This window comes from Oryx dammah, unplaced genomic scaffold (assembly GCF_014754425.2).
Source record: "Oryx dammah isolate SB20612 unplaced genomic scaffold, SCBI_Odam_1.1 HiC_scaffold_2, whole genome shotgun sequence".
Classification (NCBI taxonomy): Eukaryota; Metazoa; Chordata; class Mammalia; order Artiodactyla; family Bovidae; genus Oryx; species Oryx dammah.
Genome location: NW_024070186.1, coordinates 192,875,603 through 192,945,481, shown reverse-complemented (window position 1 = coordinate 192,945,481; position 69,879 = coordinate 192,875,603). Strand labels below are relative to the sequence as shown.

Sequence of the window (69,879 nt, the reverse complement as noted above, 5' to 3'; positions counted from 1 at the left end):
AACCTTCTGCAGCGACAATTAAAGGAGCTTGAGCGGTGAGGGCAGGTGTAGTGAATCTAACTAACGATCACCCTGTTTCCAGTATAAACAAGATAAATACAAAGAGTTGACAGAAAACTAAAACGGGGGGAAACGTGAGACATGTTCTCTCTAGCCATCACGGACATACCAGTAAAAACAAAGTCAGAGACAGACGAATACTGTAGGATATCATTAATATGTGGCATCTCAAAAAATGATACAAATGAAAATTTACAAAGCAGAAACAGGCTTGCAGACAGAGAACAGACTTGTGGTTGCCAAGGGGGTTGAAGGGGTGGGGGAGGGAAGCATTGGGAGTTTGGGATGGTGCATGCATCCTAAGCCTCTTCAGTCCCGTCTGACTCTTTGCAACCCTGTGGGCCATAGCCTGCCAGGCTTCTTTATCCATGGGATTCTCCAGGCAAGAAGACTGGAGTCGGTTGCCATGCTCTCCTCCAGAGGCTCTTCCCAACCCAGGGATTTAACCCACATCGCTTATGTCTTCTGCACTGGCAGGCGGGTTCTTTACCACGAGGGCCACCTGGGAAGCCCTCTTGGATTAACACATGTGAACTGTTATATGAAGACTGGATAAATAACAGGGCCTGTTGTATAGCAGAGACATATTCAATATCCTGTGATAAACCACAATAGAAAAGAATATGAAAAATAATATACATACTGAATATTCATTGGAAGGATTGAAGCTGATGCCCCAATGCTTTGGCCACCTGATGGGAAAAACTGACTCACTGGAAAAGACCCTGATTTGGGGAAAGATTGAGGGCAGGAGGAGAAGGGGAGACAGAGGATGAGATGGTTGGATGGCATTACCAACTCAATGGACATGAATTTAATTAAACTCCAGGAGATGGTGAAGGACAGGGAAGCCTGGTGTGCTGCAAGAGTCAGACATGACTTAGTGACTGAACAACAGCTGAATCACTGTGCTGTACAGAAGAAATTAACACAACATTGTACATCTATTTCAATCAATTTTTAAAATAATTTTTTAAAAAGACAAGATGTGGCTTTGCATAAAGACAGACACAGAGCAATGGGAAATGAGAGCCTGGAAACAGACCCCTGTGCTTTTGGAAACTTTGAGATGGCATTACAATTCTATGGGCACGGATGACCAGGACAACTGGCTATTCATCTGGGGAAAAAAAGAAAAAGTTACAACTTCATACCTTACACAAAACCCAGTTCTAACTGGATGAAAAACTTAAATATGAAAAGCAAACTTTCAGTCTTTAATGCAAAACACAGGAGACTGTCTTTATGACCTTAAGAGTTGGACAGGATTTCTTACAAAGACACATAAAGGGAGATGGATGAACTTGAGATCAGGTTTAAATTTCTATAGCTCAAAAGTCAGATAAGTGAAACGGACAGAAAGAGGACATTTGTAACATATGACTGACCATTAAAATTCCAAATATCTAATGATTGGCAAACCAATTTTAAAATAGAAAAACGGGCTTCCTTAGTGGCTCAGTGGTAAATCCCCCTGCCAATGCAAGAGAAATGAGTTCAATCCCTGATCCGCGAAGATCCCACAGGCCATGGGAGCAACTGAGCCAGTGTGTCGCAGCCCTGAGCCTGTGTGTCGCAACCGCTGAAGGCCCGCGTGCCGAGAGCCTGTTCTCTGCAACAAGAGAAGCCACCACCGTGAGAAGCCCCGAGCAACGCCGCGAAGAACAGACCCTGCTTGCTACAGCTAGCGAAAAGCCCGACCAGCAACGAAGACCCAGCACAGCCAAACATAAATTAACTTTAAAAAAAATAGAAAGACACAGTACCGAACCTGGTTTGTTCACCCAACAGGCAGCAAACCAAACACTGAGACTCCGAGGTTTAGAGCTGAGAAAAAGCATCTTCATGAGGCAGCCATGCCAGCAGAGCGGAGAACACCCCAAATCTGCCTCCAGGAACGGGAGGGGCTCAGGAGACTGATGGGATAAAGCTGAGCACTGGGGAACATGGGGAACGTGATTGGAGAGAAAGGGGCTTTGCGGGGCACACGTGCAGAAAATGATTGTGCTACCATGCTGGGGTAGGGGGAGGCGGTGCGGTTTGGGCCCTCTCTCATCTAAAGTTCCCTGAGTGGTCACTCGCTGAACATGCCCAGTTAGAGGGTCAGTGGTCTTAACAGTCATAACCGGTTCAAGCTCAAACTGGACACAGCTGACTCCAAGCTACTAAAAACCAACTTGGGCAAATATCTTTATTCTATAGGCTACATGAAGCTTGGAGGGCATGCAAACCTTCTGTGGCAACAAAATGAGCGTGCTCAGTGAGGGCAGGTGTGACGGATCTAACCAATGAGCACCCTGGGCTTCCAACATACACAATACAAAGAGGCAGTTCACAGAAGAGAAGGCTAAAATGGTGAAAACATGAGGCATGCTCTTCTTTCTAGCAATCAAAGACATGTCAATGGCCATTTTCACACACATCAGATTGGTTAAACATTTGAATGTGACTAACGGACTGTTGGAGGCAATGTGAACAGTGGTGGAAGACTGTCTTGCTACTATGTGGAGAGAAATTAAATATAATCTCAAAAAGTTCAAGTGCACAAACTCTGCAAACCAGAAATTCCACTTTTAGGTATGTACACTGGAGAAACGCTTGCACATACCGAAAGAAACATGTAAACAATGCTTACTGCAGCGTTATTTACCAAAGCCAAAGCCTGAAAATAACCCAAGTGTCCATCAACAGGAGAATGAAGAATGACTAAGCAGATCACCGTAACTATTCACACTGAAATATGTGTGTTTTATGGCTGCGCTGGCTTCAGCCCGCGTGCAGGCGGCCTCTGATTGGGGCGAGCAGCGGCTCCTCTGCCTTGCGGTGTGTGGGCTCCTTGCAGTGGCTTCTGGTGGGGAGCATGGTCTCTAGGTTTGTGTTCTTCCATAGTTGCGAATCACGGGCTTAGTTGCTCCGAAGCGTGTGGGATCTTCCCAAATGAGAGAATCGAACCCAAGTCCCGTACATTGGCAGGCGGAGTCTTTACCTCTGAGCCAACAGGGAGGTCCTCATTACATACGTATGATTGAGTAAGTTATTGGTTATTGGTGATTAATTCAGACGTCAGCCTCTATGCCCACCACAGAAATCAAGGGATGTGGTCATGGTTGGTTCCCTTAGCAACCAGCCCTCATCCTCACATGCTTTCTAAAAGGCACCTCGTCAACACAAACCCAGTTATGGTGAAAAGGGGCTTGTTGTGAATAACAAGAGGCCCATTTCACCTTTATGGCTCTGAAACAATAAGAACTGAGGATAAGAGACCAAATTTTATAACAAAAAATCCTCCTATTGCTCTTATGGCTCAGGAAATTCCAAGGGTTTGGGGAGCTCTGTAAACAAAGGGTTTGCTATTGCTACTGCTAAGTGTGGTGTTGGAGAAGACTCTTGAGAGTCCCTTGGACTGCAAGGAGATCCAGCCAGTCCATTCTGAAGGAGATCAGCCCTGGGATTTCTTTGGAAGGAATGATGCTAAAGCTGAAGCTCCAGTACTTTGGCCACTTCATGCAAAGAGTTGACTCATTGGAAAAGACTTTGATGCTGGGAGGGATTGGGGGCAGGAGGAGAAGGGGACAACCAAGGATGAGATGGCTAGATGGCATCACGGACTCGATGGACGTGAGTCTGAGTGAACTCCGGGAGATGGTGATGGAGAGGGAGGCTTGGCATGCTGCAATTCATGGGGTCGCAAAGAGTCGGACACAACTGAGTGACTGAACTGAACTGAACTGCTAAGTCACTTCAGTCGTGTCCAACTCTGTGTGACCCCATAGATGGTAGCCCACCAGGCTCGCCCGTCCCTGGGGTTCTCCAGGCAAGAACACTGGAGTGGGCTGCCATTTCCTTCTCCAATACATGAAAGTGAAAAGTGAAAGGGAAGTCGCTCAGTCATGTCCAACTCTTCGAAACCCCATGGACTGCAGCCTACCAGGCTCCTCCGTCCATGGGATTCGCCAGGCAAGAGTACTGGAGTGGGCTGCCATCGCCTTCTCCAAACAAAGGGTTTGGGGAACTGTAAATGAAAACCAAATAAATATGAGAAATATGTTCTGGTCATCTGAATGACTAAATATATATTTATCAATCACAATATTGCAAGAGCAAAAGGCAAGTTGCAAATGAATATATTCTGGAAGATACCATCAATCATCCAATCCCCAGGGGCCTAAAGATCTTTAAAGCCTGGGCCTTAACCAATTTCCCAATCCCTGTTGACAAGAGACAAAGCCCGGGCCAGAGCAGGGTGGGAATCAGACGAGACTTCTGCATGAAGCTGGGACCCCTAAATCACTGACCCTCAGACAGTGAGGCAGCAGAAAAAGAACTGCCTGAAAGGGGAGGAAGTGGAAATGGATTCTTCAGCAACAGCTTTCGAGAAAAGAATGAAAAAATCTTCCAGAGTATCCCTAATCCTCACCCACACTCCAGAAGGTTTAGGCCAGAGTCCACAATACCTATGAGACTTGAAAAGTACAAAGCCAAATTTTTCACTTAAAGTGACTCTGGAGGACTTCCCTGGTGGTCCAGTGGTTAAGAATCTACCTGCCAATAGAGGGGACATGTGTTTGATCCTGGGTCTGGGGAGATTCCATATGCTGTGGAGCAACTAAGCCCATGTACCTGCATACCCCAGAGCCTGTGCTCCATTGCAAGTGAAGCCACTGCAACGAGAAGCTCTCGCACTGCAGCTAAAGAAAGCCCACATGCAGCAATGGAGACCCAGCACAACCAAAGATAATAAACACATTAAATAAATTAATAAAAATAGATACAGTGACCCTAAATGGGTGTTCACCTATACCCAACAGATGTAAACACAGATCGCCTCTGGACGAAGGCACTTACCCCAAGGCCTCAAAGAATTCCCATGAACTAAGTTCCAAATAAGAGGTAATATCAAGGTAAAAACCATCAAAAACAACAAAACAAGGGATCATGAGCAGAAAGAAAAAAAAAAAACTGCAGAAACAACTGTAAAGTTAGGCCTTCAAAGACTGCTGATATTAGTGTTATCTGACACTGTTCATAAATCAAATAGGTGTAAAGAAATAAAAAAGTATTAGAAATATGATGAAAGAAGAGAATGTAAAACTGACCAGGCAGATTTGGGGGGGATGGGGGCAAACACAAATAGAAACTCTACAAATGTGAAATATGAAAATTGAAATAAAAGAGTAAATGGATAAGCTAAACAGCAAATTAAATACAGCTGGAGATAAAAATCAGTGGGTTGGTTTAAGAGAAGCCCAAAGACATTGTCAGAATGCAGCCTGGATGCACAGAGAGGGAGAAGACGGAGAAAAAAAGTCAAACATAAAAGAGTAAACAGGTCTGACGTGTCTGCCTACTGTACAGGGCAGGGAACTCTATGCAATAGTCTGCGATGGCCTACATATGGGGAAAGAATCTGAAAAAGAGTGGATACATGTTTATGTATAACTGATTCACTTTGCTGTATGCGAGAGACAAACACAATATTGTAAATCAACTATACTCCAATAAAAAAATTTTAAAATCTGATGTGTCTAATAATATGCCTTCAGAAAGAGAGTATAGAGAAAGTAGGAAATAAATAGCATTTGATGAGACAATGAATTTTCGGGAAGGCCAATAACTTCCAAGCATAATAAATAAATAAAAAGAATTCCACAACCAGAAACATTCTAGTCTAACTGTAAAATACTAAAGACAAAGGAGATATTAATAGCAGGCAAAATGAAAAAACAGTCTGTACAGAATGAACCAGCTGCCTATGAAACCCAAAAGACAGTGCAATATCATCTCTGAGGTGTTAGGAAGAAAACAATGTCCATCTAGAATCATGTACCCGGATAAGTTGTTTTCAAGAACACTAGCAAAATAAAGCCATTTCCAGACAAAATAAAAATGACAGGAAGAAGTAAGGTCTGAGGGAATGTGGAATTCTGGAAGCAGAGGAGAAAGGGATCAATGCAGAAGAAAACATTTGAACAACCAATGGCTGCAAACTTCTCAAATGCTTGAAAGAGATCAATTTAAAGATGTAAGAAGCTCGGTGAACTCCAGACAGGACAAACTCAAAGAAAACCATGTCCAGACACATCATAATCAAACCAGAGAAAACTAAAGACAGAGAGGGAAATCTTGCCAGAGAACACAAAGCACTACACACCGGGGACAGTGATTCAGATGACCGCAGATTTCTCATCAGAAGCCGTGGAGGACAGAAGACAGCAGAACTGCATGTTCAAAGTGCTGAATGAAAAGCGCTGTCAACCCAGATTCCACCTCCAGCAAAAACATCCTTCAGTAATGAAGATGAAATGAGTGAGTGAATGAGTAAAGTCGCTCAGTCGTGTCCGACTCTCTGCGACCCCGTGGACTGTAGCCTACCAGGCTCCTCTGTCCACGGGATTCTCCAGGCAAGAATACTGGAGTGGGTTCTCAAATAGAGAAAAACTGAATGGACTCTTGGCCAGCAAACCTTCCCTAAAAGAGATGCTAAAGGAAGTTCTTCACAGGGAAGGAAACTTGGTGCTTCAGGGTTGCAGGTCGGGCGACAGAAATGGTAATTGTCCAGGTGAATAGAAGAGGTGATTTTCTCTTAAGTACACATATTATCACACACAAAAATTAAGTACACATATTATCATCCTAGAGCAACCACTAAAAACACTACACAATTTTCTGTAATAAATGGTGCTGGGAGAACTGGATATCCACATGTAAAAGAAGGAAGTTTCTGTCGGGGGTAATGGAAAACTTGTGAGGAAATGGGGATGGTTGTACAACATTGTGAGTGGAAGAATGCCACTGAGTTGTACACTAAAAAAGGGTTAAAATGTAAAATTTTATATTGTGTATATTTTACCACAAGAATTAAAACTTAATAATGTAGTATACCAACACCACAGAACCATACCCTGTACATGAGGCTGATTTTTTTTTTAATGGGACCAAAAACTCTTAACTACATATCCTGGAAATGAAGAGTTGTTGTTGTGTCACCAAGTCATGTCTGACTCTTTTGCTACTCCATGGACTGTAGCCCGCCCGGCTCCTCTGTCCATGGGATTTTCCAGGCAAGAATACTGGAGTGGGTTGCCATGCCCTCCTCCAGGAGATCTTCCCGACTCAGGGATCAAACCCGCTTCTCTTGTATCTCCCGCCTTGGCAGGTAGATTCTCTACTGCTGAGCCACCAGGGAAGCTGGGAAATGAAGTGATGCACTCTTAAATAACTCTTGGATTAAAAAGAAAAAAAGGGAATTAACAAACCTCTTAGGAAGCAATAAGAAGGACAACATGTCACCAAAACCTTGCACACAATGAGTGTGTATGCAGAGGAAAGTGGCCTGAGTTAAAGGCATTTGTGATCAAACAAGAAAGATGAGGAATTTCCTTGAGAGTCCAGTGGTTAAGACTTTGTGCTTCCAATGCATAGGGTTTGATCCCTGGACAGGGAACTAAGATCCCACATGCTGCTTGTCAAGGCTAAAAAATAAAAGGGGAGAAAGATGAAAAGGCTAAAGGATGAGAACACAGCATGGAGTTTGGTGGAGACTCTCACGTGTTCCTTAAGGTCTAGCTCCCTTTCCTACCAGACACACAGGAGTGTGGGCCTTGAGGTACACGCTTTCATGTGCTTTGAAAAAATATTGTCTTGGAGACACCCCATGGCAGGTGGGATCTTGGTTCCCCAACCAGGGATCACACCTTCACCCGCTGCAGTGCAAGAAGGCAGTCTTAACCACGGAGCAGGCAGGGAAGTCCATCAGCTATATTTAATGGGTAACTCTTAACAGAATACTGAAGAGTTGGAAAAATACTGAAAACCTGAAAAGGTCTATTAAAACTCACAACACTATTTTAAGTTTGAAGTTTCTATTTATACCAAAACCAGAATTTATTATAATCTGAAGCCCTGGCTTTAATGGAAGCAAGCATCAGTAAGACACCCAAAGCCTACTGAGTTCTTTGGCATCCCCTGAAACCCTCAGTCTGGGCTGAGTGCTCTGCCCGCCTCACCCTAATCCTGTTCCCACATCTAAACACATTTCCCAGCCTCTCTACGCACAGAGTGGGGTCAGGCACTGATCCCTGGCTGATGCAGTGTGGAAGTGAAGTGTGTAACCTCCACAGGAAGCGGTGCAGGCTCCCCCGAGCAGCCCTCCAAGCTCTGTCTCCCATCTGCCAGGTGAACAGAGAGGACACGAAGGAACCAGAGAAGGTGAGACCGAAGGAGCCTGGCTCCCTGAGTCACCGATGGGAGCAGAGACCCCTGCAAGCCTGTGACCAGGAGCATCCACGCTGGAGCGCTACAGGCCCCAGGGCAGAGCACCCGCTGGGCTCCGCCGCCGGCATCCCGGGCTGCCTGTCACAGTCGGGCGCGTTTGCCGTACCCCGTGCGCTCCAGGTCCGAGAAGGAAGAAATTCAGCCGCCATTTCTTCAGGAGGCGCCAGGGCCCTTTCCTTCCTGCCCACACTTTCCAGCCTACATTGTGCTCTCTCTCGTGCAGCGAGGGTTTTCAGCAACAAATAAGACAAAAATCGGAGCACCTCTCTCTCTACCTACCACACACTGGCCAACGGTGAATTCAGACTCTGTCATGAAGTTGGGGGGATCCTGGCTGGACCCAGGTGGCTCTCTCAGATGAAGGCAGTTGAAGAGAGCCGAAGAAAGGGGTGCTTAGAGAAGGGGTGGGCAGGGTGCTGTTGTTTAGTTGTTAAGTTGTGTCCGACTCTTCTGCGGCCCCATGGATGGTAGCCCGCCAGGCTCCTCTGTCCGTGGGATTTCCCAGGCAAGAATACTGGGGTGCGCTGTTTCCTTCTCCTGGGGATCTTCCTGACTCAGGGATCGAACTTGCGTCTCCTGCATAGGCAGGCGGCTTCTTTACCACTGGGCCACCAGCTAACGCTGGAGACAGGGCGGTGGGCCACGCCAGTCCAGCAAGTCTGCTCGGGACCTGCACCCTGAGGGGGCGGAGCCAGAGCTGTGTGGGGGGCGCTACTTCATGGGTCTCTCCCAACGTTCAGACACCATCCCTGGGCTTCGGAGAAGCCTTTCTCTCCTTAGTCCTTGGTGTTGCTGCCCTCACTCACTCGGCTCTGCAGAAGCAAACTCCCTCCCCGCTCCTCCGGGTTTCCTCAGCTTTCACATGCCTGTGTTGTCTGCAGTTCAGTGTTAACTATTTTCCTCACAATTTCAATTTGCCCTTCAGAGGATCACGCTAGAGCCGTTGATCCAGTTTTGTGAACCAGGAATGCAACGAAGCCCAGTCATAACACTCAAGAGTAGACGTGGGGGCTTCCCTGGGGTCCATTGGTTAAGAATCCTCCTGCCAGTGCAGGGGACACGGGCTCTATCCCTGGTCCGGGAGGAGCCCACCAGGCGTGAGGGAACTAAGCGTGAGTGCCACGAATACTTAGCCCGCGCCTAGAGCCCGAGGGCAGCAACTCCTGAAACCCGAGCACCTTCGAGTCCAGGGAAGCCAGTGCCTGAGAAGCCCACGCACCGCAGTTAGAGGGCAGCCTCTGCTCGCTGCACTAGAGAAAGCCCCCATGCAGCAAGGGAGAGCCTATGCACCCCGCCAAAGACACAGAGCAGCAAATAATAATAATACTTTCAAAAAGAGACGTGGGAGACAGAGATTGAAGCGACGCATCTACAAGCCGAGGAATGCTGAGGACGCTGGAAGAACCAGCAGCTGGAAGCGGCTGGGAAGCATCTTCCTCCCATGTGCTGTTGGGAGGCATATGGCACTGCTAGCCTTGTGACTGTGGAGTCTGGCCTCCAGAATTGTGACGGAACAAATTTCTGTTGTCTTAAACCAAAAACAGATAAACATGAGGGGCCAGTGACATGCAATCAGTTCAGTTCAGTTCAGTTCAGTCGCTCAGTCGTGTGTGACTCTTTGCAACCCCACGAATTGCAGCATGCCAGGCCTCCCTGTCCATCACCAACTCCCAGAGTTCACTCAGACTCACGTCCATCGAGTCAGTGATGCCATCCAGCCATCTCATCCTCTGTGGTCCCCTTCTCCTCCTGCCCCCAATCCCTCCCAGCATCAGAGTCTTTTCCAATGAGTCAACTCTTCGCATCAGGTGGCCAAAGTACTGGAGTTTCAGCTTTAGCATCAGTCCTTCCGAAGAACACCTAGGACCGATCTCCTTTAGAATGGACTGATTGGATCTCCTTGCAGTCCAAGGACTCTCAAGAGTCTTCTCCAACACCACAGTTCAAAAGCATCAATTCTTCAGTGCTCAGCTTTCTTCACAGTCCAACTCTCACATCCATACATGACCACTGGAAAAACCATAGCCTTGACTAGATGGACCTTAGTCAGCAAAGTAATGTCTCTGTTTTTGAATATGCTATCTAGGTTGGTCATAACTTTCCTTCCAAGGACTAAGCGTCTTTTAATTTCATGGCTGCAATCACCATCTGCAGTGATTTTGGAGCCCAGAAAAATAAAATCTGACACTGTTTCCACTGTTTCCTTATCTATTTCCCATGAAGTGATAGGACCAGACACCATGATCTTTGTTTTCTGAATGTTGAGCTTTAAGCCAACTTTTTCACTCTCCTCTTTCACTTTCAAGAAGCTTTTTAGTTCCTCTTCACTTTCTGCCATAAAGGTGGTGTCATCTGCATATCTGAGGTTATTGATATTTCTCCTGGCAACCTTGATTCCAGCTTATGCTTCTTCCAGCCCAGTGTTTCTCATGATGTACTCTGCATAAAATTTAAATAAGCAGGGTGACAATATAAAGCCTCGACGTACTCCTCATAACATGACATTTTGTGGGCTGAGATGAACTGTATCTGGGGTTCAGGACCTTGACTGAGATCCATTTGCCAATTCAATCCTTATAAGCCACTCTCACTCAGCTGTTCAGAAGGCGTGTTTACTAAAAAGATATTACAAGGAAAGAAGGAGAGGGTAGGAGAGACGGAGGAAGAAAGGGGGAAGAGAAAGAAAAAGGAGGATTTTTATGTCAATCATAATTCATCATAAATTTGAATTCTTTGAAGTGCACATAAATAAGGTCATTTCATGGCTTTTTATGCTAAATTTGCCGACCATCCTGAAGATTGGTGGGGAGACCACATGGACAGGGAGGTGCTGGAGCTGATTGTTAAATTTGGGGGAATGTTGCAAGCCAGTTGTTAAATACAGCCTTATTAAAAATTAAATAGTACCTGTACAACAGTAGCTTAATGCCACTTGGTGAAAATGGTACATTTTATGTTAGGTATATTTTGCATATTAAAAATCTTAATTAAGGAAAAAATGTGAACTTAAATGTGTGCACGTGCTAAGTCACTTCAGTCATGTCTTACTCTGTGTGACCCCATGGATTGTAGCCCACTGGGCTCTCTGTCCATGAGATTCTCCAGGCAAGAATACTGGAGTGGGTTGCCATGCCCTCCTCCAGGAGATCTTCCCGACCCAGGGATCAAACCCGCGTCTCTTAAGTCTCCTGCATTGGCAGGCGGGTTCTTTACCACTAGTGCCAACGGGCAAGCCCTACAATTAAACAAATCATATTAAAAATGAGGGATGCTCATGCCTGCCTACTTACTCCATCATATTCCTCTACTTTCTATGCTTTCGAGGTTGCTGCGCTGCTTACTGTACCTGCGTGGTGGGAGGCTGCATGTGGCACATACTGCACATTGCTTCCCAACTCACGTCCAGCGACTTCCTGTTGGTGGCTGTATTACCCGCTTAGGCTGCCAGGGCAAAATGCCACAGACAGGGTGGCTAAAAACGAGACATTGATTTCCACAGTTCTGGAGGGTGGGAAGCCCAAGACTCTGGTGCTCACAAGGCAGGTCTCACCCTGAGGCCTCTTCCCCTTGGTGTGTAGGCGGCCGCCTTCTTGCCATGTGTTCACATGGCCTCTGAGTGTAGGGGCTGCTCTGGGCTCACTTCTGACGAGGACACTTGATCCTGTTGGGCCAGGGCCCCCTCCTCATGACCTTATTCAACCTCCAGTATTTCTTTAGGGCCCTCCTTTCCAAATACACACGGAGGGGTTAGGGGTTCAACATATGAATTTGGGGTCGGGGGGACACAGTCAGTCCACACAATAGTTAACTTGACTCTGTGGGAGTATTTACACATGGAAACTGTAAAAGCCTACAAATCAGGACACCCTTTCTGAAAACTGGCGAACACGCACCAGCACGCTGCTCTGAGGGGAAGTGCAGACAACAATCCCCTGGTCCCACTCTTGTGATTGCCCTTCACTTCTCCCAGCCCGGAAGCTCAGCAAGGTCAGGGGTCAGCCTTTACTCCCCAGTTCTTCGCCCTCTGTTCTCATCTCCTGGAAGCCCAAGCAGCGTCTGTCAGGTGGATCAGGAGCTGAAACGCATGCTAGTGACGTGAGGAAACCTAGTCGCACGCAGCTGAGCCTTGTGAGTGCGGCAGAGGCAGGGACTGCAGATGCAGGCTCTGGAGCCCACTGCGGGGCAGAGGACTTCCCTCCTCTGAGCTTCTGGTTTCTCGTCTGCAAAGTGGGGGTAGTAACAGGACCTCCCTTGGCGGGGCCAGTGAGGACAGGATAACACAGAGGGCTCTGCACACGGCCTGGATAGCTACATGGATCGTCACACCGATACCCGTCCTTTAAAGATCTCTCCTTCTTTCCATAAACTTCAGGTCAGCACCAACTACCCCGCACCCTGTGCTGGGTGACAAGGACCCAAAGCCCCCTGAGCCACTGTCCCATTAGATCCTCAGGCATCTCCGTGTGTAGCAGGAAGACAGTACAGAAAAGGGAAGCGCTGGTTGTTAATGTGGCCAGAGGGCTGCTGATCTTTGTCACTGCATGGGGAAGTGGTCGGGAGCATGGGCTCTGGGTTCAGAACCAACGCCACCACCGACATTCACATACAGTGTGACTTTGGTTGAATCTCATAGTCTCACCTGGGGCCCAAGTTTCGTCCCGCACAAAATGAGGATCAAAATAGACCCTGCCTACCTCCTGGGGTTGGTGGGAGAGTTAAGAGAAGTTGTTCATTTCGATGAACTCTAATTCTTAAATATTTTCTTTTATGGATCATACTTTTGGCACTGAATATAAGAAATCTGTGCCTAACCCAAGGTCACAAAGATTTTCTCCTGGTATTTTTTCTTCAGTTGTATAATTTTAGGACTTACATTGATATTATTAAAATACTAATATAAAATATTTTTATATTAAAAAAAAACTGGATCTGTTTTAATCAGGTATGCTAAGACAAGCACACAAATAACTGTTATGAAGGAAGCAGTTTATATTCGCAACTCCTTAAAAATGAGATGCCCATCACTCGATGCGTGGAAGCACCAGGATCAGTCAGGAAGCAGAGAGAGGAAGGGGGAATCATGGGCAGGAGGCCTTGCTGTAGGCTCTTTGAGAAAGACAGGCAAGGGAGAGCAGGGAGATTTAGGATTGGCTGGTTTGAACAACATCTGCAGGCTCTGGGGATTAGGGGCTCTCACTGGTAACCTGGTACCTGGCCCTGGAGTGAATAAGGCAGAAGAATATGGGCCTCACGGAGCATAAGAGCCAAATGGAGGAAATGGTGGGGAGCATGGGCTCTGGACTGGTTGGTTTGTATTTGACAGGTGAGCTCCTGGGCACATCCATTGCTCTTCTAAGAACTGGCAGCCCTGGCAGGGACAGTCTCTCCCTGGTCACTGAGGCCCCAGATGTCAGAGCATCAGGAACACAGTGAATAAGAAAACACAGTCAATGTGAGTACAAGGCACCCAGCACACAGTAAGTGGGAGATGCCATTCCTGCCTGTTTCAACATTAACTTTGTGGGGCCTGGGTCTCCCTCTGCTTGTTTCACGCTGTGGGTCTTCCCTTCCCAGCTGGACTCTAGGTCCTGGAGGGTTCACTGCATGCCTGCACCCAACCAAGGCAGGGCAAGCCTTCTCTGGGCCCCTTCCCCAGGGAAAACAAGAGGAAATAAAGGGTGCTGATGTCAGCAGAGGCCCGGCCGAGAGAGTACAAGAACCCCTCATCATCTTTCTGTGCCTAGTGTGTCCTGCCTCGCCTCAGGGGTCACGCTCACATCCCTCCTGCCTTTGTTTCCCCACACCCTGAGAAGTGGCCAGCTGAATGGAATACAATGAATGACCCCCTCTAGTCTGGGCTGTGGGAGGAAGGGGAAGTAAGGGAGGTTAACTGGGGTGGTTGGTGAAGGAGGGGCAATCTGGGTAAGAGCCAAGTTCACAAAGCAGACAGCCCTGAGTGTGGCCCAAGTCCAGTCCTGGAGGGAATGAGAGCCTGTGAGGTGACCCCTCTGAGCCTCAGTCTGTTCCTCTGTCAGATGGGAATCAAATGCCTTTATCTCACAGTATTACTGTGAAAAGTGAAGGTAATACACAAGGCAAGCTCCCAGTGTCTTGCCCCAGAGCAGTGGTTCTCAGTGGTTCACAGCAGGTCAGGCTGTGGCCTGAAAATTGGCGTTTCCCACCAGGTTGATGCTGCTGGTCAACACTGTGATAGCTGTGAGGGGTATGTCTAAGTCATACGGTAGATGTTTCTTCAACTTTTCAAGGCAGGGTCAAAGCAGCCAGACCATTTCACATTCCCACCAGCTGTGTACGAATGTGCTGGTTGCTCCATGTCCTTGCCAACAGTCACTATGCTCGGTCTCTTAATGTTAGCCATTTAATAGATGGATGTTGATGTCTCACTGTGGTTTTCACTTGCACTTCCCTAGTGACAAATGATGTTATACATCCTCTCATTTGCCTATTTGTTACCTACATATATTCTTTAATGAAGTATCTATTCACATCCTTAGCTTATGTTTTTAATTGGAATTTCGTTTTCCTGTTAAATTTTGAGAGTTCATTGTACATTCTGTATACAAGTCCATTGTCATTTAGATGACCTGAAAGTATTTCTTGTCTGTATCTTGTCCTTCATTTCCTTGATAGTATCTTTCAAAGAAAAGAAGTTAATTTTTATGAACTCCAATTTTTAAATATCTTCTTTTATGTTTCATGCTTTTGGTGTTGAATCTAAGAAATCTTTGCCTAATCCAAGATCACAAAGCTTTTCTGTTTTTCCTTGAGTTATATAATTTTAGGACTCATTTAGGCCTATGATTCATTGAGTTCATTTTTTTATATAGTGCAAGGTATGGATTAAAGGGTTTTTAAAATATATTAATAAAAGTCAAATTGTTCCAGTACCATTTGTTTAAAAGACTAACTTTTCTTCACTGAATTGCCATTTCATCTTTGTTGAAAATTAATTGACTATAAATTGCTAGTCTCTTTCTTTCCTCTCTGGTCTGTTCCGTGGATTTATTTGTCTTCCTTGATGTGAAAATGACTTGATTATAATAACTTTATAAGAAGTCTGAAAGTCAGGGTAAATCCGCCAACATTTTTCAATTGCAGAGTTTTTTGTAGCTTTTTTAGGTACTTTGAATTTCGATAGGAATTTAAGAAATGACTTGTCAATTTCTACAAAAAAAAAATACCTACTGGGATTTTGATTGAAATTGTGTTAAATCTACTTATTATTGGGAGGAGAACTGACATCTTAATAGTACTGAGTCTTCACATGTAAGAAGTATCCACCTATTCATCTTTTTCAGCAATATTTTATAGTTTTCAGTGTTCAGATCTTGTACATTTTCTGTCATATTTATTCCTACATATTTTATACCACTGATATTATAGATGGCATTGTTCTTATTTCAGTTTCTAATTCTTTGTTGTTAATATATACAAATACATTTGATTCCTCTGTATTGATCTTGTATCTGCAACCTTGCTTAATTCACTAATGGCTCTGGTAGCTTTTTTGTGGATCCCACTGAAACTTCTACATAAACAACTAAGTCATCTGTGAATAAAGACAATTTTTTACTTCTTCCCTTCCAATCTGTGTTGTCTCCAATTATTGAACCTGCAGGACTTTAATTTACAGAGAGACTGAATGATGATTCACAGAGGTTAATGCTACTGAAAGAAGATTTTCATTATTTACATTTCCCAAAGAGGGTATTACCTATAAGGTTCACCACCCATTACAGGTGGGGAAGCACCATAGTCATTCAAGAGACAGAAGCAAGAATGAAGATAAAGAAAACACAGTCTTTATTATGCTTTCTGTGGGAAAAGCAATGCAGGAGAGGTAAACAGTTTGGGATCAGGTAGTTGGAATGATTCTGGTTGGCTTTGGGTTATAGGTGCCTGGTACCTGGCCATGAATTGATTTAAGGCAGGGGAAATACTAGGTTGGTGTATGAGAGTTAGAGAAAGGAGGTGGTTTAGAGTATGCGCTCTGGAGTGGTTAGTTTGTATAATGAAAAACACGCTCCCAGGAATCTGTATGGTATCTCTTAAGAATTAGCAGTAATTCCCTGGTTCATGAGGCCCCAGCTGTAACAGCATCAAAAACACAAAAAATAAAATACAGTTAGCAAAACTGACCTTGTAATAAATGTATGCCAAACAGAAAAATAGAAAATCTAAAATAATACGGTTAGAACAACTTTGTTCCTTACTTTATCGCATGAACTAGAAACTTCCAGCACAATGAATGGAGGTAGTGAGAACAGATGCCTTTGCCTACTCCCTAACCTTGCAGGGAAACAGGAGGTGCCATGGAGGGGGAAGGGGTGAGGCAGTGATGCACGTGGTCAGTGGGGAAAGGAGGACGGAATCTTGGGAGAAAGTGAGCAAGACCTGAGGCAGTGGGTCTCACACTGTGGTCCATGGCTCATAGCCTTCACCTGGCCCTGCTGCGGATCCCACAGCTTCTGGCCTCTCCCTCAGGGCCACCTGCTGGGCTAAAGGGTTGCATGTAGGTCCTGCTCATGTTTAAATCACACAGCTCCATGCCCATCTCCTCCCACAAGGCCCTTCTCCTCCTCCTCTGGGAGGAGAGCCACAGTGCCAGGCAGAATCCCAGGCCCTGGATTTCCTGTGAGGGGAAAGGAGGATGACCACGCTCCATCACCTAGCAGAAACCACACATCCCAAATCTTCAACTCATGGGGGCCCAACTGGGGTCTAAGAGCCCGAACATGATGCAAGATGTTCAACTTGCATCTAGGGAGACTTTATGCGGAAGCAACAGGGCCTGAGGGCACCTGATAGTCCGTGCCCTGCAAAGTTACCCAGAGCCTCTTTTGTAAAAGTTCTGTGCTGTCGAACAGAGTAGGCAGCGGAGCCCCCTGGTAGGATGCAGCTGCCTCCTCTGAAAGCCAGGCAAGCAAGAGACATTCCAAGTCCCAAGCTAGCTGGGTGAGGCCAACATGGGACCCAGGGATCACCCCCACACAGGTACTCTCTGAAGGCACTGCCAAGAAGCCAGCAGGCCCCTGTCCTCCTCTGCACACACTTCCAACTGTTACAATTCAGCCCAAGTACCTTTCACAGTCCAAAGGACTCTATGATATGATTTTGTGCCTCAGTTTCCCCTGGGTGAGATGGAGACAAGGACACATCCACCACAGAATGTTGTAAAGCTGAAAAAGAAAAAGCAGATGTAGGGCCTGACTCGGATAAGAGGATTCCATGAAAATGCAGAACCTTTCTTCTCAGGCCTGGGAGGAGGGGCAAGAAAAGCAGACACAGAAGGAGGGCAGGGCCTGCTTGGCTGGCCATGGGAGAGCATGGGAGAAAACTATTAGGACTGGAGGAAAAACTAAACCGGAGAAAGGGAGTCGTTCTGCTCACTCCCACCTCTAGAACTGAGGCCCCTTCCTGTGACGAAATGTCCTTCCACCCCCACGGTCCATTCAGTAAGCCAATGCTGACTCAGCCTGGGGAGGCTCAGATAGCCTCATTCTCAGCCAGGCCTGGGAGTCACCAAGGGTCCTAGCCCCCAGTCTCTCAGCCCAACCACCACTAGTCAGTGTGGTGGCAGTCTCTCCCTCACAGATGATCCCAGGGACTGTCACCAGGATGACCCATGACTGCTCTGACTTTCCTCCCCTTTGTCCAGAAAGGCCCTGGGTGAGCAAGGGACTCACAGCTGCAGATAGATTCCCTAGGAGTGTTATTAATGACAGCCTCCTGGGAGTCACCTCCCAGAGCTCTGCATTCAGAGGGTGAGGCCCAGAGATTCTGAGGTGCGACCAGGAGGAAGCTTCCAGAGGGAGCAGACGGTTCTGTGTGCTCAGCAGAACTGGAGCTCAAGTGCTGGTCCCACTCTCGGAGTCCTGGCAGTGGGGTCTGGGGTCGGGCGGGTCGGGCAGGTCTACTCCCTGTAGAGTGAGCACAGAGGGCCCTGGAGATCCAGCCCTCCATCTGCGGGTGGAGGCGTGGCCTCCAGAAGGCCCACCGCCTGGGCAGGTGGGAACCTGAGCCCCCTCACTCCTGCCTCAGGGCGGGTGTGAGACGGCACACAGCGAGCATCAGGGTGGGAGGGGCCTGGTGGGCCTTGGTTCCGCCTGAAGACTGAGGGTGGAGGCACTGCAGGGGAGCCCCTGCCTGGAGGGAGAGGGGCCCAGAGCGGGCTGGCGCCCCCGTGTCTGAGGCGGGCGGAGCTGGACCGCCAGCGGCTCCCCCCTGCTCCTCCCTGAGGGGCTGCAGCTGGGCAGGGACTCGGCCCCCACCTCTCCCTGAAGGAGCCTCAGCTGGTCCTGCTGCCGCCCCTTCCCCTGGGAGGAGAGACACTCAGACAAGCAGAGACAAGGGGAGACACAGAGACCGAAGGCCAGGGAGATGTGAGGGGGGCAGGCAGGAGCTGAGGGGGGACGAGGCCCAGCGGGCGCAGGTCAGGACCAGCCCCTCAGCGTGAAGACGGGGGCGGGGAGCCCCAGATCGTGGCTCCCTGTGCACTGACCACAGGGAGGCCCTTTTGCAACAATGGAAAAGAAGAAGCCAGTTGATAAAGGAAGGGCCCGTCACTGTGGGGGGGGGGGGGTTGGGGCAAGGCCCCCACCCTCCTCCGTCCTCTGAAGGAGCCTGGTCCTCACTCCTGGTGCTGAGACTCCCCCAGGGGCCCCCCAAGGCCTCCCGTCTGGCCTTGAGGGCTCTGCCTGTCTTCTCACCCGGGAGGAGGACAAGGCCATGGGGCTGCCCCTGCTGCTGCCCCTGCTGCTGCCCCTGCTGCTGCTGCCGGCGTCTCTGCAGGCTGGTGAGTGGCCGGAACTGTCCTGCTCTGCCAGGGACCCCGGGGAGGGGCTGTGGCTGGGTGTGTGTAGAAGGGCCCCTGGGGTAGCCGGCCAGGCCTCCCACCCCCAACAAACAAAGGGCAGGTCCCACAGTGCTGGGTCCCCCAACCCTTCACCCTCCTGCCTGCCCCAAGCCTGGAGAGGGGATCACGCAGGCCAGAGGGCCAGTCCTAGCCCGTCACACGTCCCCCTGCAGGTGAGGGTGCCCAATGGTCTGGGGTCACCTGTGTCTCTCCTCGTGGCTTCAGAGTCTCTCCCTCCCTCCTCTAGGTCACTGGGCACAAAGCTATCCACCGGGTTTCTCTGAGATGAAGCAACCAACGGATCTCTCAGCCCCCGTGGGTGGCTCCATCCTCATCCCCTTCTCCTTCTCTCACCCCTGGGAATTAGCCCAGGTTCCCAACATGAAAATATCCTGGAGATGGAAACACTTCCATGGGGAGTTCATCTACAACATGACCCCTCTGTTCATCCATAAGAACTTTAAGAACCGGCTCTCCCTGAACTGGACAGAGCCTGAGAAGAACGGCTCCCTCCGGATCTCAAACCTGCGGAAGGAGGACCAGTCTGTGTACTTCTGCCGGGTGCAGTTGGACACACTGAGAGACGACAAGCAGATGTGGCAGTCCATCAAGGGGACCAAACTCACCATCACCCGCCGTGAGTCCAGCTGTCCTGCTTGAGGCTCTTGGAAGCCACTGGTGCCTTGGGCCCCAGGCCTGGCTCAGACACCCTCTTCCTGACTCTCCTTTCTCAAACTCTTCTCCCTGCCCACCCCCTACTCCTCCCTAAGGCTCTGCCAACTTTACCCTTTTCACCTTAGTCTTCCCCAACCCAGGACCACCTCCCTTGCCCAACCCCCTCTCTGCCGTCCAGATCCAGCCCCTCCCCCACCCCAGGCCCCCCCACCCTCTGTGCTCCCAGCTGTCCTCCCTTCCTGCTCCAAGCTGGGCTGCACCCGGCCCCCTGCCCTCCAGGTGACTTGACATCCTCGGGGTGTGGCTCCTCCCCTTTGTCCGGAGTCCTCTGTGGAGCCCCAGCTGCCCCACGTCTGTCCCCCCACAGCCATGAGCTCAGCCCACACACACAGCAGGTGCCGAGGGGCCCCGTGTCCCCATCACCTGTTTTCCCACCTCTCCTCCTTCTCTGCTCTGAACCCCAGGACATCCGTTCAGCCGTCCTTCCCTCGGCTCACCTCTCCTCGCTTCCATCCCCTTCTCCTCCTTCCGTCCCCTTCACCTCCTTCCCTCTCTCCTCACCAGCATCCCCCATGTGGCTCCAGTCGCCCTGTCCCCGAGTCCACCCTGACCGTGCCCCTCTGTCCTGGTCATGACGAGGCAGCAGGCCCGGCAGCTCCCCTGACTGTGCCCTGCATCCCGGGGGGACACCTTGGCAGCATCACCGCAGCTGACCTTCCCCACGACCCCCAGTACAGCGGTCCGGTCCTGCCGCCATCCTCCGGTCACCGGAAGGGGAACCGAGGCTCTCACAGCAAACACCTGCCCTGAGTCACTCCTGGTGCGGGTGGGGTTGGACCCCAGTTTAGCCCCAGAGCCTCCTTCTTAACCATGAGCTGCTTGGACTCACCTACTGACCTGTCACCTTGTCTTGACTATTTTTAACCTAATAATGGATGTGCAGCATCGGTCACTCAGGGGGCTTCGGAACTTGAACAGTGTATCCGACTCCAGGGTAGGGAGGAGGGGTTCTCTTCTAGGCACAGGCAATAAGGAAGTGTGTCCCAGTAGATAATTTTTTGAAAACTGAAAATTGATTAAGTTTGTTTGCTTTTTGCTATCACTTGTGCTGGTGATTCTAAGCAGTATGTGACTCAACCCGAATTAAGCAAGATAGCTTTGGATTAATATTTCCTGCACCTCCTCCAAATTCCCTTAATGGCCTTTTTTGAGGGACTTTGGTCTCCTTAAATCCCTCTTCTTCCTTTCTTAATTCTTCCTTCTTTTTCTCCTTTCTCTGTTTTAGCCACATTTCCTATGAGTTTTTTCATCAGTAAATTAATTTTTTCAGTTAATTCAATCAACTGGATTGTCATGCTCATTTTTACAGGGAAGTAATAGAGATGTTTTTAATCCAAGTGAAGTATCTCCATGCAAAACATCACACCAGAGGAATATCTATAGCAAACATAACTCATAAGTTTGAGGTTGACTTATTTTTTTTTTACAAATAGTAATTTTATTTTTGTAGCCAAATCTAATTATATTCTCACTTGTAGTTTTTCTTTTATTTCTAAATCCAAAACCCCACATCTCACTAGAGGTAAAAAATAGTTTTCCTAATTTTTGTAAGATTTGATTACTTTTCATAAAAAGTGAAAGAGAAAGTCGCTCAGTCGTCTCCAACTCTTTGCAACCCCATAGACTATAGACTCGATGGAATTCTCCAGGCCAGAACTGGAGTGGGTTGACTTTCCCTTCTCCAGGGGATCTACCCAAACCAGGGATCAAACCCAGGTGTCCCACATTGCAGGCAGATTCTTTACCAGCTGAGCCACAAGGGAAGCCCAAGAAAACTGGAGTGGGTAGCCTATCCCTTCTCCAGGGTATCTTCCCAACCCAGGAATCGAACCGATGTCTCCTATATTGCAGGCGGATTCTTTACCAACTGAGCTATCAGGGAATCCCTTTTCATAATAAAGCACTTCAATATAGTGAGAATTTATCTTGGTAAATGGTGTGAGATAAAGAACTAAGTTTATCCTTATACCAAGAAACAAATCAATTGTCCTCACTTTGTTATTGAATCAGTTCAGTTCAAATCAGTTGCTCAGTTGTGTCCGACTTTTTGCGACCCCACGGACTGCAGCACACCGGGCCTCCCTGTCCATCACCAACTCTTGGAGCTTGCTCAAACTCATGTCCGTTGAGGTGGTGATGCCATCCAACTATCTCATCCTCTGTCGTCCCCTTCTCCTGCCTTCAATCTTTCCCAGCATCAGCGTCTTTTCTAAGGAGTCAGTTCTTCACATCACGTGGCCAAAGTATTGGAGTTTCAGCTTCAGCATCAGTCCTTCCAATTAATATTCAGGACTGATTTCCTTTAGGAGTGACTGGTTTGGTCTCCTTGCAGCCCAAGGGACTTTCAAGAGTCTTCTCCAACACCACAGTTCAAAAGCATCAGTTCTTTGGTGCTCAGTTTTATTTCTTATTCTTGAATATTTCCCCCTTTTTCCATTGATTAATAGGCCTAAGCTTTTAAGTTCTTTTGTAAAGTAGCAGCCATTTCTGGTCTGTCTATTCTGTTTCACTAGTCTGCTTTCTTGTTTTTAGATATTCATTTACTTGGCTGTGCCGGCTCTTAGTTGCGGCATGCAGGATCTTCGTTGTGTGTGGGAGGCAGATATGGCATGCAGAGTCTAGTTCCCCGACCAGGGGTGGAACCTGGGCCCCCTGCACTGGGAGCGCAGAGTCCTAGCCATTGGACCACCAAGGAAGTCCCTATATTTTGTTGTATTAGTACCACACTGTTTTAGTTATTATAACTTTATCATGTTTCATGGCTGTTAAGACTTTTCCCATCACAGTCACATTACTTCTTCCTCAAAAACTTCATTAGTGTTGCCTGCCTACTCTTCCACACAAATGTTAGAATAAGTTTGCCAAGTTTCTAGAAAAACATTCCTGCTGGTTTTTAAAATCAGAATTGCATTAAATCTATAAAGTAACTGACAGAAATTGAAATCAGTATAACGCACAATCTTTTTGCTGAGGAACAGGTCCTACTTTATATCCCTAAGTAAACCTTTGTAGTGTTCTTCCAAAGATCATGTGTCTCATAAGACTTTTCATATTCTTTATTTTTATTATTAATGTGCAATATGTAAAAAACTGTATACTTGGTATAATTTTCACTCTAAAAGTAATGCATAAATTCTGGCCAAGATGCTAGTTTATATGCATATGTTTACCTCTACTCCCTCAAAAAATCTATTAAAATGACAGCAAAGGGAATTTTTCTAAGACAAAACCCAGAGGGACAAAAACATTTGCAAGTTAGGTGGACAAAAACATTTGCAAGTTAGGTGGACAAAAACAAAATTTTGGAAGTGGGAAATAGACCAGAAGAATTAAACCCTAAGTCAACAGTGGGGACATTCAGAAGGAAGGCAATTTACACTGCAGAACCCCTTAAAGGGTCAGGAATAGCAATTCCTAGTACCCATGAAACTGGGCGTGGAAGGGGACCTGGAAACTAGAGGACTAACTGAAGTGTATTTAGGAAGCAGAGACACCTCCGCACCCTCACACCTCACCCCAGCAAAAGACTGGATATATGCGTTCTAGAAACAATAATCCACAGGAAGTCTTGGGGGTACCCTGGAGCATACCTGAGGACAAGGGTTCAGTTCTTAAATTTGGAGATTTGGTGAACTGATGAGACCTGAAATACCTTGACCCTTGCAGAGGCCTTGCAGGACGCAGGCAGCCAGGCTGGTACTCCCACACCACGCAGCCACTAAGGGCAGACAATCCGGAGACTCTTCTCCGGAATAGCTATCTGATGGGCCTGAAAAGATCTAGAAATCTAACAGATCACTCTACTCACTGTAGAGTGAGTCATACTGTCCTACTCACTGTAAAGTGATCTGACATGCACTTTCTGCTATAACACACTCACATCTTCGTGCATGTTGGGAGCCAAGGGGACAGGGTGGCTAGGGTCTTGGCCTTGCACCAAATCCCCTGCAGTGAGGACTGTACCCTCACCTCAGCTGTGCCCAGGATGCCTGAGGTAGAGAGTCTGTTTTTAAAAGCTTTGAACTAAACATTTAAAAAATGCTTGTCCCATGAGATGTAGAGAGCAGAACAATCAAAGGAGAAGGGAACCTGGAAGAATCCAAAACAATGAAAGGAGACTGAAATTTTCAAAGAAGTATCATCCTCATAAAGCTAAAGAATTTCATGTATATGACACAATAGAATGCTTTGCAAAGGAGCTTTCAAAACAAAAAACGAGATCTTAGAAATTAGAAGTATACTAGCAAAGATGGAAAACTCAATATATGATTGAAAGATAAAGTTCATGGAAATATCTTAAAAGGTGGGAGAAAACTGAAAGATTTGGATATTGTAGTTCAAGAAAACTCAAAGATTTGGATATTGTTGTAGTGGTTTGAACAGTGGCCCCCAAACAAGTAAATAATATCTTATATGGCTGCAGATGTGATTCAGTTGAGGAATTTGAGATGAGGAGGTTATCTGGGATTATCTGGGTGGACTCTAGATGCTAATAAACATGTCCTTATAAGAGAGGGGCAGTGGGAGACTGGACACAGATGGAAGAGCAGGCAATGTGGCCACAGACAGAAACTGGGGTGAAGCAGCCATTAGAAGCCAAAGAAGCGAGGAACAGACTCCCCCCCGCCAAAGAGCCTCCTGAGTGATGCAGCCTGGCTGACACCTTGATTTCTGCCTTCTGGCCTCCAGAACTGTGAGCAAGTAAACTTCTATTGTTTAGAGTCACCCAGTTTGCAGCAATTTGTCATAGCAGCCTTAGAAATATAATATAGGAATTACAAGGAAGGATAAGACAAATTGAGAATTGGTCCAAGAGTTCCAATCTCTGAACAACAGTTTTATTTATTTATTTATTTAGTTTTTACTTTTACTTTACAATACTGTATTGGTTTTGCTATACATTGACATGAATCTGCCACGGGTGTACATGATTGAACAACAGTTTTAAAAACAGAGAAAAAAGAAGGCCATGGGGAAGAAAATATCAACAAAACTACTATAGAAAATTTCAAGAATAAAAGAACCCAGCAACATGAGTAAAAATAAAAAGACCAACCCTGGGGTACTGCAACATACAAATTTCAAAACACCAAGGATAAGTTTAGTTCAGTCGCTCAGTCGTGTCCGATTCTTTGCGACCCCATGAACTGCAGCACGCCAGGCCTCCCTGTCCATCACCAACTCCCAGAGTTTACTCAAACTCATGTCCACTGAGTCAGTGATGCCATCCATTTCATCCTCTGTCCTCCCTTTCTCCTCCCACCTTCAATCTTTCCCAGCATCAGGGTCTTTTCAAATGAATCAGTTCTTCACATCAGGTGGCCAAAGTATTGGAGTTTCAGCTTCAGCATCAGTCCTTCCAAAGAATATTCAGGACTGATTTCCTTTAGGATGGACTGGTTGGATCTCCTTGCTATCCAAGGAACTCTCAAGAGTCTTCTCCAACACCACAGTTTGAAAGCGCTCAGCTTTCTTTATAGTCCAACTCTCACATCCATACATGACCACTGGAAAAACTATGGCCCTGACTAGACGGACCTTTGTTGGCAATGGTTTTTGTGGTAATGTCTCTGCTTTTGAATATGCTATCTAGGTTGGTCATAACTTTTCTTCCAAGGAGTAAGCGTCTTTTAATTTCATGGCTGCACTCACCATCTGCAGTCATTTTGGAGCCCCCCAAAATAAAGTCTGACACTGTTTCCACTGTTTCCCCATCTATTTCCCATGAAGTGATGGGACCGGATGCCATGATCTTCGTTTTCTGAATGTTGAGCTTTAAGCCAACTTCTTCACTCTCCTTTTTCACTTTCATCAAGAGGCTCTTTGGTTCTTCTTCGCTATCTGCCATAAGGGTGGTGTCATCGACATAGCTGATAAAGGGAGATCCAATACATTTCCAAGGAGGGAAGAAACTGGACACATAAAGAGAGTCAGGAATTAGAGTGGCTTGGCTGTCTCAGTAGCAACAGAGGATACTGAAAGGCAATGGTTGAGTGTCATGAATTTCCAAGGGAAAATTATTTTGTTTAATCCTTTAACAAATCAAATAGCAAATACTGAGTGCCTGCTATGTGTCAGGTCCTAAACTGGGCACTGAGGAAAGAGCAGTTAATACAGAACAAAACATAAATGTCCTTAACAATGGAACTTACACTTGAGTGTAGAACTTACAGTTGAGTGTAACAACTTACACTTGAGTGTAGAAAGAATATCACACACAAAAAACAAATTCATTCTGTGTGTCAGGTGGTGGTGAAAAGAGAAAAGCAGGAAAATGAAGCAGAATCAGTGGCTAGAGGTGCTAGGGTGCTGCTTTATTCGGATGGAACAGGAAGGCCGCTGGGACATAAGTCAGAGTCCTGGTAGGAGGCAGCTGCTCCAACAGGGTAACTGAGAGTTTTGATGGGGGGCACAGGGTGCGGAAACCAGTCAGGGACAGTGAGACCCCTAGGACCAGCCACAGGCCTAAGAAGCAGGGGAGGAAGTAGGTTCTGGGACCTAGAAAGGAGCTGTGACCTCTGGGGAGAGAGTTTGGTGTCCATTTGACTGGCTGAGGGACGGCCAGACAGTTGCTGAGACATTATTTCTGAGTGTCTCTGTGAAAGTGTAGAGATTATCCCAGTGTGGAGAGAGGAGGTCCCAGGGTTCGGTCCCGGGACCTCCTCTCTGTATACTCACTTCCCAGATAAGCCTGTGATTTAGAAATGTGAGGTTAATGCCAAAAAACAGCAAGAGGTGCTAAAAACAGTTCCATCTGGGGAGTGGGAAAGGAGTGAGGAGGGGGTGCTGTTATTAGAACCTGTGGGGAATTTGATTCTTTAAATTTTGTGCCTATACAACTTATATAAATATAGATGTTACATTTAAAAAATAAAAGTACTGGTAATACATACTTGCACATAGTTTTTAAAACAGTCAAACAGCACAGAAGGGAATCACATGAAAAACACATTCCTCTCCGCTTTATCTCTCAGCTACTTCCCCTTTCTGCAGAAATGCTCTCTCCACAGATAAGAGACACAGATACAGATATACAGAGATGGAACATAAGAGGCTCAAGCTGCACACTCTCCTGATCTTCAGCTTGCTGTGTTTACTTCATGGACCTCAAGTATCTTTCCACTTCAGCACATACACATTTACGCCTTTCTTTTTAAATGACTGCATGGTCTCCCACTGTAGCAATGGATTGTAGTTCACTTAATCAGTCTCATATTTAAAGACATTTAGGTTGCTACCAAATCACAAATAAAGCTGCAGAGAACACCTTCAAACACAGGCCTTTGAATACTTGTACCAGCACGTCCATAGGATAATTTCCTAGCATAGACATCACTGAGTCTAAGGGCACACTCAGATATTTTACATTTTGATAGATATACCCAAACCTTTCCTAGAGGTTGTGCCAACCCTACTCCTGCTGTGTCAATACTAGGTATTTTCCCCTGACTCAGGTCAGTTTAAAACAAAAATAGCCTTTTATTCGTTTAGTCTACATTTCTAAAAGTTATGAATGAATATTAGCATCAGGATTATGTTATCACTTTATGAAATGAATTAGAATTGCACCGTTTTCCATATTTTTCTGTTCTAGAATCTTCTGAGAGTTATCTGTTCCTTAAATTTTCACAAGAATTTTTCCACTAAACCTTCTGAACTTGAAATCTTTATGAAAAATAGTTCTTTAATTGTGTTCTAAATTTCTTCTTTGTCTAATCCATTAATGGTTACTATTTCTTAAATGCATTTTTAAAAATTATTATTTGTCTCAGAAAATAATCCATTTCAGAGGTTTTTAGAATTATCAACCTATAAATTGAGCACACAGTCACTCATGATTTCAATACTCTGTGTTGTTGTTCGATTTACAAGAGTCTTGTCTGTTTTCTTGTGTTGTTGTTTTTTTTCTCTAACCACTTGCTACATTTATGATTCTTTCTGCTGTCCTGTTTCCTAAAAACATTTATTCCTACATAGGTTTTCATTACTTTTAGTTTTCTTAGAGCTAGCTCCTCTCTGTTTGGTAACTTTTTTCTTTGGAAATTGAATATTTCATTCCTTTTAAAACTTTCATCCCATTTTAAACAACTATAGCATCTAATACTATGAATTTAACTTAGAATTTGGCTTTAGTCATATTCCAGGAGTTTTAAAAATATACATATATATTGCTGTTGTTTTTATTTTCTAAATAACATATCATTATATATATTTATTTGACTAAGAATTTACATTTTTTGTCTCAGTTGAGAAATAGGATTCACACTTTATTAATTTCTACTAAGTGGACAGAGAATTCAGTCCATACAAGATTTTACTGAAGTTGGGTTTTTTGTATGTGGCTTACTATTATGCCAGTTTTTTTAATGGTGCCTTAAACATCTACAAAGGTAGCATGTCTGTAGTAAATAAAGTTCAATATATATTCATTTAACAATAATATATTTCCAATAATACTAGGTGCTTTACAGATGTTTTCTCACTTATTAAGACAATCATATAAAATGACAAACACTGTTTGAATCCACTTCTCTGAGGCACCAAGAGCAATCAAACACTTAGGGTCAGAAAGTAGAACAGTGAATGCCAGGGCCTGGGGGGAGGGGGGGGGTCAGTATTTAACAGGGACAGAGTTTTAGTTTGGACAGATGAAGAATTTCAGAAGATGGATGGTGATGATGGTTGCATGATAATGTGAATTGACTTGATGTCACTTAGATATGGTTAAAATGGTAAATTTGTGTTGCATATATTTTACCACAATAAAAAAAATTTGGTTTTGATCCTATGATTTACTTCTCCCTATATGTAAGTAATGGAATGAGGTTCTGAGACCACAGCACTGATCCGTGGTAGAGCCAGGATTCAGACAGAGTGAAGATCTGGAGCCTCCAGAATCTCCCTTTGTCACTCCCCTCTCTGTGGGAGAGCTTCAGAGAGCTGCTCCCCACTCCCCACATTCCCCAAACTAGGGAAGAAGATGTGACAGTTTTCACCCAGATACTTCCAGCCCTCCAGTGAATAATTTGCCTGTTTCTCCTGTCTTCCCAGGCAGCGAGACAACCACCCAGAACCCCACCACCACGGCTGCCACCACTGCTACAGCTGGCCTTGGGAACTCACAGGGCGGAAAGAGTCCGTGGTCTTGGCTCCAAAGTACTGAAGCTATAGTCGGGTTGGCACTGGCCAGCGCTGCACTCTTAACCACAATTGTGGGGCTGATTGTGTACCTTAGATGCAAGAGAAGCAAAAGTAAGTGATCCAGGACCCTCAACCTCTCCCCAAGATTCCCAGCTAAGTGTTTCTCAGAACCCTCCTGCATCAGAATGCCCAGAGCTGCTCAGCAAAAATGCAAATTCCTTCTGGGCCTGGGGTCTGGGCTTGGGAATCTGCATTTTACCTCCTCAGGTGATATTTGTGTGTCATCAAGTTTGGGACCCACCACTCAAGACCAGTCCCTCTCTACAAACCTGATAATTTTCCAGTTCTTGTCTCCTGACTTAATCATTTCTCATCAGTCTCCCTTTTGGTTCCTGGGGAGGGAGGGCCTGCCCTGGGAAACATAGAAGAGAGAGAAAGAAGGGACAGGAAGGTGGCTCCACTCAGCAAGTACTGGTTGGACACCGATTTCCCAGAGCCTGGCTTGTAACTGGAAATGCAAAAGTAAATAAAGTGCAGGCCCTGCTCTCAAGGATCTGGGGGCCGAGAGGATGAGGGGAGCAGTTGCCTCAAGGGCTAACGGCCTCATGTGGAAAGAACTGTGGTAGGTTGGGAGGAAGGAAGGGTAATCAAGGAAGATGTTGAAGAGGAAGTGCAAAACTATCAAAGAATGAAGAAGAATAGCCAGGTGGTGAGGGTGGTATAGAGGTCACTGTCTTTCCAGGGGAAGGAAGGCATTCTAGGGACTGTAGGTAGCTCAGGGCTGTGGAAGAGCCAGGAGATGAGAAAAGACGACCTTGGAAATCACATCCCAGAGCCTCTGACCCCAAAAACAACGTGAAGCAGAAGTGGCCACCTCAGCTTGGCCTTGCAGATACACAGTCTATGGTGGAGGGGCCAGGCTGGGGTCACTCTGAAATCGTTATTTTATTCTGCAGAGCAAAAACCATAGTGGTTGTGTCCTGAGACTAAGGATGAGGGTTTGAGATGAAGAAAAAACCATGATGTAGTCACTGAGAAAATGCAATATGTTATTTGATGATCAATTCAGATGAGAGGCCATGAATCTGTATGAGCATCACTGTATTTGATTGTGGTCTTTTTCAGCAGTATTCAACTAAAACCTTTAGAAATTACTGATTAAAATCCATGTTCCCTGGTGGTCCAGTGGTTAGGACTCTGCTCTTTCACTGCCTAGGGCCTGGGTTCAATCCCTGATCGGGGGAGTAAGATCCTGTAAGTTGTGCCATGGCCAAAAAAAAAAAAAAAAAAAAAATTGTGTTCAGCTGCTAGCATCAGAGAACAGAAATAACAGTGGGCAAATAACACAGAGGGGATTTTTTCCCTCTCATCTAAAAGGATCTGGAGACAGAAAGCAGAGGATACTAAGACACTGAGTCTACTCACTGTCCTGGATACTGACTTCTATCCTGAAGGTTGCTTTATGTGCAAGACAGCTGCTAGGATGCCAGATTTGTGAATCTAAACAGGAAGCAGGACGTAGGAGGAAAAGACAAAAAGACTATGCTCCAGCTGTCTGTCCTCCTTTTAAAGAGTCTTCCTAAAATTCCTGCAGCCATGAAATTAAGACGCTTGCTCCTTGGAAGACTAGCTATGACCAACTTAGACAGCATATTAAAAAGCAGAGACATTGCTTTACCAAAGGTCCATCTAGTCAAAGCTATGGTTCTTCCAGTAGTCATGTATGGATGTGAGAGTTGGACTATAAAGCTGAGCACTGAAGAACTGATGCTCTTGAACCATAGTGTTGAAGACTCTTGAGAGTCCCTTGGACTGCAAGGAGATCCATCCTAAAGGAAATCAGTCCTGAATATTCATTGGAAGGACTGATGCTGAAGCTGAAACTCCAATACTTTGGCCACCTGATGCAAAGAACTGACTCACTGGAAAAGGCCCTGATGCTGGGAAAAATTGAAGGTGGGAGGACAAAGGGAGGACAGAGGATGAGATGGTTGGATGGCATCACCGACGCGATGGACATGAGTTTAAGTAGGGTTCAAGAGTTGGTGATGGACAGGGAAGCCTGGTGTGCTTCAGTCCATGGGGTTGCAAAGAGTCGGACACGACTGAGCAACTGAACTGAACTGAAAAATCCTATCCACAACTTCCCCTTATATTAATATATCATCAGCTAGGTTTCACTAAAGGTCCCACATCTGCCTGTAGAGGGGGCTGTACCCTGACACTCCAAATAAAATCAACATTCTGTAACTGAATAAGAAGGGAATGGATATGGGGCAAATAGCATCCTCTGCCCCAGGGCAGAGCCAGGATTGGAGACGTGTCAGCAACTGTGGCAGAAGCACAGGGGGACCCAGGGGGTCAGGGAGCCCGTTAGAGGGCACAGGTGGAGAGGAGAGGGCTCAGCAGGCGGCTTGGGTAACCTGAGAGAGTGGATCATCAGGACAAGAGTGCAGCGAGGTCACGCACAGGTACAGAGGGATGATGACTGAAAAGAACCGGAAGGAATTTTGAAATATAAAAATGATACCAGTGTTTACTATGTGAGTTCTTAGTCCCAGTGGAAAAAAAAAAAGCCCAGGATGTGACTGAGTGGACCTCAGGTTACTAGAGTTGGGAGAGGTGGATAAGTCCAACCTGTTCAGAAGGTGACAGGGCTCTGGGTGCAGGAAGAGCTACTCTCCTGACTGATGGTGAAGACAAGGCAGGACAGGTGCCGGCAGCTTCAGGGTGCCTGCCGGCTGGCGGCTCTGAATCCCAGGCCCTTCCCAGGGAGGTTTCAGCTGGGAAGGGGCAGAGAGGCAGGGAGGAGACAGGCCTCTGTGGATGGCACAGTGACTCGCTGTTGGTCCTCCTGCAGGTGTGCAGACTGAAGCCAGGACCCCAGCCAGGTGAGCGCTTCTCCTCCAGTATGGGGGGGGTGGGGGGCGGTGCTATTTTATGAGCAAGAAGTTTCCTCCCAAGCACAGCACCAGGGAGCCTTTCACGGGCCTCCCCTCCTGGGCCTCCATCCACATCCTCGACCAAGTCCCCACAGGCCAGGCTCTTCACTTCCTGAGGCTCCCGATCCTTGAACAGTCAGAGCCGTGGCCCAGCACTTTCTCTGACTCTCTCCCAGAACATCTCCCTTTGTCTCTGGCACCCGCCTTTCCCCCTTCCGTCCCCAGGTCTCAGCCTTTCCCTCTGTTCATCCTGGTTGGTCTCCCCCTTGAACACCGTCCTTCCAGAACACACCCGCCTGCTCCACGCTCTGTCCCCTTTCTTGCTCCTCGTCCAGTCTGTCCCTTGCCCTGTGACACGGGGCCTCCGGCTGCTCCGCCCTGTCTCTCCTCAGAGGGGCTTCCCTCGCGGCCCCCAGCCTGGCTCCCTCTCCTCTGGCCCCGGCTCCTCTTTCTTTCCTCTCACCCTCCTCACCGCCCACCGCTTTCCTTTCTCATCCTCTCTGCCACATTCAGGCTTTTCCTTCTCACAGCCCCTCCCTCCTTTCTTGCCTTCCTGACTCTTGACAGTGTCCTCCCGGGACCCCTCCCCAGATGGCGTTTCCTCAGGGACCAAGGCCTGAGCACCGCCCAGCGGACCAGAGAGAAGCTCCCTGGTTCTCACGCTCCGGTTTGGACCCAGGCTCTGCCACAGAGGACAGGCACCCCCTCCTGCTTCTCCTCCCTGCTCCCCTCAGTAAAGCCACTTCTCTGCAAGAGTCCACCCCAGTCACTCTCAGGGACGGGGCTACACTGCAAACGGCCCCTCATCCCCGTCCAGACAGCCTCGCTCTGAGAGCCTCAAACCTCTGCCTTCATCTGCGAGTGTGACCAGGCAGGTCACAGAGCCCCCAGAGAGAGGAGCAGCCCGAGGCAGGTGGTAGCTCTTTTCTGCCCAGACTCTGACACATCACTGGCCTCCTGTTCCCACTCAGGGAGTCCTTCAAAAACATGGAAGAGGATTATGAGAACACCGGGAATAAAGGTAAGTCCTGCCGCTATCATCCCCACTCTCACCTGGGTCTTCCTTCTCCTCCCCACACCCCCTCCCCACACAGGTGCCCTCAGCATCCTCCTCTCTCCCCTGCCTCACCCACTCTCCCCTGAGACCCTGGTCTTGACCTAGAGATGGCCTCACTGCTGGAGCCCCTGCCCATTTTTCTACCCTGGCTGCCTGGTCGCCTGATCCTGGCACATGTTGATTTTTTCTAGGACAACACGTAGACCCCAAGCCGGATGCCAAGGTAAGCAGCGCAGATTAGGGCCTGAAAGGATGAGAGGGAAGTCTGGAGAAGCAGGGGGTGGAAGAATAGAGGGACTGTGGTGTAGTCAGGGAATCAGCTGTGGAACTGTGGCTCTGAGATGGGACTCTCCCTCTTCAACTGTCTCACCCCCGCCCCTTTCCCTTCTCCCCCAGGATGATGGTGGTGGCAGCGGCGGAGTCCTCTACGCCTCCCTCGCCCTCTCTAGCTTAAACTCACCAGCGATGGCAGCGCCTCTCTTGGCCCCTCCCCATGGGGGCCCCCAGGAAGAGACCCTATACTCTGTCTTAAAGACCTAAGCAGTGGGACTGAGTGAGGACCTCCTTCAAGTCAGCTGTGCACAGGGATCTCAGTTCCCCACAATCACCCCGGCCACACACAGATCACTCAGAAACCGGCAGGTGCTGACGGCCCCCAAGGACCCGAGAACCACAGAGCCGCCGCTACAATTCCCTCTTCAACTTCCCAGCCTTTCACCACAAAAATAAAACTACCTGTACAATTTCCCTCAACACATCTAAGGAGAAAGCTGATGTCACCTTCAACTTCTTTCTTTCCAGAAGTTAAAAAAAAATGAACCATGATAGCTAGCTCACACCCAGATCCGTCCCCTAGTACTTCTGTTCAGTGACTGCCTCAGGCCAGAGACAAATAAACCCCCAAACGCTGGAAATCAATCTGGAACCCAAGGTCTGTCCCCCTAATCTAACCCGTCTACCTTCCTCAGGCTAATAACTAGCGTGTGTCGTGTTCATGCTTTCCCTGCATGGCCGCATGTCAGCATCATCAGTCACCCTATATGGCACTGGATGCACCATCTGAGAGGATAAGAACCAGAATGGCCACAGCGCTTTCCTCAAGGCCATGCTGCTAGGAAGTGGCTGAGGCAGGTTGTGAACCCAGACCTGCCCTCTCGATGTCCTTCTCCAGGACTCAGGCATCATCGCCTTCCCAGATCCCTATACTGACAGGTCTCCCACCAGAAGGCACCATGTGCCCAGTGACATGGAGGAGAAGAGGAAGAAGCCAAAACTGAGCAAGCAATTAGAGGCAAACCAGCAGCCCGGTTTATTAACACGAACTGCACAACTCTGACTTTAGCCAGGTCACCTCACAGCCAATGAACAACCCCAACACTTATCAGCTTCTTAGGGATCCTCCAAGAGGCTCTTCACCCAGGAAGGCATGAGAGAGCAGGCAGGAGGCACAAGTCCACAGCTATTCCTCACAGAAGGCCACAGCGAGCTCCCCCGTGTCCACTCTGTGCTGCGGCTCCTCCCTCTGCTCCAGCTCTTCTCCAACATCTTCCATGAGCTGGTCCAGATCCAGGTCACTGGAGGCTCCATCGTCAGAAGGGACAATTCCAGCATCCTGGGGTTCAGGCCCTTCTTCCCCCGCAACACGACAGGCTCCACGAGGAGCTGGTGGGGTCAGGACTTCTGGCACTAGTCTAGCTTCTTTTTCTTCAGACAGGCTGCTTCCTGGGGCCTTGCTTTGGGGAGCTTTGAATTTTTTCTTAGGGTCTAAATGAAAAAGTGACAAAACTGAGAGTCTTATCAGGTCATCTGTCCTTACCTTGTATAAGTCCAACTCCTAAACCTTCTATTTCCAAAACAATCCCTGGGAAAAGATGACTTTTCTTTATAGAGAGAAAATGGGGTTTGGAATCAGAAAGACTTGGCTCCATGGACCTCAAGAGAACTTTAAACCCTTTGAACCTCAGTCTCCTTATCTTTAAAATGGCAGATATCCAGTGATAGAGACACTGAAAGAACTTAAGGGAACAAGTATAGAAGTATCTATCCAGCCAGCCCACAAAAATATCAATAAATGTTACTTCTCACCTCCTTACCATTCTTGTATCCCTGTATGTCCCTGAATAAAATCAGATAATAACCATAAAATGTTTCTACAGTGTGTGTTGTGTTCTGCAATTTAGATGACACCCTTTTGGCCAAACTTTTGTGTGTGTGTGTTTTTTTTTTTTTTTCCCAAAGTAATGAAAAGCTGTGAAGTTTTAAGGAATGGTCAAAGGAGGAAAGCTGCAGATGTGAGCCTCACTCCCCACAGCCCCCAAGTCTGGGTCTTACCCGGCTGCTCAGGTCCTGAATTTCCATGCCCTTTCTTCCTTCCCATTATGGGCACAGGTGGAGGTGCAGGTTCGTTTAACAGAGATCTCTTTGTTGTTCTCCTTTTCAGGGTCCCATCTTGTTCATCTGCTCCACCGGCATCACTCCCAACCCCCAATCCTGAAGGACATTTGTTTATTTCTGAATGACAGTGTGGTTAGGGTCCACAAACTCCAAGCATTTAGTCTCTGCCCTGGGTCTTCTGCTCATTTTCAATCTAGTGAGTCCTTCTGGTTCCTTTCTTTTCCCCTAAATATTTCTTTTCTTTCTCCCTGGGTCTTCTTCTCTTTATAGTTCACCTCAAAACCTGCTTTCTCCATGAAGTCATCCTTCTTGGCTAAAAATTTAAAATATTCATTCCACGTTTAACCTAAGATTTTGTAATTCAACTCACAGAAGTGAGAAGCTACAGATTCCCTGACCACATTAGCATGAGTCTTGCCCATTTTATCAGGTTCTGGAGCCGAGAGGTCAGTAAGGCCCAGTCACCTGCAGACCCCTTGCACTTTCTGCTTCTGCCCTGCCTTAACAGGAACACATGTCTCGTTTCCAATTATCCTGCTTACCTCTTGCCTTGGGTTTTTTTGTTTGAATTTTGGCTGGCTTCGGATTAAGCAAAGTTGGATCCTGAGAAAAATAAAATATAAATGAAGCCATATAATTGTGATTTAATAGAGTAGGATGCTACAGAAATGATGGGTGTACTTAAGGAAGTTCCAGATGCTAATTCTTCCCAGTTTGATCTACAGAATCGATCTAACTTCAGTCAAAATCCCAGGAAGTTATTGTGTACCAGTATATGATACCATAATGATGGATACGTGTCACTACACATTTGTCCAAGTCCGTGGAATATACACTACCAGGAGGGAGTCCTAATGTAAACGATGGACTTGCGTGATTATGATGTGCCAATGTACTGAATAGGTTCATCAACTGCAAACAAATGTACCATTCTGGTGGACGCTGTTGCTAACAGGGGAGGCTATACATGCGTGGGGGCAGGAGGCACATGGAAACTCTCTGTACATTCTTCTCAATTCTCCTGTAAACCGAAGACTGCTTTTAAAAAGTCTTTAAAGATGAAAAATATCTACATTTCATATGCCTGAAAAGAGACTAAGGAAATAAAATAATGACTATCCTAAGTGTCCACACAGGGAAGAAAGTAGAGAGGCAACCTGCTATTCTGTAAAATTGCTCCAATAAGAACCAAAGAACTACAGTAGGAAATGAGATTATCATCAAAAAATAAGTTCCTAGAGATATGAGGTATTAGAGAGAATAACTGAGGACAGAGGAGGCTCTTCTTCCCTGAAGACTCCTAAGAGAGAAAACCAGCCTGTCAGGGCTATCCTGATGTAGGGACAGGACAGTTCCTTAGAAAATACAAATCCGTGCTAACCAGATGCCCTACAGCTATCTCCTCAAAGGAATTCCCAAGATCAGTCTTACTGCTTTATCTTGTTCCTCCTCTTCATCCTCCTCCAACTCTGGCTCTTTCTCTTCTTTCTCCAAGCAGGAATCTAAGCTGCTAGTCCCAGAGAGCGATAAGTCTAAAACAGGAATAGGAAGGAAAGGCTAAATAATTTATCCAACAAAACAGGTGATGAGTTAGTAGAGCTGATCCCAGAAAATCAATCTTCCAACTCTGTCTTTCATATCCAAGTCATATTTTCTCCATAAAATCGGATGGCAGATTATCATGGTTCTACCCTCTTCCAAGTCCTATCACTAGTCAACATGCACCCTCCCTCCCTATTCCCTTTTTTCTCCATTCCTCTCTCTACCCATGTGTCTATCCATCCATCCCAGACATTTGCTCAATGGCATTTATGTAAAGCCTCCTATTATAGAATCCCAACTAGGCTGATGGCACTGGATATAAAATAAAAGCTTCAGTAGATGCCCTCATGAAGGAACCCTTCTCTCCCTCTCTGGTCCTTAGCCTCCTACTTATCCTACCTTTTTCTTCCCCATTATTGTCAGGTCCACTGTATCGGCTCCAGAAACCAAACAAGTTAACCCGCTCCTGAGGGAACCAAGAAACAAAAGCATCATCCACTAGTCTCCCAGGGTCTAGTTTTGTCCCCTGTCTTCAAGGTTTCTAGTTATAGAGTTTGTATTCATATTCCACACCATTTTCACTTGAAACGTCACATTTAGGTTTATCTAAATTTTTGGAGAGCTTAACTACCATAGTATGTTATAACATTATACAATATTATTATAACTTCTTTTTACAGTTTGTTTATAATTCAGTTAATAACTGGGAAGAGGAAATTAACTGTCTGTTATTCTCCACTCCCTACCCAAAGGCAGGATTTGAGGGTAAAAACTAACTCCACAGAATAAGGTACATACACTTGAGACTTGAAGTTAAACAGGGTGGTGGGATTCCCTCTACCACAAACTGTCTCTGTTTGGACAGAGAAAAAAATTCCATTTGTCCAAGGAAAAGAATGGATGGTTTAAAGAGTCAAAGGAACTTGGCCTGGGAAGAAAAGACGAGTTCTAGAACTAAGACTGTGTAAGAGGGAAGGAGAGCCAATTTTCTACAGGAGGGACTGTATGACTTGTTTTGCATCCCAAGTCCCAAAGAGAAGGAGCGGTGTGATCTAAACTTTCCCACCTGAATACTGATCTGCTCTGCCTTTTGAGCCATCATCAGGGCTACCCCCAGTTTCTGGCTGCAGTCCTTATTCTTGCACTTTCTCTGAAATGAAAGAATATTAGAGTCAGTGATAAACATTAGGGAAGTGACTCCAACATACTGTTACTCACCAGACATTATCTTTACATTTATTTCTACTTTCTGGTATTGATATGATACTCCTATTCTTAATCTTTTGAGCTCAGAAACGCAATCCTCCCTTGTACCCAAACAAACCTTTCATCAATTTCTAGCAACATTTTCAACCAACATTTTGGCATCCTCTCAAAGTAAAGCCCATGGAAATTTGTAAAGGCAAAATTAAAGGAGTTCAGATGACTGCACTTTTAAGCTTCTCACAAGTTTCTCCACATCCAGCTGCTTGATTTAATACTCACGGCCTGATTATCTAAGGTCCCTGAGCTCCTAGGCCTCGCTGGTAAGGCCCAAAATGATTACGGGCTTCCCTGGTAGCTCAGCGGGTAAAGAATCTGCCTCAATGCAGCAGACACTGGTTCAATTCCTGAGTCGGAAAGACCCCTTGGAGAAGGGATAGGCAACACACTCCAGTATTCTTGGGCTTCCCTGGTGGCTCAGATTGTAAAGAATCTGCCTGCAATGCGGGAGGCCTGGATTCAATTCCTGGGCTGGGAAGATCCCCTGGAGAAGGAAATGGCTACCCACTCCAGTATTCTTGCCTGGGGAATTCCAGGAGGAAATATCATTTAGTTACTTCAGTGGTTCTCAACCAGGGGAGACTTCATTTTTCTCCCAGAAGACATGTGACAATGTCTAGAGACAATTTTTTTGTTGTCACAACTAGGGTGAGGGCTACTACTGGCTAGATGCCATTAGAGCCCATGGATGCTGCTAAATATCCTATAATGCCTAGGACAACCCCTCATAATTGAAAACTATCTGACCCAAAATGTCAATAGTGTTGAGACTGAGAAACCCTGAGTTAATCTGTGCCTTCATTTCTATCACACTTGCTTTGGCTAACCTGCAGAAAACCATGGTCTTCATGAAGGCCCTCTATCTGCAGACAGGGAATGAAACTAACAAAAATCATTTTCCTGCTACAATCATGGTAGAAAGAAGTGTTCCTCATGAATAACCTTACCCTGGCATACTTGGTCAGACATGCGACTTCCTCCTGGCACAGCTTCCTCCAGGAAAAGTCACATTTAATAAAGGGAAGATTTTGTTTCTCAAGTTCCCTATATCACAACTGACCCCTGAAGGTTGCTCACCACTCCACTTAACTCCAGGGTCAGCTCCTGGAAGTTCTTTAGCATGTTGACTGGGATCCAAGCACGAGAGACTGTTTCTCCAAAAAATGTCACATGGTACTTGGACTGTAATAAAAGAGCTTTGTTATAGCCTCTTGTCCTTCTTCTTGCTCTGACCCACTAGATAGGAAAAGGCAGGAGAAGAGCTGAGAATTCACAAGCAAGGAAGTGCTGGGCCTTGTCTGTTCCTTTAAGCCTGACCCACCTATCCCACCTCACTCCATTGTTCTTCCATCCGGACCTCAGATATCCTAACCAAAGCCTATTTGTCAAAATCACAAATGTCCTAGTAATTAATAAATATTTAATTAGATATTTGTTTGTTTCTATATCCATTTGTCACTCTAGCTAAGAATCTGTTTCTGCTTGTGTCTGCTGGCTATGTCTGTATTTCTATCTCTGTACATCTATTAGGATGGATTTGTTCATTACTTTGCCCTGAGCACCTACCCACCCTGAACCAGCAAAACTCACCGGCAGGGAATCAAGATGAGAACCAAAAAGAAAATATTCCCCCAGGTCAGGATCAGGTTCTACCATGCCTGGCCACCTGGAGAAGACAGACAGATGTAGGGGATGGAAGAGAAGGGGTTAGATGAACAGAACACAAACTCATCAATATACATGTACATAAAAGGGCACTGGGCTTCCCTTGTGTCTCAGATGGTAAAAAATCCACCTGCAATGCGGGAGACCTGGGTTCAATCCCTGGGTTTGGAAGATCCCCTGGAGGAGGGCATGGCAACCTACTCCAGTATTCTTGCCTGGAGAATCCCATGTACAGAGGGCTACAGTCCATAGGGTTGCAAAGACTCAGGACACAACTGAAGTGACTTAGCACACAAAAGGACAGTACGTTTTGCAAATAAAGGATCCCCCAAATAGACCCCTCTGTCATCCCTCCACAGTGGTCACTACCAAATGACTGAGGTAACTTCCATCAACGTACAAAGAAGCTCAGAATCTTCCTACTAAAAAATATCTTATCTTCTAGGCCTCCTGGCAACCCTGAGAACAAAAATCTTCTGACTTGGGACATCTCCAAAGAAACTCTTCCACCCTTCCCTTTTCTGTTTACTTTGTATATCTCTCCTTTCCTAATGTCTAAAAAAATATCTTAGAGCCACTCATCTCTTTCTACCCATTCAGGGCAGAACTGGCTGACCCTTTTCCCTAGGGAGACACCACATCCACCATGAAATCTCTAGAAATCACTCTTTCAAAGCCTCCAAGATTAGTACTTTATATTTTCCCTCACCCGTGCTCTTTCTAAGGCAGGTAACATTTCCATTATAAATCCCTTTCATTTTTTTCCCTCTCTGCCTGAAGCTACCACTCTCAAGTTTACGAAGGCTGCTCTGACTCCACCATGGCACCCTACCAGGGGTAGCCGTATTGCTTGGCCCAGATGATGGATCCTGGGATGTAGGAGGCATAGGCCACATCACTTTCATGACCAGTCCAGGTCTCCTCAGGGATATCACAGCGATTATACTGCAAGTCTGCCAAAAGAGAGGAGGAGTGCAGGGAAAGAAAGAGCCTCATGAGGTGAAAATCTGGATGAGGGCAGAGGAGAGGTCAAGAAGAAATTGTTATATGCAGCAGGCAGGACCAAAAGGACACCTGGGAGACGGGCCTGGAGAATGAATAAAGGCTCATGAAGGAAATGCAGCTAGAGCTAGGAGAAGCGGGAGTGTTGGCTCATTATGCTCTGCAGAAAGAGGTCCCAAACTTCCACCTGCATTCCACATGTCTGACCTGCTTCCATCTGTGTACCATCATGAAGACAATTTCTCCCATATTCTGTTTTCTCATCTGTGGAATAGTTGGGCTAGACTAGATCTTCATAATCTTTTTTAAGTAGTTTCAAACATTCTAGAATTCTAAGCTACTGAATCTTTCTCACTGGCTTTTCCTCATATATCCCATACCAACCCAATACCAAAAGTCTAGTCAGACTAATAGGGTCAAACCAATGCAGAAGAAGATGGAATTTACTCAGAACAATCGTTTAGATTCCAGGACCCTCCCTACTCTTCAGAGTGTCTTCCTCTATCCCTTTATGCCAAATTCATTTTGAAAAGACAGCAAGATCCCCGCCTCTCCCCAAATGCTAACTACAAGGACCCCTCGAGTTATAACTATACTTTTGTCATATTTAATCTAAAGGTTGAAAGCAGGGAAAGAAAGAAAGGAACATAAAAACTGAAAAGAAATTTCCATTTTACCTGTGTTCTGGTCACAGGACCAATTATCTGGGAGGACTGAGGGGTCAATGTTCCCACGTAGCCGCCTCCATTTCTCACAGTTTGGGGAGGAACACTGGACCCAGACTAGACATTGACCTGTCACAGCAAAGAAACCTGAAATAAGAGACTCAAAAATATGTTCTTCCTTCTTCAATGTAAAATCAATATACTCCCTGCCACCACCACCTCTGCAAGAATCACACAGCCCTAGAGATCAACTTGTTCAAGCCCTGACTTACAAACAGTAAAACCAAAAGCTCAGAGGAGATAACTGACTGCTAAAGATCAGTCTAAATTGGTGGCAAAGCTGAACATGGAACCCAGGTCTCGCATCTCAGTCTTTTTCCTGAACCATGCTATCATCTCTTCTCCCCCAGGGCAGAAAGGAGTGTTTCCTGTATTGACATTTCTTTAAAAGGCTGCCTGGCATCTTTTGGGCTACTGCCTCATTTCCCAGCTGGCATGTCACCACTAAAAAGTTCTCCTGAAGGACTGTGCTCGCTTCGGCAGCACACAGACTAAAACTGGAGTGATACAGAGAAGATTAGCATGGCCCCTGCGCAAGGATGACATGCAAATTTGTGAAGCGTTCCATATTTTTTTAGAAAAATGGTACTGAAGAATTTATTTACAGGACCACAATGGAGAAATAGACATAGAAAATAGACTTATGAACATGGGGAGAGGGGAGGAGAGGGTGAGATGTACGGAAAGAGTAACATGGAAACTTATATTACCATATATATGGGAATTTGCTGCATGGCTCAGGAAACTCAAACAGGGGCTCTGTATCAACCTAGATGGGTGGGATGGGGAGGGAGACTGGAAGGAGTTTTAAAAGGATGGGGATATACATATACCTATGGGATTCATGTTGAGGTTTGACAGGAAACAGCAAAATCCTGTAAAGCAATTATCCTTCAATAAAAAAATAATTAAAAAACAAAAAATGTTCTTCTGAAGGACTAACCAGCATCTCTTTTGTGCACAGCATCCAGAGTTCCTATTTGAACTAACCTGTCCTATTTGAATTAACCTGTCACCAAATCACCAAGTTGCAGCCTTCGGGACCAAGAGCTGAGTTCACCCCTCACCAAAAGATAGATTTAAGCCTATCGTTTCTCAGTCAACTATCTACTTCAGGCCCTGCTCAAAGGCCAAACATTCTTTTTATCCATTACATTCCAAACTCTTATCCCCACTTCTCTCTACCCCACATCTTCTAGGTTGACCCAAAGCTCTACACAGCCCTTTCTCCCTCCCAAACTCTTCTACTATATTCTTTGGAAATGAAAATGAAATTAATATTCTTTGGAATTCCAGGCAAGAGCAACTAAAATCCACATATCTTCAACCTGTTCTCTGAACCTCTGCCTCCTTTTTGAAATCTGGTGATACAGAAATCTGGTGATGCTGCCCCAACCCAACCCCACATGACTCAGGCAGCCCTCTAAGCAGAGGCTGTCCTCACATCCCCCAGGCCAGAAAGTGGGGTCAGTATCACCCTTTCTGCCCATTGACACTTGCAGACCATTACTATCCTCCATTCTATAAAAACACTCCCTCCCTTAAGGTCCAGGCCATGAGATTACACTGCCCTCTCATCTCCCTTGCAACAACAATGCTGCTACCTGGTTCAGTCTTTTCCTTCTCTCTGGCTCCTGCCCTCATAGATTACCATATATCCACAAGGGTAATGTACAAGCACCCCATACCTTCTCCTCCATGCCACCTCAGTAGCCCTTCACCTCAGGAACCGACTCCCATCCTGCATGCCCCCCCCCCCCCGCCCCGAGTCATCTGCAGGGACTGCACACTCCCCTGAATCACTTATCTAAACTCTTCTCTGATAAAAATGCCCCATCCTTCCACCCTGCTCCAAGAACTCATGGCAACTTTCACTTTATCTAGATCTCCAATCCACTGGCCCCACCTTCCTCTCAACTAGTAGCAACCTCTTCTCTTCACTCTGTAGTTACGCACATCTGATTTCCTTAGATTTCCTTAGATTCTCTTGCAGACATCATCAACTCCCTCTCCCTGTCCTTCCCCCCACTCAGCTGGCAAACACAATTCTGAATGAACCCACTCTTTTCCTGTGCCTACACTTGTTCAACTGAGCTTTGCTAGAGAAAATCACTGACCAGGTACACCATATATTCAGTTAACGACACCAACCAACATGTTTCTCTAGTAAGTTCACTCTCCCACTGACAGTTTACCTTAAATGCTGAAACGTAAGGGATGCCCTCCATCCCACCAAAATCATCCCTCAGCAAAGCAGATGACTTACATTTGGGTCCTTTCAAAATATCTCATATTATGGATCACTTTCTCAGTTATTTTGAATAATTAAGTACTGGTTGGGAATGATGTATTAGTTTGAAATGAGTTGCCACTGACAGTTGTAGATGTTTACACAGGTGACCTGGCAAGGCTAGAAAAGAGAGTGGGAGAAAGGGCCAGGGACCGTAAACGAGAACAGAGATCAAGAAAATAAATGGTGGTTATAAAAATATAAATATTCATGAGGAAATGAGTGGGGAAAAAATCATCCTAATGCTATAAAACTAGATATTTATGGTTTAGGATGAAATTTCTATGTTCTATGACAGTTTTAAAGACATACAGTTCCTTAAAGTTTCCTTTCCAACAACTTAGAAGAGAAGATGTGTTAGAAAACTGTTTGAAGTTCAGGTGTGGCTCTGTGTTAATGAAGGCTGATGTCACAGACAACAGGTCAAGAGCATTTCAGTTGACTGCTAATTTCTGAAACACTAGCTTCCTTGGGTTCTGTGATCTCTCATTCTCCCTTTTCCCCTCTCCCCTCTCATTTTTCTGGTAACTCCCTCCTCAGTCTCCAAATTGGGTTCACCTCATTCTCTGTCCAATCTCTAAATTGGAGTCCCAAAGCCTAATCATGTGTCTTCACTCCCATGCTGCACTTCTCCTGAGGTCAGCTCACCCATATCCTCCGTTTGAAACCCATTTTCATACCTGACAACACAGAGATGTATGCCAGTGGTCTCTGTTCTGAGCATCCAGTTCCTATAGCCACCTTGCTCTTTGACATCTCTATTTGGAGGTCTCACAACAATCTCAAACCCAGTGAGTCCAAACCCAGATTCTTGATCTCATCCTACAGAATTGCTGTTCACCCGCTCCTTTCACACAACTGCTCAAACCCTCTTCTCTCTCACTTTCCAATATTCAATTCATCATCAAGTTCTGACCACCTTATCTCCAAAACATATCTTAAAACCATTTGCTTTTCATCTCCTTCATCATCCTAATCCAAGCCACCAAAATATTTAATCCTATCATTAACTTCTTAACTGGTCTACTCTTGGCTTCTCATACTCCATTCTCCAATTAATCACCAAAAGGATCTGTTTAAAACATCAATTTGAGGATGTTCACTTCCCTGGTTAAAACCCACCAGGAGCTTCCCACTATACTTAAGATGAAATTCTCACTTTGTAACATGGTCTTTGAGCTAGCCACTGCTACCTGCTTATGAAGGAGGAAACAGACAGAACAGGCTCCATCCTGAAACAGGACTCCATCTTGGGCTGGACTGTGAACTTTTGAGCTATATGCCCAGAATCTATGGAAACGACATACCAACTGGAAAACTAAGCCCCTGGAAGGAAGAGCCCCAGGGCTCATACCTAGACTCTCCTTCCCCTAATTAACTGTGGAACTGAATAGAATCATACATTCTATTATGTTTACTGGGGTATGACCACAGGCCTATTGATAATTGTCCACTGTTAACTACTTAGGCCTAAGGCATATGAATCAGAGTTAACTTTGATTGTATCTTTCTTTTCCTTTGTTCAGACTAGTTTCAGGAAATTTAGGGAGGTGGGTTTGTGCACGTACACTTAGGGTATATAAGGTTTTCACAAAAACTGGTCAGGGTCCTTGGCTAAGGGGAGACTCTGCCTTGGACCTGCTGGTGTAATAAACTGCACTCCATTATCTGCACTGTCCTTCTGAGTTTGTTTCCCAGAACGTGTGGCTATAACAGTTACATTTATCTAGAGCCACTTTGCAGCCTTGCTTCCCTTGCTCTCTGAATCCCAGTTATACCAGGTTTCTGTTGGTATCCAGAGTAAGCCAAACTTCACCTTATCTAAAACTTTCTCCTACCCACTTTAGTTAGCTAACTCTTGCTACAGGTTTCAGCTTAAATGTTATTTCCTTCCAAATGCATTCTCTGACTGACCCTATCTTAATTAGATCTCCACCATTTCCTCTTAGGACATTGTTTTCCTTCCCTTCACAGAACTTAAAGCAAATTTTATTTACTGGATATTCCCTTTCTACTACCTACTCCAGGAGTACCCATCTCTCCTTGGCAACTGTAAAAAAACAGGAAGAGTGGTTCACTGATAGAGGCCTACACATTCACTACAATCACAATTCAACCCATAAGCACTGCCAAAAAATAAACTTCCTTCAACAACTATGGATTATATGACTGAATAACTGAATGAATGAAACAGCTCTCTCTCTTCCTCAGCACTATATCCTCTCAACAAGTAGCTGTGTGAGATAAACTATAGTCTGCAGAATTTGCTCTAACATCCTAACTGGTCGTTACCCATCTCCTCCACCTCCAATTTTCAAGTTCAAGTAGGTTTGTCAAACCATGGCTGAACTTACCAAAACCATTTCCTTCTCCTTTTTGTTGGTCCCCGTTCTGGGAATGATCCTGAATAGTTTTCTTTCGTTGGTCATCCTGTCTGTGCTCATGTTCACTTTGGTCTTTCTCCATTTTCTCATGTTCTGGGAAGATAAAAGAAAAACATCATAGGGTTAGGAGATGAAGAGAATATTTGTAGATAGTAAAAGAAGGAAGAAGAATCACAGTTCATTAGTTTTAAGTCTTGGGCTGAAAATTTTCAGTATGCCCATTGTCCTGTTCCCTAATTTCATGGAATAAGTACTTGAGATGTCAAAGTATATCGGATTATACTTACGAGCTTCCTTCTTTCTTTTGCTTAAGGAGAGTTTATTGAATTTCTTCTCAGAGGATGCAGAATCTGGCTGGCCTGGCTTAGATATCTTTATCTCAGGGATTATTCCATCTTCCTGAGAGGCTGAAATCTCTAGAATAGGAGGTACTACTACTCTGTCTCTGCAAATAAGATTTTTAATTAAAAGATAGAAAAGGGCAATTTGTAGTACCCCTCTTTTGAAAAAACCCAAGGGTAAAAGTTAGGAGGACAGAAGACTTGCAAGTTCTCCATGGCCTCTGGGGTCATTTTATCCATTTATTGGCCTATTTTCCCAGTTCAAGTATCTTTCCTGAGATGAGAGAAATCTACCAAGATGTGAAAAACATCTAGCTAGAAAGACAGATAGATGGATAATCATTTATCAGTAAAGTCTACCCTGTGATCAATTCACCACACTGGGATAAACTTACCCATCAGCATTATTATTATCAGAAGTATTAGGAGAAGCAATTCCTGGTTCCTTGTCTAATTGGGTACATCTTGTAGGCTGGGTACAGGAAGTCTCTGAAAAATCAAGGCTAGATTCCATCCTCCCAAAACAAAATACTATAAGCAGAGAAGCAACCAAAGAAAATAACTACTCCATTATTTCCAAACTGTAACCTTTCATTAACATATCTCCCATCAATTGCCTGGAAGAACTTACCTTTAGACTTTTGCCATACCATAGAACTTTCAAGTTTTTTAATTCTCAGGAAAAACCACAAATCTGTATCTTTATGAAAGCTTTTCCAGATGGATTTGCCTATTCTAGGATAGTCAGGTAACGTTAATTTTGTGTACATAACAGAAATTTTAGGTATCATCTTTTATATCATTTGTCCCTCAAGCTTTCTCTAGAAGTGGAAGTATACCTAAGAAAAGCTGAAAATGTCAAACCACTGTCCTTAGCCTCAAGACCTTATGGAGAAAGGCTTCAGGGCCTATACTACAGAGTTTCTTATTCTAAAAATCAAATTCCCGAGCAGATGTTAAAACAGTATTGGAAATAGAAATATACAAGAAATGGAGACTAAGGTCTTCAAATCTGGGAAAAATAATTTATCTTTTCTATGAAAATTGTGAACATATAAAAATAAATTTAAATTACATTTAAAAATCTAGATGAGGGTATATTTATATTCTGAAGTCAATGTAATATAATTTTCTAAAAGTCTATACCTTCTGTCTTAAGATGGTTTAGCCATAGTCCTGTTGATAAAAGATGAGTATTTAAAACTACTTTGAAGTCTCATCTAATATTTCCTTATGTAGAAAGATGGAGAGAAGGAGAGACGCTATTAACTTACTCCACCCTTCAGATAATTTCCTTGCCTAACTGAAACTCTATTTTCACTAAAAGCCATACCCAAGCACTCCTGGAAGGACTTCCGTAGCACAATCTGGACAATCTCCTCAAATTCTGCATTGGTAAGAGGTGATTTTTCCTGCAGAGAGACAGGTAGGGGAGAAAAACTGCTCATCTTTCCCCACTCCTCCTCTCTAGGAAGGAGGAAGCCTCCTTTGGATGAGGCAGCAAGTTCACAAAACTGAGAGCATGAAGTCAACCTAAAGATGCCATAAATTCTATCACAGATCGCCTGGGAGTAAGAAGTCAAAGAAAATGAAAACACTGATAAAGTCTCTACTTCTACTCTCACCTACACCCCACCTCAGCCCCTACTTGCCCAGTATTCCCTGTTAAATGCTTTCATTAAAACATTTTTTACCTCTTTGAGAAGAAAATAGACACCCCCACACAAGAAAAAAAAAATGAAACTACAGGATGAATCTCCCCTGTGATATTTACTACATTCAAATTTGTTATAAATATTTAAATGTCTTCTGAAATGAAAAGATCTTGTTTGCCCAGGCTGGATGACAGGAGAAATTATCCCACTACAGCCATCCTTTTGATTTTTACCTTTTCTTTCTTTGTGTTCTTGCTGTCTTGAGCCTTTCCTTGTATCTCCTGGCCACTGCCTGGGCCATTCTCTGTGGTTGTTTTCTCCTTCTTCTTCACTAACCCGGCCTTTAGCAGGCTTGGCCTGACCTCTGCCTGTGGGGAACTGATCTCCGGGATCTCCTTTGATGAGTTAAGGTTATAGGGCATCAGGCTATGCAATTTTTGTGCAGGCGGGGCAAAGGTATTTTTTGGTCCCTTCCCACATTCTGAAAGAAATTTTGTCATCAAACGTAATTTGTGAAACATGGAATCTAACACAGAAATTGCCAAATATTGCACACTGACTGACAATATCAGAATTATCTGGAAAGACCTTTTACCAAATTCAGATTCCTAGGCCTCTCCTTACCAAACTTCCCCAGGCCCCCACCTTCTCACCCCTGCCCTAAGATTCTGACGAAGTAGTCTGAAGTGAGACCCAAGAATCTGTAATTTTATAAGGCTACTCAGATGCACTTCCAGGTTTAGGAACCACTGAGTAATTCAAAGTGATAAATACAAGTATGCGGGAAATGGAAATATTCAAATATGAAATTTTTAAATTTTTCTTTTAAAAACTTTGCACAAAGTGTTATGGGAAATTAGAGGAAATTTTTAATAAATTAGTTAAAATCTACAAAGGATGCAATGAAAATTGTACTGATCCTCCCAGGCATAAGAAATCCCGGGCATAAGAAATGTATCTTTCTTCGGAGCTTCCATAATATTTTGTATCTATCACCACATTCAAAATTATTTATAAATATTTAAATGGCTCTTCTCTTCCTACAAGTTCATACATTTCTTGAGTAAAACTGTTCTAAGTCAAATATATTTCACTCAAAGTGACTAGAAAAGCAGTAACTTTAACAAAGTGAACATGAAATACGTATGAACTGAGCTTCCCTTTGGTGGGAAAGGCATCCTGACGACCTAAGACTGAGAAAGAAGAGGAAAATGACTCTTGACTCACTTTCTTTACTCTCCAAGGTTGGCATCATTCAGCTCAGAAGCTACACTTTATGCCTCTGCTGAAAAAGAAACGAACTGTTATGCTCTGATGAACAAAATTTATTTTATTGAAGCATAGTTGATTTATAATGTTAATTTCTGCTACACAGCAAAGTGATTCAGTTAAATATATAAATATAAATATATATATATATACATACACACACACAGAGTACTGATCAAAGATGGTTTTAAACTTTCTCCTCTTCTTGCCTTCTTGGGTTCAGGGTCTCTTTGCCTGGGATGCCTAACCTACATTTTCTGCCTTATTGACTACAATCATACTCCTGGGCAGTGCCAATTAAATGCTGGAGGATAATGAAAGTTGTTTTAAAGATTAGCAACAATCCTTTGTGTTTTAAGTGTTTAGAACTATGTCCAACATGAGGTAGGCACTTATAAGTAGGTGGAATGAAGATAGTGGTAGTGATTTGTTAAAAAAAAAAAAAAAAAGCACACACACAGAATTCAACTGAGTTAATTTTGAGGATCTTATTGGCTTTATTCAACAACTCATGAATTGGGCAGCATCGAATCTACCAGATGGATAGGAGCTCCAAGGAGCTATACAAAATTAAACACTTTTACGGCAGAAGAGATAAGGAACACAGATGTAATACTAGGCAAAAAAAAAAAAAAGAAAGAAAGAAAAAAGCAAATTGGTTATATAAGGTTACTTTCCTTTAAGGGTCTATCAGGCAGATGACCCAACTAGTGCTGATCAGGCAATTCCTGACTGACTGGTTTAAGGTTCCATTTCTGAGAGAGTCAAAACTGTAATTAAATGGTCTTGGTTTAGTGATACGGGGCTTAGCATAGCAACCCCATTTGGTGCCTCTTTTAAAACAAGATGTGTTTTTAACAGCCAAAAGTAAAAGTAGTAGTCGAGTAGAGGCATTAGAGTGTAGGCAGTCCTGCAGTTAAACAGTGAGATTTTTTTTCAGAGCAATAACCTTTCACAAGGTTCTTCTAAATACTCAAAACAAATACACTGTAGACTCACTTAACTATTTCAGACATCCCTACGCATAGAGAATCCCCTTTTTAACATCACTATAATGTATTATCTTCCTTTTACTTAGATCTTCTAGTCCAATAAATTTCCCAATGTGCTAGATTCTTGTATTAATAATTTTTATTCAGAAAATTATTAATTTTCTGGCTCAGAAATATTTAGTAACCAGCAGATGTTTTTGAACCATGGTGTTGGAGAAGACTCTTGAGAGTCCCTTGGACAGCAAGAGATCAAACCAGTCAATCCTAAAGGAAATCCACCCTGAATATTCATTGGAAGGACTGATGCTGAAGCACCAATACTTTGGCCACTTGATGTGAAGAGCCAACTCACTGGAAAAGACTGATGCTGGGAAAGTTGAAGGCAAAAGGAGAAGAGGTGGCAGAGGATGAGATATTTGGATAGCATCACCGACTCAATGGACATGAATTTGACCAAACTCTGGGAGATAGTGAAGGACAGGGAGGCCTGGCATGCTGCAGTCCATGGGGTCACAAAAAGTCAAACAAAACTTAGTGACTGAACACAGAGGTCTCCAGAGAAGCTAGTAATAAGAATCTAGCATATTCATTCTATATCCATAGTTTATCTGTAGCTATCTACTCAGATATGTTCTACACAACATCAGTATGTTTCATTACTGCTACCAAAATTGTGACTAATAATAAATACACTTATTGGGCACTGACTGTAATCTTTGAATATGTCATCTCATTTAATTCTCCCAATAAATCTGAGATTTTACACTTGGGGAAATTGACACTGAGAGGGAGTCAGAGATATTATGTAGCTGATAAATGGTAAAATCAGGATTAGAATCTGTCTGATATATGTTTGCGTCATGAACTGCGCTACAGTACATCCCAGCAGTCTAGTTCAGCAGTTCAGTGCTTCACACCCATTTTAACATCACAGCACGCATGTAAAGCATACACTAAAAGTAAACACTGAAACAGTGTTCTAGGTACTCTGCTCACAGCCATAGACAACCGAGGAATGAGAGAGGGAGGCCTCCAGCCACACCAAAGGCTGAAGAGGTTAATATCTCTAGCTGTATGTCATTTGTGACCCAGCACAGTGCCAAGACTCATCTTATGATGTTCCAAGAACTTATACATTTTCCAGTCTTCACTTTCCACTACTGATATTATTTCTACCCAGCTGTGGTCTGCCAAAACCTCAGTGTTGATACATGGTAGAGTAAGATGAATCCAGGTCTTTGGCTTCTAAATTCTAATAACATGTCTATTCTTCTCAGTGATCTGATTTCTAGCTGTTGGTTTTGAGTACTTTGAAGGCCTTGGACCTGAAACTCAATCCTTTAATTCTATCTCCCACTATAAAGAGATCCAAGAGGTTTCCCAGGTGGCACAGTGGTAAAGAATCTGCCTGCCAATGCAGGAAAAATCATTTTAATCCCTTACCTGGGAAGATCCCACATGCCATGGAGCGATTAAGCCCAGGTACCAGGACTATTGCGCCTGTGCTCCAGAGCACGGGCGCTACTGCTGCTGAGCCCACGCGCTGCAACTACTGAAGCCCCCGCACCTTAAGCCTGTGCTCTGCAACAAGAAAAGCCGCTACAATGAGAAGCCTGTGCACCACAACCAGAGAGTAGCCCCTGCTCGTTACACTAGAGAAAAGTCCGAGGAACAACAAAGACACAGAAACAAAGAAAATGAATAAGTAATAATAAAAAAGAGAGAGATCCAAAAGTTGCATAAAATGGATCTTTGGGTTCGTATATTTTTCTCTCTAAAGGGGCTGAAAATTTTATGACCCTCAAATGGCCAACTTAAACACTCAGTTGTTCAGGGTGTAGGATTCCATCCTCCAGCTTCCAAGATGAATTCAAAAGTTACTGGGGACTTGACTTAGTGTGGCCACAGCATGGCTGAATATAATGTCTTTTTAAGATTTTTTGGTATTTTGGTATTTTAAGAAAAATATTTAATTCCATAAATGCAAATAATTGATATGTGCTGGTTTGCAGTAATTCCTTTTCATTTACACTTGTCTAGTGTGTATTAGTCGCTCAGTTGTGTCCCACTGTTTGTGACCCCATGGACCATAGCCCATCAGGCTCCTCTATCCATGAAATTCTCCAGGCAAGAATCCTGGGGTGGGTTGCCATGCCCTCCTCCAGGGGATCTTCCCAAACCAGGGATTGAACCCGGGTCTCCCGCATTGCAGGCAGATTCTTTACCATTTGAGCCACCAGGAAAGCCCAATTTAAGAAGCACATTTCATCACGGTTTCCATCTTAATGTTTCACCGCCAACTCCCAAATTTACTTGACAATGAAAGAAAAAGCAAGTAGGAAATTGGGGGAGAATCACGACAGCAAACTGGTCTCTTTCTCTATGATAACCCTAAATAGAAGCTACAAACTGTATAAAATTAGGCCACAAAGGGAATAATAATAATAATAATAAATGACAAACGTATCTTCTCCCAGACTCTAAAATTCCAAAAATGACCATGAGAAGTCCCTATGAAGATAATCAGAATTACAAAACTATACTGAATGAGGAAAGCAAAATGAAATTAGTGTACTTGAGATGACAAATTTTGATTTTTAAAAAATTTTCATCTATACAATATGTTTGAGTATCCTTTAACTATCTCTGGAAGAATACACAAGAAATTGACAAAAATGTCTCAGTGGAGTAGAAACAGGTAGCTGAGAGTGGAAACGAGCTCTCTACTGTAGCCTCTTGTGTAACTCTAGTATTTTATACATAGACTGCCATTTCAAAGTGATTTTTAAATTCTATTTTTAAAATAAAATTTTAAAAAGAGTATTTTGATCAACCTAAAGAGGCAAAATTTTTCCAAGAGTTAAGGTTAAATCATTATCTAAACCTATACTGACCTCTCTAGGCCAAAGTGTGTTACTGAAGCCCCAACCAACTAGATAAAACTGTGGATCATTGTTAAGTTAATAAGATGTAGTAAATGTATTGCAATGGCACCCCACTCCAGTACTCTTGGCTGGAAAATCCCATGGATGGAGAAGAGAAGCCTGGTAGGCTGCAGTCCATGGGGTCACTAAGAGTCGGACAGGACTGGGCGACTTCACTTTTACTTTTCACTTTCATGCATTGGAGAAGGAAATGGCAACCCACTCCAGTGTCCTTGCCTGGAGAATCCCAGGGTCAGGGGAGCCTGGTGGGTTGCTGTCTATGGGGTCGCACAGAGTCGGATACGACTGAAGCGACTTAGCAGCAGCTGCAGCAGCAGTAAATGTATAAGCTTCCCTTATGGCTCAAACAGTAAAGAATCTGCCTGCAATGCAGGAGACAAAGGAGATGTGGGATCGATCCCTGGATCGATCCCTGGGCAACCCACTCTAGTGTTCTTGCCCAGATAATTCCATAGACTGAGAAGCCTGCCAGGCTACAGTCCTTAGGGTCCCAGAGTCAGACACGATTGAGCATGCATGCAGAGTGAGGGTATGATGAAGAACATTACTTTTAAATAAAATCTCTATCCTGATCAATAAAGAGAAAGCTTGGAAGTCACTGTCTGATAAATTTCTGCTCCTCTGTTTCAGATGAAGTATTTTCTTCCACAGTAACGAATACTGAAATTCACTTCAGAGAGAAAGACAATTTTAAAGATAGTTAATAAATATACAAAATACCACCAACTTTTACCTGGTCAGCTACGAAATGACTGGGGGCTCTAAACCCAGGAATAACATTTGAGATTTTAGTTTCTCTTTTCTTACCTTAGATGAAAAATATTGGGGAAAAAATCCAATAAAGCTTTAAATTTAAATGTCAAAGTAAAAGAACTTCCATAACCAGATCCTAACTCCTCAACTGACATAAGAAAGAAACACAAATAAGGAGGGAGAAGTAACTTAGAAGTAATAAAGGGACCCAAGGGAAGGTGAATGAGGTGTTCCAAAAGATACTTTTCTTTCATTTAGAACACCAAAAATCATCACACTGATTAGAAGATGAAATCATCTAGCTCAGTAGATCTCCAACTACTTATCTGTGTTAGATTTTCTCATATTCTTCAACCAAAACAAGATATCACAACACACTGAATTCAGAAAGATGAAAATCCAGCTGTTTTCTATTAAGCCAGACATGAGAGATTTGCAGAAATGTAAAATAACACCATTCTTCATATTAAATTTTCTTTCACTTAGGAAACTATATTTTCATTTAAGTGTTATCTACATTAACATTATGTAAATGGTCTACTATCTTCATTTTTAAATTAATAATTAATTTTTCTCAGTTTAATTTCTAATACTTAAGTATCAATGCACAGGTAAAGAGATATAAACCAATCTTTAGAGTCCTTCAAAATTTTTAAGAGTATAAAAGGATTCTCAGAGGACTTCCCTAGAGGTCCAGTGGGTAAGAATCTGCCTGCCAATGCAGTGGACACAGGATTGATCCCTGGTCAGGGAAGATCCCTGACCTGCATGCATGCTGTGCGACAACTAAGCCCATACACCACAGCAACCGAGCACACGCTCTAGAGTCCAAGAGCCACAACTACTGAAGCCACGTGCCCAAGAGCCCACGCTCTGCAACACAAGAAGCCACCGCAAAGAGAAGCACATGCACGGCAACCGGGGAGTAGCTCCTGCTGCCCCAACCAGAGAAAGCCCACATGCAGAAACAAAGACCCCGTGCAGGCAAACAACAAGAACCAAAAAAAACTTTTAAAACATAACTTAAATAAAAAGGATTCCAGGGCTTTCCTGGTGGCTCAGTGGTAAAGAATCTAACCGCCAATGCAGGAGACTAAGGTTCAATCATTGATCCTGGAAGATCCCAAATGCTGAAGAGCAACTAAGCATTTGCACCTCAACTACTGAGCCTCTGCTCCGCAACGAGAAGCCATCACGGTGAGAAGCCCACATACCACAACTAGAGAGTAGCCCCGCTCACCACTACTAGAGAAAAGCCTGTGCAGCAGTGAAGATCCAGAACAGACACAAATAAATAAGTAAATTTAATTTAAAAATAAAGGGATTCCCAGACCAAAATGTTTGAGAACTGACTTAGCTAAATACCTTAATTCAGTCTTGTCAGTATTTTTCAAAAAGCCTTAATCCTCCTCCTCCCACTCGGAATGTGTTCACAAATTTCTCCCAAGTATCCAATTACTCCCTCTTTATATTGTCCCTGGAATCCTTGGTCTAAGAGAACAAAAATAAACCCTTTAGAATTGCCCTCTAACACAGACTCTGTGAGCCTCAAAAAATTGTATTTAAAAACTATATTTTGAGCAGAGAAAAAGAAAGATCAAGTTTCTATTCTCACTGAGCTGACATTCTAGTGGGAGTAGTTAGACAATGATCAAAACAAGTAAATATATATATTGTAAAATAAATAAAGATTATATTTTCAGAGGAAGCACTTTTCTCAGGGTTACCTGAGATGCTGCCTTCCAGGCTTGAGTTCCTCAGTATGTCCACCAAATAAAATATAACTCTCAAAAAAAAATAATAAGATAAAGACTATATTTTAACTCTCCTTTAAGCTGGAGTTTGATTTCTTTTTGTCTTAATGTCTAATGGTATGTAGATTTCTTCTCATTTTCATGCCTCCATCAATAAGTTTGTTCTTTCTTCCTTCCTTCTCTCATGTGCGCTCAGCAAGCATGATTCTAAACTTTTAACAAGACAGAAGGTAAAAAACTGATCCCAGCTACCCTTATTACCCATACTAGGCTGCCTAACAAGACATTTGGGGCTTCCCTGGCGGCTCAGTGGTAAAGAACCCACCTGCCAGTGCAGGTGAGGTGAGTTGATCCCAGGGTCGGGAAGATCCCCTGGAAATGGAAATGGCAACCCACTCCAGTATCCTTGCCGAGGAAATCCCATGAGCAGAGGAGCCTGGCAGACTATAGTTCATGGGGTTGCAAAAGAGTCTGACACGACTTAACAACGAAACAAGACATTTACTGTGATAACTACTTTAAGTAAAACCTTTTATGGAATCTTCAAATTAATGGTGACTAAAACTTTAAGTTCAGAGAGTGTGAGGAAGCAGAGAGACATGGTCAATTATCACCAAGACAGACTCTTTAATACCCTGATCTTGGTTCAGACCCTTTCTATCTAACCGCTGAAAAGCTTCCACAGGTACCCGGAATAATGCCAACCTCAAACTAGCCATTTTGTGTTGCTTTCCAAGGGGCCATGCCCATGAACTCCCAGACCACTGGTCCATTTCCCCTCACAGAGTGCCAAGATTTGGAACAATAAAAGGCCTAATCTCACTTTTCTCACTTTTAAAACCAGAGGGAAGAACTTGGAGACACCCACATTTTTCCTCTTTCCTCACCAATTCTCTCTTAAAAGCACAGCAATTCAGACGGGAGGTACCACAGAGCCGTAAGTCCATGACTCCTCTGAGGGTAAAACAGTGGCTCTCTAACCTCTCCTCACCATCAAGAAACACCCTCCGTGAGAAAACTGCCCCTCAGCTCCCCCTCCCCATTCCCACCCTCAACCCACGGAGACACCAGGATCCTCATTCTCGCTCAGCTCAACACTGCGCACCATAATACTGAGTCAATTTTGGTTTTCTCTTTGGAGCAAGTCTGCGGTTAGAGATTCTGAGGAGAAGGATAAGAGCTAGCCATCACCCTGAGGAGAAAACTTTTTCTCAGGCGACAGGTGCCAAGACTGGCCAAGCCTAGAACCTTCAGGTGCAAGCGGAAAAAACACCAACTACCTTCTGGTGCGTAGAGGATCTAAGGGTGAGGAGCAGACAGAGTTATTGCAGCGATTCCACCAGCCGCGCGAACCTCCAACCAGTTTTCCCGCCAACAAGGATAGGCGCGAGGCCACTCACAAGCTCCACCTCCTCCGGCGGCGTGCTCGCCGGGCTAATGCGCATGCGCACTTGGAGGCCGTTTCTGCGTTTGCGCAGCAGTTATTGCCGCCATCTTCCAACCGAATACCCTATAAAACTACAAATCCCATAATCCCCGTTGGCCTCGCTTTTTTTGTAGGTGGCAGCCGTAGCGCCTGATGTTTCAAGACACACATCTTCCTTTTACTGACTTCTCTCTCTGTCCCAGACTGCCTTTTCCATCCTCTTTTCGTGCCCTCATTCGCATTCTTCTTAGTATCCTTCATCCCCTTATTTTGATATTTTATTTGAGATCTATCCTTAACCCCATTCTCGCCTCTTCCACCCTTTTCTCAGCCACAGGACCCGCACCCCAAGCGCTGTTGGCAAGGAAATCAAGCCACCAAACACCCAGTGGAAAGGCCGTCCAGTAGCTTCCTCCCCATAGGCTAAGGCAGGGAGCCCCCAAAGCGGACCGAAATCTCTTCCCCGCCCACATTCGTTTTTTTATAAGGCGGCTCGGAGCCGCAGCGTGTGCTCGGGAAAGCCTGTGTGCGGAGTTGGGGGCGGGGGGGCCGGCGGTGCTGGGTGTACTGCTATTGGCAGCTGTAGTGGGCGTCGGATAGCTGTCCCCGGGCTGGGGGGGATCGTGCGCAGGCGTCGGGTGGTGGGCGGAGGCGTTGGTGTTCGGGAGGTGGGTGTGGAGGCGGAGAGGAGGGCGTGGTGTCCCCAGGTGATCGCGATCGGGGAGCGAGAGAACGACTCGGCTGTTTAGGGGGAAGAGGAAGTTAAGACGACATCGCCTGTTTTAGTGCTTTTTTTTTCTTTTTCCAGTTCAGCAGAGATGTTTTCCAGGGGGGGGATGAGTTAAAATGATCTGTCGTGTTATACTGAGAACAGTTCGTAGGAAGACGGTCAGTATGCTCCGCTCCTTCCCCTCCTCTCCTTTTTAGGTGCACCCCTCCACTCCCTCGGAAGCCTTTCTAAATAGGTGGGCACCGGGGGGGCAACTGGGTCATGAATAATTCATAAGACCGCCCCGCCCATTAGCCACGGCTCTCCGAATCGTGCTGACGCATGTTGCGTGTTCCAAACCCGAGGAAGTAACGTAACAGTCCCCGCCCCTAGCACGGAGGGCGGGGCGTCATCTCCAGCACGTGCTGCATCTACCCGCGCAAGCCCAAAAGGGTGTGCGCAGGCGCTGCTCGCAAGGGGGAGGAAGGAGGCGGGGTGGGGAGGTTGCTGGGTTTAGAGCCGGGCGGAGACCGCTGAGACTCATTCCTCAGGAACAAGGGTCGGGTGTCAAGGAGACCTTTTCACACCAGCTCCCCGTCCCCCGCCTACGGTGGGTGGGATCGCGCGGCAGAGACAAAAGGATATCAGTAGGGACGGACATAGCTGCGAAGGGAAGTAGGGTGTCACTTTGGGGTGGTGGGCTTCTGGGGGTGGGGGGCGGGCTGAGAAGGGCTATATTTAAACTCCCGGAGCCGTTAAGTTGGTTCGTACTCCGATGCGCGCGCAATCAGGGTGGTGGCGGAGTGCGCATGCGTGACTCCAGGGAGAGAGGAACGCGCCCCAGCCGTGCGCGCTCGCGCCGGAGCGGTAGTGGTAGAGGAGAAAGGGGTCGGCGCACGCGCGGTTGAGTCCTCGAGTTGTTCGGGTCTCGCGGGCATCTTGTTTTGGTCTCGCGGGCGAGTGGGGCGAGCTTTCTGGGGAGGCGCTTGGGCGCGAGACCAGGGGAGACGAGCAGTACTGCGCGCGCACTCGGGGAAGGAGGGGGGGAAGGGAGCGTGGTCTAGGAAGGGGGGTTAAGCCCCCGGTGCCCCCCTGGTTGCCCTCGACTGGAACGGAATAAGGGGAGGAAATGATCGAGATGGCGGCGGAGAAGGAGCCGTTTCTGGTGCCGGCCCCACCGCCGCCGCTCAAAGATGAGTCGGGCGGAGGGGGCGGCCCCGCGGTGCAACCGCACCGAGAGGCCGCCTCCGGGGAGCTCCGCGGCGGGACGCAGCGTGCGCCGGGCCCGCGCGCTCACTCGGCGGGATCCCCGGCCTCTATGGCCGGCAAGGAGAGCCCCGGGGCTGCATCCACCCCTCGAGGCGGTCAGTCGCAGCAGCAGCAACGAGGGGGCGGCCCCCAGGCGCAGTCACACGGGGAGGCCTGCTTGTCGGATCCGCACGGGCGAGCCGCTCCCCCGGACGTGGGGGAGGAGCGACGGGGAGGAGGCGGAACAGAACTGGGCCCCCCTGCTCCTCCTCGACCCCGGAATGGCTATCAGCCCCACCGGCCCCCAGGGGGAGGTGGGGGCAAGAGGAGAAATAGCTGCCATGTAGGGGGAGGTGGTGGAGGCTTTAAACATCCGGCCTTCAAGAGACGCAGGCGGGTTAATTCGGACTGTGACTCTGTCTTACCCTCCAACTTCCTCCTGGGGGGCAATATCTTTGATCCCCTGAACCTGAATAGTCTCCTGGATGAGGAAGTGAGCCGTGCACTCAATGCGGAGACCCCTAAGTCATCCCCGCTTCCGGCCAAGGGGCGAGATCCAGTGGAGATCCTCATCCCCAAAGATATTACAGACCCTCTCAGTCTCAATACTTGCACTGATGAGGCCCAAGTTGTCCTTGCTTCGCCACTCAAGACTGGTCGGAAGCGGCATAGACACCGGGGACAGCACCACCACCAGCAGCAGCAGCCAACGGGAGGGAGTGATAGCCACTCCGCGCTGCCCACAGCCCCCCTCACTTCCTCACTCCACGGGGAGGGCACCACGCAGCAACATGGGGGCCAGAACCGGGATGCCCCCCAACCCTATGAACTCAACACAGCCATCAACTGCAGGGATGAGGTCGTGTCTCCCCTTCCATCTGCCCTCCAGGGTCCCTCAGGCTCCCTTTCAGCCCCTGCAGCTGCCTCAGTTACCTCTGCACCCCCGTCTTCCTCCTCACGACATCGCAAACGACGCAGGACTTCCAGCAAGTCAGAGGCAGGAGCTCGGGGTGGAGGCCAGGGTTCCAAGGAAAAGGGCAGAGGGACTGGGGGGGGCCGCCACCACCTCCAGCCATTACCTGCTGCAACCTTCAAAAAGCAACAGTGCAAGTTCCAGTATGGGAATTATTGCAAGTACTATGGGTACCGCAATCCTTCCTGTGAGGATGGGCGCCTTCGGGTATTGAAGCCTGAGTGGTTTCGGGGTCGGGACGTCCTCGATCTGGGCTGCAATGTGGGCCACCTGACCCTGAGCATTGCCTGTAAGTGGGGCCCATCCCGCATGGTGGGCCTGGATATCGATGCCCAGCTCATCCACTCAGCCCGCCAGAACATCCGACACTACCTGTCTGAAGAGCTGCGTCTGCCACCCCAGACTTCTGAGGGGAGCCCAGGAGCAGAGAGTGAGGAAGGGACCGCAGCCATCCGAAAAAGGAGCTACTTCCCAGCCTCGCTGACAGCCAGCCGTGGTCCCATCGCTGCACCCCAAGTGCCCTTGGATGGAGCTGACACAGCGGTCTTCCCCAACAACGTTGTGTTTGTCACGGTAAGAGGGTCCCCAGGCTCCTGGGATAGGGGTCAGGCATGAAGATGAGAGTGAATGAGAACATGGCAGGGAGGGTTATGACCGAGAGGGTTCCTGTGCGTGCACCCCTCCCTGGAGAAGCCAGGTGCTCAAGAGAATGGTCTGAATCTGCAATTGATTCCATTTTGGTGTATCTGCCCTCCTATAACCTAGAGTCCTTACTCATGACGAGCCCCAGGATAGGGGCAGGTTCCTTTTGCTCTGCTCCTGGGCAGTATTGTAATCTAGACCCATCCACTTTCCTTTGGGGGCTGCTGCTCATACTCACTGGGGAATGTGGTCCAGATGAAAACTTGTCCTCCGGCCTTCTGTAGGTGCCTGAAGGGATGGGTGTCAGACATTCAATGTCTTGGGATGGGGAGGAGGATTAGGGTAGTGGCTGGCTAATCTGTCCTTTGATAGGGACCTCATTTGCGTTACACACAGAGTTGACTGTCAGTGGCCAGGAACCCAAGCGACTTGGCCTTAGATCATCACCACACTGACCCTAGATGGTGGGATGGGGAACTGTGCAGGAGAGTACCAAGTCTTAAAGTATCTTTCCCCTGACTGCACATCAGTCCCCATAAAATGCTTCAGTTAGTCCACCTACAGGAATAGTTGGCAGTGTATTCAGTTACACCTAGAATGGACTTTGCAGAGGGGTGATAATGAGCTAATCATCTAGGTTTCCTGAGAGATGGAGGTCTTCATTTCTCTGGAAAAAATGAATAGGCCTGAAACTTTGACAGTCCCACCTAGGGAAGGAACCCACAGGTCTCCCTTTCAACCTGAGTTGGGCCCCTTTGCAGAACATTGAATCTCTCAGCTTAAATGCCTGTGGGGAATAAGTACAGGATCCTCGGAGAACCCCAGCATTCTTTCTCTGCAATTTGAACTTAGCTTTGACTGCCTTGTGGATAATTTGCTCAATTTAAAATTACTCAAGCTCCCTCTATGTTTGATTGGCTTACCACCAGTACAGAGCAAGAAAATGAGACTCAAAGAGGGCACCGTTTGGGAGTTGTTTTGAGGAGTGTCAGAGAAGCCTGGCCAAGGACTCAAGTGGGGCTGCACAGTGGGTTGAGAAGGGGCGGTGGTTCTTTTTCACCTCTCGTCCTCACCCCCAATTCTCGCCCTCAGGGTAACTATGTGCTGGATCGAGACGAGCTGGTGGAGGCCCAGAAACCCGAGTATGATGTGGTGCTCTGCCTCAGCCTCACCAAGTGGGTGCATCTCAACTGGGGAGACGAGGGGCTGAAGCGCATGTTTCGCCGGATTTATCGGCACCTACGTCCTGGGGGCATCCTAGTCCTGGAGCCCCAGCCTTGGTCTTCCTACGGCCGGAGAAAGACTCTCACAGTGAGTGCGGGTTTCTGTGGAAACTGGGGCAGCCCTTCCTTTAGTTGAGGCAAGGAAGGCCTCAAGGAAGCAGAGAGACTTTCTGAAGAAGGTGAAAAGGGCCCCCCAAGTGGGCCTACCTTCACTAGCCAAGAAGGCAGTAAGCTGAAGTGGTCTGTTACCTTTCTCCCTAGGAAAGAATCTACAAGAACTACTTTCGAATTCAGCTGAAGCCAGAGCAGTTCAGTTCCTACCTGACATCCCCAGAGGTGGGCTTCTCCAGCTATGAGCTCGTGGCCACACCCAACAACACCTCCAGAGGTAAGGCTGGCTTCTCTTGTCTGGGGAGGAAGGGAGGCCAGTGCCGAAGCAGGGTGCAGACCAGTGTTGGGGTCTGTAGGCCCTGCCAGCCCCTACTGAGTGCACACTCTCTTCCCTCAGGTTTCCAGCGTCCTGTGTACCTGTTCCACAAGGCCCAATCCCCCAGCCACTAAGTGGCCCCCTGAACAGAAAGTGTGAAGAAGCTGCCTGCTGCTCCAAAGGACCTAGGGGAAGAGGAAAGTATCTCAAGGTCTTTCCTTTCTGGCTCCAAAAATAGTTTCCTCTCCTGGATCTGCAGAGAAAGCTTTTCCTGTGTTGCTGCCCCAGCCTCTTCCCTACACCTCTGGCACCTAAGCAGCAAGCCCAGCTGTGCTAGAACCATCATCTTCCTCTCCCCCAGCCCACTGGGCTGGATGGCATGGACTGTTTGCTGCCCTCTATTCTCCTAGGGCATGGGAGTTCGGGGGTATCAAGTTCTCTGGCCTCTTCCTCCTGTTCTCCCAAGGAGACTCTTTTCTCCTCGGCCCTTGTCCTGAGCTGCGTTTCAACAGACCACGGATAGATGGGCTGAAGATTAACAGGGGGATGTCGGTGGGGAGGCATGCAGGTACTGTGAAAATCCTTCCCTCTGCTGTCCCCCACTGGGAGAGGTGGTTGGGTTCCGAATGTGAGAACAGCACAATAAACTTGATGTTTAGGGCAGCGGCCCCCACACCTGTGTTTGGCACACTGTAGTTTGAGAGGGCATAGATGATGGCTCCTGGTAGAACCTGTGCCTCCTCTCTGCCCAAACTATAGTCTTACGGAAGAGAATACTTTTTTCAGCGGTTGGGAAGATTGTTGAATGCCAGTGAGCCCTCTCTACACATGTGCTCGGTTGTGTCCCGCTCTTTGCTACCCTCCAGACTGTAGCCCACCAGGCTCCTCTGTGCTTGAGATTTTTCAGGCAAGGCGACTGGAGTAGGTTGCCATTTACACTTAACTGTAGAGAGAACCCTAAGCCAGGAAAAGGGAGTATAATGTGAATTTTGAAGAACCCATCTACCTTCCCCCCAAAAAACCTACTGACAAAATTTGTTTTGTGGAAGCTTTGGGCACAGGCTGACTTTGGAAGAGTTAACCATGGAGTTGAAGTGGAACCAGAGGAAGGCAGTTCTAGGACCAGAGTCGGACACGACTTAGCAAGAACCTGCCTGCTCTGCTTCTCATCACTACCAAGTTTCTTTAAAAGGAGGCCAAAACGACTTTCTGACCGCTTCCAACCTGAGTCTTGACCGCATGTTAAGGCTCCCAAAAAGAGTCCCATTTATTAGCAAAACCACTTTATTCTGATAAATAGTTTCAACACCAAAAAATACAAACCAGCAATTCAGGGAGCCCCCAGGTCTACGCTTCCCATCGCCTCAGTGTCCGATGCATAAGGAAGGTATCTTCTGAAGGGCGGGGCCGGAGTTGAAGCCGGAGTGGGGGCAGACCTTCCAGGGTCAGGTGTGGAGATTCATAAAATAATGTTTCCGGATCACACAATATGGTCATGTCTGGCCCTGGGCCAGGTGGCTCCTGTTGGAGCACAAACAAGGGGAGCTGAATCCCTGGCATTTGGGGACGGGGAAGGGGGGAGCGGTAGGGGAGACAGCCCAGGTGCCTCACCTTTGGAGGTGGGGCTCGGGCCTGCGGCGGCAGGAGCGCCAGTTTCTCCCTCAGCGCGGCGTTCAGAACCTGTTCCTCCGGCACCTGCAGACTCACCAGATCTCGGAAGAGCCGCTTGGAGCGCGGCACGTTCAGCCCTGAGACCGCAGGAGGGGCGGAGGTGAGCGGCGCCGCGCACCCCCGCTCCCGCGCCCGGCCGGCCGCCTGCCCCCCTCACCCTCGGTCACGCTCTCCTCCAGGCCGCAGCGGGTCTGGAATGACTTTCTCAGCTGTTCTTCCACGGCCTTCGCGGCATCGAACTGGCCCCCGGCTGCGGCCCTTGCGGCTTGCAGCTCGAGGCTCAGGGCCAGGCTACTCTGCTGCACCGGCGCCCCCAAATCCTGCGGCGCCTCGGGCTTCTCGCTCGATGAGGCGGCGGCCGGCGGCGGCTCGGACCGGACCGGGGAAGGCGGCGCCAGGAGGAAGCGGACCTGGGAGCAGAGAACGGGGCGGTGAAGGGGTGAGCCGGGGGGTCGTCAGCGAGCTGGCGGCCAAGCTTTCACCGAGCTCACCTGCCGCCCCTTGCGGGCCCCGCCCCGCCGGTCCGCCCGCCCCTTCCGCCGTCCAGGGCTGCAGTTGGGCCTTCCGCGTCCGGGACTCTCGGACCGCGGGCTCAGGCTCAGGCTCAGGTCCAGGCCGGGCTCCGGCACCGGGGCTCCGGGCTCAGGAGCGCGGGGTTCTGGGGGTGGCCCTGGGACCGCCACGGCCTCTGCCCCTTCCATCGACTCCAGCTGTGACTCGTCGTAGACCATCATCTTCCGGCGTCTGTAGGGGTGCGGGGTAAGGGTCACGGAACCGCCACCTCTTTTCCCCCGCCCTCTCAGACGCCGCTACCGGAAACCGTCAGCCCCTACCCAAGGGGGCGGGGAGACCAACTCCTGACCCGGCCTATTGGTGCGCCTAAGCGTCATTTCCGTTGCCTCCTCCCTCGCCTCCCAACGGGCTTCCGCCTGCACCACCTCGCCCCGCCCCTCAAGCCAGGGATTTAGAGCGCAAACCCGCGGAAGCCCTACGGGTCCTCATTAGGGCCGTTTCCATTTCTAAACGAGTTACAGACTCCTCACCCTGTCCAGTCGTCACCACCTGGCTTCTGCTGGAATCTGGACTGTGTCAGTCCTCCCTGTCAGGGCACTAAGTGGAACACCTATAATTAACGGCCCAGCGCCCTTGCACTGGACCTCCACGGCATCTCCGGGTGTTCCATCGCCTCCCTACTCTGACCAGACCCAGTGTGAGTGAGGGCGTGGCTCGCTGACTCCAGCCAGGGTCCTTCCTAGGTGGTGGCCTGGGTGAATGGCCCTTTGTGACTTTTTCCTCTTCGAAGTTCCGCTAAAATATTCATCTATAAATTGAAAGAGACACGTATACCCCAATGTTCATCGCAGCACTGTTTACAATAGCCAGGACATGGAAGCAACCTAGATGTCCATCGGTAGACAAATAGATAAGCAAGCTGTGGTACATACACACAATGGAATATTACTCAGCTATTTAAAAGAATGCATTTGAATCAGTTCTAATGAGGTGGATGAAACTGGAGCCTATTATACAGAGCGAAGTAAGTCAGAAAGAAAAACACCAGTACAGTATATTAATGCATATATATGGAATTTAGAAAGATGATAACGATGATCCTATATGCAAGACAGCGAAAGAGACACAGATATAAAGAATAGACTTTTGGACTCTGGGAGAAGGCGAGGGTGGGATGATTTGAGAGAATAGCATTGAAACATGTATATTACCATATGTGAAACAGATTGTCAGTCCAGGTTCAATGCATGAGACAGGGTGCTTAGGGCTGGTGCACTGAGATGACCCTGAGGGATGGGATAGGGAGGGAGGTGGGAGGGGGGTTCAGGATGGGGAACACATGTACACCCAGGATTCATGTCAATGTATGGTGAAAACCACTACAATATTGTAATTAGCCTCCAATTAAATAATTTTAAAAATATTCATCTATATAAAAAATAAAGATCTATGTTGAGTACCATTAAAAAAAAAAAAAAAGGCTTGGGGGATTTACCCTGGACTCCTGGACTGCAGGGCAGAAGATGGGAGTTCTCACCTCCTTCCCTCATGTTCCTTGAGGTAGACTCTCTCAGTTCTCTGAGCCTGTTACTTCTTGGGTAAAAGTAGTCTGCGTTCAAGACTTTTGAGGCTCTCTCAAAATGGGTTAACAGTCAACAGAAATGTTTGTACCATTTTTTAATTTGTTTTCCTATTCATTATCTTCCCAAGAAATGCTGTGGAAGATCAGATAGAATGGATAGTTACCCATATTTTACAAACGTTTTCAAGGATCTCAATGGGGAAACTAGAGGATTTCCAGCTAAAGTCAGGAATAAGAAAGTATGCCCATTCCCTCTACTGCAGATCTTCCTCCACTTATGAGGGGGTTATTTTTAGATATGTCAAAAATGCATATATTACACCTAACCTACTGACCATCATAGCTTAGCCTAGCCTACCTTAAATGTGCTCAGAACACTGACAGGATGAATTTCTGTTGTTGCAGGTCACCAAGTTGGTGGCAATTTGTTACTGCAGCCCCAGAAAACTAATACAGCTGAAGAAAAGTTCTGGGCTGCACCTCAGGCTCAGACCACAATCTCCCAAGATCTCATCCACACCTTACAGCATCTCCACTCCTAGGGGGCTAGGATTGGAGGCTCTATGGTGGGAAAGATTTGGCCATGAAGGACCATCCTTCCTTTGAGGACTTCTCCAGGCCCCAGAGCATTGCCAAGGGAAACCAGGGCCAAGGCAGGGAGGAGAAAGCCTGGGTGGTGGGAGACAGGAGGAGCGTTGGAGGCACTGGTGAGGGAAGCTGGTACTGGGATCACAGAGGAATAATCACGGTGGGTCCCTCTGTGGGGAGAAGAAAGCAGGAGCCACGACAGTACAGATGGCGAGGTGGCCATGGGGAGGCATGCTGTGTGCAGAGGTTGATAGGGAAGGTTATATCTAGCCATGCCCATCCAGGGGCCCCCAAGATCTTAAGGTTTTGAGTATGACCACCTAGCTGGTCACCAATCATACTCAACAAGTCATGACATGCCCATGTCATGACATGCAACCCAGAAGGTACTCAAGAAACAGAGGCCTTAGCACTTAGGTTTCCTAAAACCTAAGCTGCTAGAGAGCCCTAGAACAGGACCCAGGCCCCTCCCCACAGGTTATTCCATGCCCCCCCACACACAATGCCAGTCCTTCAACCTGAGAAAACCCCTCAATGCCCAGTACATTTCCTGCTGGCACCCCAGACTGAAGAAACACTGTTTACTTTGGCAACAAAGGGTTGAGGCTGGGTTGGTTCTTGACTGAAGGCATAGAGGGGGTGCAGGCAGGGACTGGGTAGTCCAGCAGGAGGTGAACCTGGTGGAGAAAGAGGCCTTTTATGCCAGTGTCCAAAATCTGCTCCCGGGGGACAGGGAGAGGAGTAGGAAGGACTCACACCCCATAAAGGACTAGGCTTGGGGCCAGAGGTCAGAGAATCCCACCAACCCCCAGCCCAGCAACACCCCCTTTCTCCTCTTTGGGGTTCAGTCTCATCTGTAAAATGGGGGGCGGGGGGATGGTGAAGGCTATACTAGTTTATCTCTGAGCAGCTTCTGTTTCAGACAATATCCCCCAATATCATACACACACCCCTTATTTCAGTCCTTTGCCACCACCCTGGGGCTAGTCCCCTCTCCTTGGCATCTCTTGCAGCCAGCCCCTTCCTCTCTCTTACCCAGGATTCCCACTCTCCCCAGGACTCCAGAATCCACCCTCTTCCCCCAAGGTGGCCTCCCCATCCAGCCCTCTCCAGCCTCACTCCCAGCAGCACCAGCTCAGGATAATGGGTAGAGAGCGCATGCCCACAACAGCCATGTCTACCAGACACAGCAGGAAGCAGCAAGTGTCCTGATACAGCTCAGAAGTGGCAGGCCTGGGGGATGCTGGATGTTGAAGATCAGCTGCTCCTTGGCAGGAAAGAAAGCCCTAGCAGCATAAATTGGGTGCAATGAGAGCTTAAGGAGTGGAAGAGGTCAGATCCTCTGCCAGCAACAAGTTCTGTGCCAGGGAGAGGAAGGAGAAATGGGGGGAGATGGCTGCAGGGACAGCAGGCCAGCCCCAAAGCCTACTTTGTGCAAATGAGAAAATTGTGCCCCTTCCTCGAAGCTCTTTACTGCTCTGAAGGTTCTATATATTGGTGGACTGTGGCGTTGTGCAGCATACAACCTGCACGGTGGCAAGGGGTGACCGTGAGGGATGGAGGAGGAAGCTCAGAGAGGTGGCAAAAGCAGTGGCCTGTGATAAGGGCACCTGCCTGGCAGACCTGCTTCCTCTCCAGTGTCACTAACTGGAAACTTGCAGGAGCTACTGAACCCCTCTAATCCACCACTTACTGATTTGGAAAATGGGGAGGATGCTCTTAGGGCGAGTTGACGTTCCCTTAGGATTCCGGACACGGAGAACTGACAGAGGGAGAGAGAAGCTGACTATTCCCGGATCCACGGACATGGTTTCACTAGCTTGTTGAGGAGCTGTTTTAACTAGAAATTAACTGTCCTGTAAAACCTGTGTCGCCAGTGGCCCGTGTCACCATGGGTGAGCCGGAGTATTTAAGGGTACGGGGTAGGGGCTCCTCTATAATCCTCCATCCGCTAATGCCGTCGGGGCTGCCGGTTGGGCTTGGCGGGGCAGACAGGCCCTCGGTCCAGGCTCAGGGGTTCGCGAAGGTAGGCCTTCCTGTTCGCGGACACCGCCACGAAACCCCACCCCCGCCGCCATCCTTGCCAGGAGGCAGGGAACTTTTAATCCACAGGCCCAGGAAGGCGCGGCCAGAGGGCGATGGCGGCGCCGCGGGGATAACGGCGTCAGTGCACCGCAGAGCCTCCTGGAGCTCAGGACCGCGGGGTGGCCGGCCGTCCAGTGTGCTCCGAATACCCCGCCGCCCCTCTGTCGCCCCCCGCTGGGTGGGGGCACCCCCGCAAGGCCCCCACCCAGCGCAGGGTTCCCTCTGGCCAGGCCTCTCCCCACCCACACCCACCGAACGAGGAGGCACTTCCGACCAGACCCCGGGCGGAGGTGGGAGAGACCCCGCCTCCCAGAGCCACGCCCCTTTCGGACGGAGCGTCGCCCTCTCTTAGGGTGACGTCAGAGTTGGGCAGGTGTCCACGTAGGGCACGACCTTCCCTCATTGGACACTCCTCCTCCCCATTCCACAGTGACTTCAGGGTAAAGTCCAGATTCCTCCCTTCTCCAGCTAGAAATCCCCCTTCTCTACCCGTGGGGATCCCTCAGCTCCGCAGGCTGGAGCCGGCTATGACCCGAAACGCTTTCCGTGATCTTCCCCCAGGGCAGCCTCTGGTGCAAGGTCCCTCATCAAGCTCATCTCAGGTTAAAATATAGATTCCCAGGTCCCACCTTAACCCTTGGCTTTGAGGCCAGGAATCCGAACTTTTAACAAGCTTCCTGGTGGTTCTGAAGTCTCCTAGGCTTCAGAATCTGAATGTTGACATTCGTATTCA

At 46.8% G+C, this 69,879-nt stretch overlaps 4 protein-coding genes and 1 non-coding gene across 5 annotated transcripts; 3 read left to right on the top strand and 2 right to left on the bottom strand.

Annotated features, from left to right (window-relative positions):
• The first annotated feature begins 18,974 nt into the window (after window positions 1–18,974).
• On the top strand, window positions 18,975–35,230 carry LOC120879482 (paired immunoglobulin-like type 2 receptor alpha). Its single transcript, XM_040262500.1, has 7 exons — window positions 18,975–19,150; window positions 19,458–19,847; window positions 28,997–29,197; window positions 31,947–31,977; window positions 33,000–33,049; window positions 33,277–33,308; window positions 33,482–35,230. Exons 1-7 carry the CDS (start codon window positions 19,084–19,086, stop codon window positions 33,623–33,625), a joined length of 915 nt encoding a protein of 304 aa, XP_040118434.1. The 5' UTR covers window positions 18,975–19,083; the 3' UTR covers window positions 33,626–35,230.
• Window positions 34,379–57,513, bottom strand: ZCWPW1 (zinc finger CW-type and PWWP domain containing 1). Its single transcript, XM_040262484.1, has 17 exons — window positions 57,340–57,513; window positions 49,574–49,631; window positions 48,580–48,827; window positions 48,025–48,103; window positions 47,087–47,180; window positions 46,639–46,795; window positions 46,321–46,441; window positions 41,629–41,745; window positions 40,782–40,902; window positions 39,875–39,950; window positions 39,362–39,466; window positions 38,088–38,171; window positions 37,421–37,487; window positions 36,911–37,011; window positions 36,022–36,082; window positions 35,417–35,575; window positions 34,379–34,849 (listed from the first exon to the last, which is right to left on the bottom strand). The coding sequence occupies exons 2-17, from the start codon at window positions 49,599–49,601 to the stop codon at window positions 34,545–34,547; spliced, it is 1,923 nt and encodes a 640-aa protein (XP_040118418.1). The 5' UTR covers window positions 49,602–49,631; window positions 57,340–57,513; the 3' UTR covers window positions 34,379–34,544.
• On the top strand, window positions 42,144–42,250 carry LOC120860249. The gene has a single exon (XR_005720288.1). It is a non-coding gene; the product is annotated as a U6 spliceosomal RNA (small nuclear RNA).
• Window positions 57,513–63,382, top strand: MEPCE (methylphosphate capping enzyme). Its single transcript, XM_040262473.1, has 4 exons — window positions 57,513–60,988; window positions 62,150–62,368; window positions 62,542–62,668; window positions 62,789–63,382. The coding sequence occupies exons 1-4, from the start codon at window positions 59,324–59,326 to the stop codon at window positions 62,839–62,841; spliced, it is 2,064 nt and encodes a 687-aa protein (XP_040118407.1). The 5' UTR covers window positions 57,513–59,323; the 3' UTR covers window positions 62,842–63,382.
• A 591-nt stretch (window positions 63,383–63,973) lies between these two features.
• PPP1R35 (protein phosphatase 1 regulatory subunit 35) lies at window positions 63,974–65,964 on the bottom strand. The gene is made up of 4 exons (XM_040262492.1): window positions 64,870–65,964; window positions 64,536–64,788; window positions 64,319–64,455; window positions 63,974–64,228 (listed from the first exon to the last, which is right to left on the bottom strand). Exons 1-4 carry the CDS (start codon window positions 65,110–65,112, stop codon window positions 64,055–64,057), a joined length of 807 nt encoding a protein of 268 aa, XP_040118426.1. The 5' UTR covers window positions 65,113–65,964; the 3' UTR covers window positions 63,974–64,054.
• Window positions 65,965–69,879: the final 3,915 nt, after the last annotated feature.

Bases quoted from the DNA above. Each gene is read 5' to 3' on its own strand.
- LOC120879482 (XM_040262500.1), top strand. From the start codon at position 19,084: ATGGGGCTGCCCCTGCTGCTGCCCCTGCTGCTGCCCCTGCTGCTGCTG. The intron at 29,198-31,946 runs GTAAGTGATCCA...GTCCTCCTGCAG, and splicing joins TAGATGCAAGAGAAGCAAAA to GTGTGCAGACTGAAGCCAGG. The intron at 33,309-33,481 runs GTAAGCAGCGCA...CTTCTCCCCCAG, and splicing joins ACCCCAAGCCGGATGCCAAG to GATGATGGTGGTGGCAGCGG.
- ZCWPW1 (XM_040262484.1), bottom strand. From the start codon at position 49,601: ATGATGCCAACCTTGGAGAGTAAAGAAA. The intron at 41,746-46,320 runs GTAAGTTCAGCC...TTGCTGTGACAG, and splicing joins AGGAGAAGGAAATGGTTTTG to GTCAATGTCTAGTCTGGGTC. The intron at 37,012-37,420 runs GTAGGATAAGTA...TTCCTGTTTTAG, and splicing joins CAATAATGGGGAAGAAAAAG to ACTTATCGCTCTCTGGGACT.
- MEPCE (XM_040262473.1), top strand. From the start codon at position 59,324: ATGATCGAGATGGCGGCGGAGAAGGAGCCGTTTCTGGTGCCGGCCCCA. The intron at 62,369-62,541 runs GTGAGTGCGGGT...CTTTCTCCCTAG, and splicing joins GCCGGAGAAAGACTCTCACA to GAAAGAATCTACAAGAACTA. The intron at 62,669-62,788 runs GTAAGGCTGGCT...CTCTTCCCTCAG, and splicing joins ACCCAACAACACCTCCAGAG to GTTTCCAGCGTCCTGTGTAC.
- PPP1R35 (XM_040262492.1), bottom strand. From the start codon at position 65,112: ATGATGGTCTACGACGAGTCACAGCTGGAGTCGATGGAAGGGGCAGAG. The intron at 64,456-64,535 runs GTGAGGGGGGCA...CTGCGGTCTCAG, and splicing joins GGAGGAGAGCGTGACCGAGG to GGCTGAACGTGCCGCGCTCC. The intron at 64,229-64,318 runs GTGAGGCACCTG...GTGCTCCAACAG, and splicing joins CCCGAGCCCCACCTCCAAAG to GAGCCACCTGGCCCAGGGCC.